Source organism: Neofelis nebulosa, chromosome 12 (assembly GCF_028018385.1).
Source record: "Neofelis nebulosa isolate mNeoNeb1 chromosome 12, mNeoNeb1.pri, whole genome shotgun sequence".
Lineage (NCBI taxonomy): Eukaryota > Metazoa > Chordata > Mammalia > Carnivora > Felidae > Neofelis > Neofelis nebulosa.
In genome coordinates, this window is record NC_080793.1 from 65072259 (window position 1) to 65144347 (window position 72089).

The 72089-nt window shown below is 40.1% G+C and overlaps 1 protein-coding gene and 1 non-coding gene across 3 annotated transcripts; both read left to right on the forward strand.

Moving 5' to 3' along the window:
• The first annotated feature begins 709 nt into the window (after positions 1-709).
• On the forward strand, positions 710-53378 carry HSD17B3 (hydroxysteroid 17-beta dehydrogenase 3). 2 transcript variants are annotated; one of them, XM_058695480.1, is made up of 11 exons: positions 711-1099; positions 4147-4193; positions 33228-33303; positions 34973-35080; positions 36389-36456; positions 37755-37790; positions 40966-41000; positions 42298-42379; positions 43031-43096; positions 46367-46516; positions 50427-53378. In XM_058695480.1, exons 1-11 carry the CDS (start codon positions 946-948, stop codon positions 50523-50525), a joined length of 921 nt encoding a protein of 306 aa, XP_058551463.1. In that variant the 5' UTR covers positions 711-945; the 3' UTR covers positions 50526-53378. The 2 variants fall into 2 exon arrangements, with proteins under 2 accessions (XP_058551464.1, XP_058551463.1); XM_058695481.1 differs by lacking the exons at positions 40966-41000; positions 42298-42379; positions 43031-43096 and having other exon boundaries at positions 710-1099.
• Positions 32154-32257, forward strand: LOC131492236 (U6 spliceosomal RNA). The gene has a single exon (XR_009251946.1). It is a non-coding gene; the product is annotated as a U6 spliceosomal RNA (small nuclear RNA).
• Positions 53379-72089: the final 18711 nt, after the last annotated feature.

Here is a 72089-nt window from a genome sequence, read left to right on the forward strand (position 1 = left end):
GCATCCAGACTGACCTTCCAAAAGCATGATTCAAGTTATATGACTCTATTGCCTGAGCCTCTTCAGTTGGCTTCCTGTTGCTTATAGACTAAAGTCCAAACTCCTCACCTAGAGGATCTGGCTCCTCCCCAGGCCTCCACCTTACTTGACTCTTTCTCTGCTCTCTACAGACCATTCCTTCTGCTATGTAGTGTTATTTATTCCTCAAATACATGGATCTCTCTCAGGGCATTTGTGCTAGCTGTTCCTTCAACCTGGATGGGGAACCTCAATTACATAGGGCTAGCTCTGTCTCTTAATTCAAATTTCAGCTCTAAATGCTGCTTCTCCATAGGATCCCTTCCTGAACACACTCTCTAAAGTAATTGTCCACTAGTCGCTTGAACAGGTCACTCAATAGCACTTATTCATGGCACTGATATCTGACATTATCTTACTTATTTGCATATTGTCTGTCTCCCTTACTAGAATCTCAGCTCCCCCACGACAGTGACATGGTCTTGTTTATTATTATGTATTCCCAATACATTGAACAGCAATGCTACCTGGTAGGCAGTCAGTAAATATTTGTTGAATAAATAAATGCATGACTTCCAGGATTCTGTATCCTTCTTAGCATGCATTTTTAGCTTCCAAATTTCGGGAGAGAACCTGGGCGGCCATTTTTCTTTGGGCTTTATCTTTCTTCATGTCCTTTTGCTTTTTCACCAGCTCCCCCATGGTCACAAAAGCCCAACAATGCTGTCAAAAATATTAGAAAGAATACTTTATTCCAAAGCCTGTGAATCAGAGGATTGTGTAAAGAAGTTACTCTAATCTAAATGTCTCCACACAGTGGAATGCAGCTGGTAACTCCAAAGGGTGACTGACACGCCTCCGGAGCAGCCACGCCCTCGGAGGGCTGTGGAGGGGCCAGGCCAGGTCTGAAGCTGGTCCAGTGCAGTCATGGGGGTAGCTCTGGAGCAGTTCTTCATTTTTGTAGGGCTGCTGGTGTGCCTGGCGTACCTGGTGAAGTGTGTGAGATTCTCCAAATGTATTTTTCTGCACTTCTGGAAAGTTTTGCCAAGGTCTTTCTTGAAGTCAATGGGACAATGGGCAGGTAAAAACAGCTTTCCATCTCTTGTTTCTTGTTGTTCCTGCTTATTACTATCTACGTCTCAAAACATAAACTGCATCTTTTGCTTTTGAGAGCAAAGATATACTGCCTTTGAGTGACTTTTATTTGGGTGCCTGGAAAGCAGGAGTGAAATTGGAATTCCTTAAAAAACCAGATGTGGGGCATGAGGAGAATTAGCTGGAAGAAAGCCACTCAATTCTTGCCTCTGTGCTTGCCCTCTCAACCTTACTAGTTGGTTGGCTCCTTTTTTGGAGTTTCTGGTGATATAAATAACAAATTTGACAGAAATTTCTGTATCCTTTTCTACAGATTTTTGAAGGCCTTGGGTACTGCCACTTTGTGGAAGGGTGTTTCAAAATCGGAAATACAAATAATTTTAATTCACTTTATTTAAAAACATTTCTCTGAACCTTTTCATGAAGTGAAGGTATTACAAAATCAAAGTAACAAAGATCCCTATAGGGACACATTTTTGAGATGGTTAGATATGGAATCTGGGTCTGGTTTGTGTCCCAAATAGATTAATCACTGCCTACTAATGGGATTTGCCTTCTAGAACTACCACGCAGACTTTCAGCCCCATGACTGGGCTTAAGGTGAAAAGCAGGAGGCATGGTTTCAGCATCTCCTTGAATGAAGTGCTAGGGTTACACGAAGAAATCCAAGAAATCTAGTGACTTAAAAAAAAAAAAAAGAATTTAAGCAGCTTTAAAAGTACCATGCTAGGCTAAATAGGAGAGATTACAAACAACCTTATAGGTATAGGATACTGAGTTAAATTTGAATTTCAGATAAACAAGGAATAATTTTTTAGTATATGACATCACAAATATTATGTGGGACATACGTATACTAAAAAATTACTTTTTGTTTACCTGAAATTTAAATTTAGCTGGGCATGCTGTATCTTTATTTGCTAAAGCTGACAACCATACAACCTAAGCAACACAGATAAAAACATTACCATATGAAAATTGTTTGGAATAAAAAATGGGTTTTTAACTGTTGCATGTTATATTTGAAATGTGTGTGTGTGTGTGTGTGTGTGTGTGTGTGTGTGTGTGTGTGTGTGTGTGTGTTGGTGAACACTCCTTCGCTCTTGGGGCAGTATGCTATCTCCAGAGAACTTGCTAAATAGCTTGAACTTGAGTGTTCTGGATCCAAACGTCCTACTTCACACAGATTCCCAATGCCCACGCGCTTGGCAGGTGGATGGGGGTAGGGTGGTGCTTAGAACTCTGCACAGTGGCTGCCCGTCAATGCAGGGCCAAGCCCTTCTGAGAATACACACTCCAAAAAAAGTTCACATGGGGTCAGAGACCAGAGTAGTTGTTGGTTCACATTTAAAAAAACCATAATCTTGGGCTGCCTGGATGGCTCAGTCAGTTATGCGTCCCTCAGGTCATGGTCTTATGGTTTCATGAGTTCGAGCCCCACATCGGGCTCTGCTCACTGACCCTGTCAGTGACCCTCTGCTCACTGACCCTCTCTCTCTCTCTGCCTCTCTGCCACTTGCACTCTCTCTGTCTCTCTCAAAATAAATAAACTTAAAAAACTCATAATCTTAATCTGTCCTTTGAGTCAATATTGAATAGAGTTATCACTAGCAAGAGTAAAATGTCCTTGGGCAGATATCTGGGAGAGAAGACAGAACAAGAGCAAGAAGGGGAATGAGAAGAAAATCCAATGACTAAAGACCAAAAATTTCAACTCTTCAGAACTCTGTGACTGATTAGAAAATTATGTCACTGGTGTATCTTTATAGACCTGTGGCCCCAAATTCAGATAGGCAGGTTTCACACCCTGTTGTCATCATTTTTAGCAACGTGACCTTGACTGAGTTACTTTCTCTCAGCTTTCTCCTCTATCAACTGAGGAAAATAATGGTCCCTGCATTATGAGTTTGTTTTGAATATTAAATGAGATGATTTAAGTGTTTTAGTGTTTTAGCTAAACACTTGCAGACACTTGCAACACTTGCAACAGTGCATGGCACTTGCAACAGTGCATGGCAGAAAGTAAGCCCTCACTAGAGACCAGCCATTTATTGATGTTATTATCTTAACTATAGTACAGACCTTGTATTGGGTGATTTTGAAGATTCCCAAAACGGTGAGGAAGGGGAAGCAGAAGTTCACCCTGAGCATAGCACCTGTACCAAGAGGAGCAGGTAATATGCATGGATTCACCTTAAAGTACCCAAGTGAGCAGATTAAACCATTAGCAGTTACGAAAAGGAGCATGCTCTGCCAATGTGTTTCTGGAAGCTTGTACAGCTTGGCTGGTCCTTACTTTTCAATAAACTAAATGTATCTTTTCTTCATACTTTTGGAAAGCATACCCTTCGATTGTTGTGCAAAGGTGAATTGCAGATATGCATATACTGAACAGTTTGAAATCGTGACATGCACTCGACTGAGGTTTACCCTAGAGCTTAGTCATGAAATAAGTGTGTAATGTTGGACATAAAAGGACTAGAAGGTCCATCTGATTGTTATATGTTAATCAATAGATACAGGGAATGCAGAGTCTTCAGGTCTTTTTATGTCATCGCATCCTCTTTTTGCATTTCTGTGTTTTCCTCTTTGTTCAGTTTCTTATCTCCCATGGGCTTTGAGTACTGTTCTCCTGTGGGGGGTGGGATGGGAAGAGGGAAGAACTCCACTTTTAGGAAGAACCTTGAAATGTCTTACAGTGATAGTTGGGTGTGTGGGTAGAGAGATAATAGGGCACACTGTTCGGGGTCTGAGCGAAATGTTCCCTGGCTGAGGTTCTTTGTTTCGTTTTGGAGGGTGTCTTCCACAGCCTCACCAACCCCTCCAAGAAAAAAAAAAGCTTCATTTTGAACGTTTAGTGAGGGGAGTCAGGGCTGGAAGCTCCAGAGTTGAGTGGAGTAGTGCTGTAGAGTGAAAGGGCGCTGCTTTGAAATACTGTGCCTTAGGCAGTAAGCCTGCAAAAAAAAGTAGCCAGTGAGAGAGAGCATTTTAAAGATTAATTCTGCCCTTTAAGACCATTTCTTCTTTTTGCAGTGATCACTGGAGCGGGAGATGGGATTGGGAAAGCTTATTCATTTGAGGTAAGTTGTGTTCCTGGAGAATTTCCCCTTCCCTTGAGTTGAACATATAATGATCACGTGACCCCCTCACCCCAAACTCTAGTTTTCTGCTTACAAAAGCAATAGACATTCATTTATGAAGGAAAATATTTTTGATAAAAAAGAAAATTTAAAAATCATAATCTCACCCTCTGGATACCTTTTTTAAAAACACTATGATACTCAGTGGTACCAGTATCACCCCTTAGGAGTTGTTTTAGGAATTCATGGGGGCATTGTTGTTTTCTAGTGTAATTGTACCATAAGAATTTATATACCCAAATACAATTAAAACTATGAACTACTTTCCTATTACTTATCCTTATGTTGTAGCTGGGGCATATATTGATTTTTATTATTTTTTTTTTAATTTTTTTTTTTCAACGTTTTTTATTTATTTTTGGGACAGAGAGAGACAGAGCATGAACGGGGGAGGGGCAGAGAGAGAGGGAGACACAGAATCGGAAACAGGCTCCAGGCTCCGAGCCATAGGCCCAGAGCCCGACGTGGGGCTCGAACTCACCGACCGCGAGATCGTGACCTGGCTGAAGTCGGACGCTTAACCGACTTCGCCACCCAGGCGCCCCATGATTTTTAAAAAATTATTTGTGTAGGAAGGACATATTATCTATAACTTTCATTTCCAGAAGATTAATGGGCATTATAAAATATTATACAAAGAGAGGATCTGTTAGGGCTGAGAGTCACTGGAATATGATTAGTGTCTCTGAGTATTTCCTTTCAGGCTTTATCTGCAGATAGACAGATATAGGGGTAGTTATACTTTTAAAAAGTATAACTTTTTGTTATCTGCAGATAGACAGATATAGGGGTAGTTATACTTTTAAAAAATGTACTTACAGCATATGTTGTCATTTTTGTTATGATTATTATTCTTACAAATTCCACATTTTTATTAATGAAATATTGTTTTCTGGAATTCCTATTATTTTATTTCTTCATCATGGCTATTACACCGACCTCTAGAACCATGTAAAATACAACGGAAGAAACAGAAAGAATCCTGGAAATTATGAGGATGAAAAAAACCAATAACATCTTAAAAATATAACAAAAGCACTCAGTTACAAAAACCACATTCAACAACAGTGCAGTACGCATGTGTCTTCTGGTCCCCAAAGGCCTGTGTCCTGATAGACGCCTAACCATCTTGTGTGAAATGGACAGCACAACGTGTATCGGAGGCACTTGATAGAAACTTTTAAAATGTCAACAAACCTAAATCATGCCAGTTGAAAAAGCTTCTAGCACTCTTTCAGGTCTGTCCCCTATCCTCCAATGATCATCTCTTTGGTACTGACATTCTGCTTCAACTCTGTTTTTTTGAGCTAAAGGTTCTTTGCTCTTATCCTAATTTGTACATAGCAACTTTCTGATGATCGGTAGTGCCCAACACTCAGTAGGTGGGTGGTCATATTTGAGTGTGGAGTTTGGGGAGACCGATCAGCCACCACTTTCCAAAGCCTTGTGTCTTCCTTACCCAAAAATCAGAAGGAAAGCTTTTCTAGCTATTTGCATTAGAACTATATCACCTGTTATATAACTACTGCCTACCTTCGACCAGGTTTCTGGAAAGGGCCTAATCCCTCATCCAAAAGATCCATGGCCTTACCTCTCAGTTTTCTGGATTGCTTTGAAATCCAGGTGCTTTCTTCATGATTTTCCAGATTCTTTCCTCAAATTCATGCTGACCTAATGGTCTCCTTGATGTCTTAAGACTCAGATACCTTTCTTTCGACTTAGAGGAGACCATGTCCTCCTTAGCCATTTGTTTCTTTACTGTTTCCAAAAACAATGGCCTGGAGGTCGGGAGCTGTGGGTTCCTGTCTTCAATGTGGCACTAACTGTCTGGAGATTTTGGACAAGTTGCCCATCCTTTCTGGGCTTTTGTGTCTTTACTAGCACAAAAGATACCTCTGAAGTTCTAAATTGTTTCTGTTACATACTAATTTTTGCTTTTCTCTTTCTTGTAGAGTCTTTTTCTTTGTTTCCTTTTGTTCTTTTCCTAAGTCTGTGTTAAACAATTTTCTGGGATCCCTACTTCTCCTTCATTCAGGCTTTTTGCCTTCCAGAGAGCCTGTTCATGTCTTCCTGCTAAAATTCTCCAAGGAAAGCAGTTCAGAGTCCAGGATGCTGCAGACTGACCACAAGGGTTAAGAGCCCAAGACATTTGTGTGTTCAAATGCTACTCCATATGCTTACTGCAGAATTTCCACATTAATAAACTGGAGGTGGTGGTAATTCCACTGGGGCTTTTGGAAAGGTTTAATGGGATAAGGTGAACAAAATGCTTTGCCTAGAGTAAGCTCTCTAATATTAGCCATTATATTATTAGATGTTTAAACTGTTACTCCTTTCCCATGTATTACCTTTTCTTTTGTACTTATCCATAGCTTTACTCTTTCCATTGTCCTTTCATTCCCCTTGGTGTTCCAAGATTCTTTAGTCATTTCCTTTCTGTTTAGAGAACTACGTTTAGCTATTCTTTTAGGGTAGGTCTCTTTGTTTTCCTTTATCAGAGAATGTCTTGATTTCCCCTTCATTCTTGAAGGATAATTTTGCTGGGTATAAGATTTAGGATTGATAGTCCTTTGCTTTTAGCACTCGAAAAATATTGTGCCACTTCCTTCTTGCCTATCTGGTTTCTGGTGAATGAATGTAATTTGAATTGTTTTTTCCCCATAAGTAAGGTTTGCTCACTCACTGTTCTCAAGATTTTTTCCCTTGTCTTTAGTTTTCAGAAGTTTAGTTATGATGTTTCTTGGAGTGGATTTCTTTGCATTTATTTTGCTTGAGGTTCACTCAGACTCTTGAATTCACTCACTATTTCTTTGAATATTTTTTTTCTGCCCAGGTTTCTTCTCTTTTTCTGGGACTTCAATCACATGGATGTTAGATTCTTATAGTCCAATGGGTTTCTGAGATGCTGTTCATTTTTCTTCACTGTACTTTTTTCTCTGTTGCTTAGAGTGGGTAATTTCTATTATTTTATCTTTAAGTTCATGATTCTTTCCTTGGTTCCTTCCATTCAGCTACTGAGCCCATCTATCAAGTTCTTAATTTCATTTATTTTATTTTTCAGCCTTAAAATTTCCATTTGGCTTTTCTTTATATCCTCTATATCTTTATGAAAACTTTCTCTTTTCTCATTTGTTTTAAAAGTATTTGTAATTGCTTGTCAAAGCATTCTTATGATAGCTGCTTTAAAATCCTAGTCAGAATTCTAATGTTTGTGTCATCATGATGTGAGTATCTGTTGATTGTTTTTATTTCATCAAGTTGAGATCTTCCTGGTTCTTGGTATGATGACTGACTTTTGAATTGTGGACATTTTTGGTATTTTGTTATGAGACTCTGAATCCTGTTTAAATCTGTTTGGGGTCTATACCAACACTGCTTCAGCAGGGGGAGGAGAGGTGCCAACATGTTCCTACCAGGTAAGGTAGAAGCCCCACAGGCTTTGCACTTGGCCTCCATTAGAGGGTGCTGCCTCCTTGTTACTGCTGGGTGGGGGTGGGGGTGGGGGTACTGACTCCCCGCTAGGCACTCTGCGTGGGAGAGGCAAGAATGCCTCCTTCCTCCTCCCCAAGAGGCTGCCCATGGTAATTGGAGGAGATGGCTTCAATACCATTGGGGTGGTAATGAAAGCCCTGGCCCTCTGCTAGGCTTCCTCTCTTACTATCCCAGGAAGGGAGAGGAGAGAAGGGTTGGAGGGCCTTGGCACTGCCAGGTGGAAGTAGAGTTCAAGTCTGCTGACATGGGAAGGGGTGGCTGGGATGAATGTCCTGTCTCTCTACTCAGCCTTCTCTGATGCCAGCCTGGTAGGGTCTCACAGGGTGGAAGTCTCAGTTCCTGACTCAGCCTTTGGGGGTGGGGGTGGGACCACAGATTTTTTTTTTTTTGAGCTGTTTGCCTTGAGTAAAGCTGTTCTTTTTAAAGTTTTCTGCCTTACTAAGTTGTGTCTTTTCTGGTCCTTTGGTTAGAGAGAGCAGGCTTTTGTTGGGACTTTTTAGGTCTGCACCTGTGGTGTTTCTGAATTGCCAATTTTTCCACCAATAAGTTTGGAATATGTGAGGCAAAAAGAAAACCCAGGAAATCACCACTATTTTATTTCTTGGGTCTTGAGGCCCCTAGCTGATCTTCTCCCTATCTTTTGGAATCTTTTTATGTTTATTTTATGTATTATGTCCAGGTTGCATAATTTAATTGCATATCATGGTAGGAGTGGGGAAAAGTACTTCTCCATTTTCCTGGAAGCCTATTCTATATTACATTTTAACCTAATCTGTATTTATATTTAGTGTGGCAAGAGAAGCTTTGCCTCCTGCTAAAGGAATCTTGAGCAGTACTGGAACAAGGTGGAAAACAATTGTGGTGAGGATGAGCAGGGGGAGGAAGCAGGAGAGGGGTCTACTCTTCCACCCTTCTGAGGCCACTGCTTCACCCTGTCTTCACATCATTTTTGCTCCTTAAGCACCTGAATTTCTTTTATTCATTGCCATACAGAGGAAGCCTTGTTTTCTCTGTGTTCCCACCACCTGTTAGAGATTAGCAGCAACAAGTACCTTCCCTGAGGCAGGCCCTAACATAAAGAAGGAAAGGGGCACATTCTTCTCAGCAGCAGCCCTTCTTCTTTAGCACAGTGCCACAGTGCATTCTGGGAAAGGGAGGGCTTCTGTGGCTTACCTCCCTGAAGGGAAAGAGGCAAAACCCACATATGGAGCCTGTCAGCCTGGACATTCTGGAAATAAAATTGAGCCCTGCTCGAGTGGACAAAGGGAACAATGCTGTCCCAGACAAATATGTGTTTTCTGCCCTCTCCCTCCCTCTCCTGGCCCACACCACTTCACGTAGAACCTTTAAAATGTCTGTGGCTCTTGAGAGAAATGGCACAATTCTGGAGAGGCTGGAAGCCCACCAGGAAGCAAGCATCCTTTGTGCTAAAAATGCAAATTGTTTTCCATTTAATGGGCAATCTTCTCTTCAGGAGGCTGATGAAATGAATTGTGAGACAAAGGTGCTTAATTCTTTGGCCACCATTCTGATGGATTCCAAGGCTCAAAATGAGGGTTGGAAGTGGGGAGGGAAGGGGTTGTTTTCCACAGGAAGAGAGAAAACTCTGGGATATCACTGACAAAGCCGGCCTTTCTTTCTTCTTTCTTTCTTTCTTTCTTTCTTTCTTTCTTTCTTTCTTTCTTTCTTTCTTTCTTTCTTTCTTTCTTTCTTCCTGAGCACTTTGAAATCTCCCTCCTCTCTCTCTCTCTCTCTCTCTCTTTTTTCTCCCAATTTTTTATTCAAATTCCAGTCAGTTAACATACAGTGTAATATTGGTTTCAGGAGTAGAACCCAGTGGTTTATCACTTACATATAACACCCAGTGCTCATTGCAGCAAGTGCCCTCCTTAATTCCCATCACCCATTTGGCCCATCCCCCACCCACCTCCCTCCATCATCCTCAGTTTGTTCTCTATATTTAAGAGTCTCTTATGGTTTACTTTCCTCTCTCTTTCCTTCCCCTCTTCCCATATAATCTCCTGTTTTGTTTCCTAAATTCCATATATGAGTGAAGTCATATGATATTTGTCTTTCTCTGACTGACCTATTTCACTTAGCATAATACATTCTAGTTCCATCTACGTTGTTGCAAATGGTAAGAGTTCATTGTATATATATATATACATCTTCTTTATCCATTCATCAGACAATGGAGATTTGGGATCTTTCTATAGTTTGGCTATTGTTGATAGTGCTGCTATAAACATTGGGGTGCATGTATCCCTTTGAATATGCATTTTGTATCCTTTGGGTAAATAGTAGTAGTGCAATTGCTGGATCATAAGGTAGTTCTATTTTTAACTTTTTTGAGGAACTTGCATACTGTTTTCCAGAGTGGCTGCACCAGTTTGTATTCTCACCAACAGGGTAAGAGGCTTCCCCTTTCTCTACTTCCTTGTCAACATCTATTGTTTTCTAGCAGAGTCAGTCTTGAAATGGGACAGTCCTTGGTTTTTATTTTTCAATCTTTTTATTTTCCATTTATTTTAAAAATTTTAAAGACTTATTTTTTAAGGACAGTTTAAGGCTGACCACAAAATTGAGTGGAAGGCACAGAGAGTTCCTATATATCTCCTAACCCCAAACATGTGCAGCCACCACACTGTTGACATACACTCCACCAGAGTGGGACATTGTTACAATGGACGAACCCACCCTGATGACTTCATTACCACCCAGAGCCCATAGTTTACCTTAGGGGTCACCTTCTTAACTTGTTTTTTCTGTGGTGGTTGTTTCTTATTTTTTGAGGAAAGCATGAGACATGCACAGCTGAAGATGTTTTGTTTTAGAGAACCTCATTTCCACTTTCCCCTCCTTTGCTCAGTCTGGCCAGAATGGAGCTTTATCTAGAGTCAGCCAAAATTGATATCAATGTCTTTGAGAGATTTTCTGTGTCTTTTCCTTTTAAATAATAGCTGTGTTCCAGACAAACCATCAGTAAATATACTTTTTTTGTACATCATGTTTAAATGTATAAAGAAATTGACTATTTAAAGTGAACACTAGATGTAGAGGATCACCCTTCATTATCTTTTTTTATATGTCTGGATCTTGATTATCTTTTTATAAAGTGACTCCTCATTGTACAGATTCCAGGCCAGGGGTAGGACTTGTGATGATACTTTATGGCTTGAGATCACAGGTTAAAGTGAATGTAAATTTACTTTAAAGTACTTTAGCATAGGGGTGCCTGGGTGGCCCAGTTAGTTAAACATCTGACTGTCTTGGTTTTGGCTCAAGTCATGATGTCACAGTTCATGGGTTTGAGCCCTGTGTTGGGCTCTGCACTGATAGTGTGGAGCCTTGGGATTCTCTCACTCTCTCTCTCTCTCACTGCCCTTTCCTCCCCTACCCCTCTCATTCTCTCTCTCTCTCAAAACTAATAAATAAACATTTAAAAAATAAAATACTTTAGAATTGATAATATGATAGGCATGTGGGTCAGTTTTTTATTTTAAACAGCTTCTTAAGATTTAATTCACACACCATAAAACCCACCTGTTTTAAGTGTACAATTGAATGATTTTTAGTGAATTAACTAAGTTGTTCACCATCATCACCATCCAGTTGTAGAACATTTCCATCACCCTAGTAAGATTCTAATAAGATCCCTCCTGCCTTGTTACACTTAATCCCCTATTTCCATCCCAGCTCTGGGCTGCTACTGATCTTTTTGAACATTTTGTACAAATGCTACCACACAATATGACTGGCTTCTTTCACTTAGCGTTATGTTTTTGAGATTTATCAGTGTTGTTATGTGTTGGTGTTTTCATTTTTACTGCAGGATAATATTCTATTGTATGGATATATCACCATTTGTTTACTTACTTACCAGTTGATGAATGCTTGGATTCCCATTGTTTGGTTATATTGATCTTTCTTAACTTACAATGGGATTAAATCCCTACAAACCCATTGTAAGTTGAAAATACGATAAGTAGTAAATGCATTTAATAACCCTAACCTACTAAACATCATAGCTTAGCCTGGGCTACCTTAAATGAGCTCAGAACATTTACGTTAGCCTGTGGTTGGGGAAAATCATCTAAAGCAAAGCGTATTTTATGATAAAGTATTGACCATCTTATGTAATTTATGGAGTGCTGGACTGAAAGTGAAAAACAGAATGGTTGTGTGGATACAGAGTGGTTGTTAGTGTAGGGGTCATTCACCCTCATGATCTCTGGCTGACTGGGAGCTGCCTCTGCCCAGCATCATGGGAGAGGATTGGATGACATATCACTCACCCAGGAAAGGATCAAAATTCAAAATTCAAGGGGCGCCTGGGTGGCTCAGTCGGTTAAGCGGCCAACTTCGGCTCAGGTCATGATCTCACGGTCCGTGAGTTCGAGCCCCGTGTCGGGCTCTGTGCTGACAGGTCAGAGCCTGGAGCCTGTTTCAGATTCTGTGTCTCCCTCTCTCTGACCCTCCCCCGTTCATGCTCTGTCTCTCTCTGTCTCAAAAATAAATAAACGTTAAAAAAAATTAAAAATTCAAAGTATAGTTTCTACTGAATGTGTATTGCTCTTGCACCATTATAAAGTTGTTAAATCCTAAGTTGAACAGTCAGGGACAGTCTGTATAATAATGCTGCTGTGAGTATTCATATGCAAGTTTTTGTGTGAATACAGGTTTCCCTTTTTCTTGGGTAGATTACCTAGGAGTGGAAATGCTGGGTCATATGGTAAATTTATGTTTAAGTTAGGTGAGTTTTAGTCCATATTTCTGCAGTGGTTGGTTATCAGTTAAAACTAAAGGTGGTGTGTGTTGGGTTACTTTCTGCCCCTCCAGACCTATCCTCTGCCTTTTCTCACCCTGTTCTGTGCCCCAGGAGGCTGACCAGCACCAACAGGCTCAGTTGGCCTCTGGTTTCAGGTGGGTTTGGCCAGTGGGAGACACTGGCAACAGATAAGACAGGGAGAGGAGAGTCAGGTGGAGTTCTTTTCCAGCTGTCTTCCTGTGGGTCTAGAGGGCTAGCTATGTCCCTCTGCTGCAGGTGTAGCTCTGTCAGGTGATCTGTTCCACACAGCTGTCTTCTCCCATTCTGGTGACTCTTCATTCCCTAACTCTTTGGGGCACACAGGGGAAAGAGGCTCTGCTGTTATTAGCCCCAGAGTATTGTGGTTTCTCTATGTCATACCTATACTTTGTAAAACATTCTTTAATTAAACTCTCTTCAAGTTATCCAATTTGACAGTGCTGTTTCTGGCTAGGACTGTGGCTAAATCCAGTCTTTAGTTAATTTTTAAAGATGCTAAATCAAAGTTCATCTACATCTATGCTTAAGTTAACAGGACTTTCATTAGATGGTTTTCCCCTTAGCCTAACAGATGTTACAAAGAGCTTCCTGAAGAAATACAGTTGAAGATAGGTGAATTGGCTAGAAATATTGTACAGGCACTTCCACTTTTGTAGGAACAGAGATGTTGTATCCATGAGTGAGGCAGAGCAGGCCCTAGGCCTTGAACTGATTTGGTCCCTTGTCCTACCACTTAGTGGAGGATTCCTGACTCCACTAGAAGGCTGACTGTATTCTGTCCCAGCACATTGTCATGTTCCCCTGGGAAGAACTTCATGCAAGGCATTCACAGAATGCCTAAGGAACACAGAGCTGGGATCCACTGATCTATAAGAACAGGTTCATGACTGTTTTGATGCTGGCTTCCTAGTAAATGTTTCTGTGTGGTGGAATTTGGTTGGAGGCTTGCTTGCATTTTGTAACTCATCATCTGCTGGCTGGGTTGTGGGGGAGGAGAGCTGTAGTCTTCATCTACCTTCAGTTACTGGAGGCTACAAGAAAATCCCAATAATTACAAACAACCAAATATGCTTACATCAAAGGCAACATATTTACTGCCTCCCAGGGCTCCAGCCATTCAGGGTTCCTGGAAGCACTGCCCAGTCACAGGCGGGGCTCCCTAAAGGAGCATGTGCGACTGCTGTGCCAGACCAAAAGCTGCCCACCTGGCCCCAAACATGGCCAGTCCCTATCACTTCCCAGTTGACCTTGGACCCAGCTAAGCGCCACACAGCACCCACCCACTCCACACAAATGCCCCACTTCATCCTTAACCCCTGGCAACCACTAATCTGTCCTTGTTTCTATAATTTTGTTATTTCAAAAATCTCATATAAATGGAATCATGTGCTATGAAACCTTTTTGGATTGGCTTTGCTTTTCTGCCCTCCACTCAGCACAGTTCTCTAGAAATCCATCTGGGTTCTGGTATCAATAGTTTGTTCCTTTTTATGGCTGAGAAGTATTCCATGGTATGAATGTACCAGTTTGTCTAACTGTTCATCTACTGAAGGGACATCTAAGTTAGGTAGTTTCTGTTTTTTGGCAATACGAATAAAGTTGCTATAAATATTTGTATATAAGTTTTTGTGTGAATAGAAGTTTCTATTTTTCTGTGATAAATGCTCCAGGGTACAGTTGCTGGGTGGTATGGTAGTTGCATGATTAGTTTTTTTAGTGTTTTAAAAATGTTTTTATTTATTTTTGAGAGAGACAGACAGAGAGAGTGCAGGGGAGGGGCAGAGAGAGAGAGAGAGGGAGACACAGAATCTGAAGCAGGCTGCAGGGTCTGAGCTGTCAACACAAAGCCTGACATGGGGCTTGAACTTATGAATAGCAAGATCATGATCTGAGCCAAAGTCAGATACTTAACCAACTAAGCCACCCAGGAGCCTCTGGTTTTGTTCTGTTCTGTTTTGTTTTGTTTTGTTTTTAAGAAACTGCTGAACTATTTCCCAGTGACTGTACCTTGCCCACCAGCAATAGAGAAGTAAATTCATTTTCTTCATATGCTCTCCAGCATTTGGTGGAGTCACTATTTTTTTTTATTATAGCGATTCTAATAGCTGGTTGGCAATGTCTCATTCTGGTTTTAATTTGCATTTCTTTGATGGCTAATGTTGTTTAAGTGTATTTTTTCAATTTAAAGAGATATAAAGAAGAAAACAGCAAAAGTCCATCATTTCTTTGTCCAGATAATTCCTGTTAAAGATAAAAGTAATGCAGGCATAAAATTAGAAAACTCAAGCAGTATAGAAAGGCACACACACAAAATAATGTCCTCTTCCCAGCCCTGCCCTTACTTTATGCTGCTCTGTGAAGGTCACCAGTATTAAAAATGTCTTGAGGGGCACCTGGGTGGCTCAGTCAGTTAAGTGTCCGACTTCGGCTCAGGTCATGATCTCACAGTTCACAAATTCAAGCCCTGCATTGAGATCTGTGCTGACAGCTCAGAGCCTGGAACCTGCTTCAGATTCCGTATCTCCCTCTCTCTCTGCCCCTCTCCAAGTAGTGCTCTGTCTCTGTTTTTCAAAAATAAATGTTTAAAAGAAAATTAAAATGTCTTGAGATTCCTTCCAGAAAATATAGACAAATCATAGCTGTATTCATACTTACATGCCAATACTATGGTAAAGATTGGCTGCAGAACAGAGACCTAACTGTAATCTAGAGACTGCAAAGAAAATGGGAGTTTTCCTGATTGGCAGGTGGTTCTGCCAGGTTCCTTCTATTTTCAAGGTTGGAGCTGAGTCACCAGCATGTTTGTGTCCTGCAAGCCACCTCTCTGCAAGGGAGGTTGGGAGTGTGGTCTAGTCACATGCCCAGGAAGAAGGAGTAACAGGTTTTAGTGGCCCACTAGCAGTCTCCATCAGAATTTACACCTGTATATTTAGTTTTTGCCCATGTAGGCACAAATGGGACAAGCACAAATCCTGTTCTGAACTTTTCTTTGTTCATTTGATAGCAGCATGGGGATCTTCCTGCAGCAAGGGCATATAGATGGCATGCACTCTTGTAAATGATTTCAGGGTTAGCCTATCCCAGTGGTGTACCATGTCTTATGTCAGCTTCTGGGGGATAGACACTCAGGCTGGTTTTTATTTTTGTTTTCACAAATAATGTTTCAAGGCATACTTTTGAATATATACTTACACACATGCAAGTATACAACCCTATCAGTGAGATTACTGGCTCAATGGGGATTTGCATTTAAATGTTGGATACCCTTCACACCTGAAACTAATAGAACACTGTATGTTAACTAGACTGGAATTAAAATAAAAAACTTAAAATTATAAAAAAATGTTGGATACCCTTGCTAAATAGTTATCCAAATGACTGAACCAATTATAACCCATCTCATATTATTATAAGGTTTAAAATTTTTTTTAATGTTTATTCATTTTTTGAGACACAGAGAGAGACAGAGCGTGAGTAGGAGTGGGGCAGAGAGAGAGGGAGACACAGTATCTGAAGCAGGTTCCAGGCTCTGAGCTGTCAGCACAGAGCCTGATGCCGGGCATGAACTCACAATTGTGAGATCATGACCTGAGCCAAAGTTGGATGCTTAATGGACTGAGCCACCCAGGTGCCCGATTATAAGGTTTAATATTTATACAAAGTATAGATTTAATATAATATATAATACACATTTAAATATTATGAATTTTACTTTTTGTTTCTCTGATGCACATATTCTTGACCGTTAATGCCCAGAGAATACTAGAAGCAAAATGTAAGACTCAAGATTGTGTGGTTTCATTCCTTCACCTCTGGGCACCCCCCAACATCTGGGACCACACGGGTGCAGGCACAGTTCCTGGATCCAGCGTGACAGATCAGGTCAGTTGGAATTCTTCTCACGTCAGTATTCCTGGCAGCTCCAGGTAGTGGCACAGAGTTGGCCCTTGGATTAAAATCGCTTGACTAGCTCTGCCTCAGACCAACCCAAGAAAAATAACTGCTTGGCCCTGTTTTGAATATCATTACACATTTACTTGGCAATTTATGGTGATGTTTTGTCATTTCAGCAAGGAAATTTCTTCCCAATGTCTAAATTACTCTCATCTAAAGTACCTCAGTGGCACTCCCAGCTTGTTCTCTTTCATCTTGCCTTAAGTGAAAATAGCAGCTTTGAATTATTTTTATGTTCCCCTGGACTCATTGCCTTGTTACTGTGTGGCTTGACTTCAACCCTGTAATTTCTGATGCAGGCTTTGAATATCCTAGGTCCATTGTAGTATGTCATGGTTGTATGTGCGTGTGTGTGTGTGTGTGTGTGTGTGTGTGTATGTGTGTGTGTTGAGAGAGAGACAGAGACAGAGAGACAGAGATGCATCAAACAAGAGTGTATATAATCCATAGATGTGATTACAAAAAGTAATAAAATGAGTAATGTGTCCCTTATCACCCAGCTTAAGAATTAGAACATCACCAGTGTCCTTGAAACTTACCATAGTCACATACATCCTGCCTTTGTGTTTTCCCCTCTCTCACTCCCATATGTATAAACATGATCATGAACATTGTGTAAACAATTTCCTTACTTAAAAAAAGTTCTAAGGGTGCTTGGGTGGCTCAGTCGGTTAAGCACCCGACTTCGGCTCAGGTCATGATCTCTTGTCATGAGTTCTAGCCCTGTGTCGGGACTGTGCTGACAGCTCAGAGCCTGGAGCCTGCTTCAGATTCTGTCTCCCTCTCTCTCTGCCCCTCCCCCACTCGTACTCTGTCTCTCAAAAATGAATAAACATTAAAAAAACACTAAAAAATAAAAGTTCTATTACATGTGCATGTATCCCTAAACAATATATTGGTTGCATTGTTAGTTTTGAACCTAACATGGATTGATTCAGGTCTTCAGCAACCTGCTTCTTATTGATCAGTATTATGCTTTTGAAGTTCACGAATGTACAACATGTACAACATTTTCAGTATATATATCAGTATATATATATATATATATACATATATATATATATATATATATATATATATATATATATATATACATATCACTCTGTGATATAAATACATCCCAGTTTAGTTATCCTTTTCTTTGTTGAGAGACATTTCAGCAGTTTCTGCTTTTGCTGGTATGAACACTTTGTCCAGGCCTCCTGAAGGTCTTATGCAAGAGTTGAGAACACTCCCAGGAGCAGAATTGCTGGCTCACAGGTTATACATTGTCAACATTACTAGGTAATGCCAACTAGTTTCCAAAGTTTTGCTGTCAAAGTTACACTGACCTTATAAACCGAATAGGGGAATTTTACCTCTTTTTAATATTTGACAATGATTGTGCAATTTAGCCATGATCTTTTTTGTTTGAATGTTTGATAGAACTTATCTGTAAAACCATCTGTCACTGGAGTTTTCTTCGTGGGACAATTTAAGCTATTCATTTATATCATCATCACCGTATTATTATTATGTTTAGTGATTATAGAGCTATTTGGATTTTAATTTTTTCTTGAACAAGTTTTGGAAATTTGAATTTTTCTAGAAATATATATCCATTTCACCTAAGTTTTTAAAATAAAAAATTTTTTTTTTTAAAAAATTTTTTTTTCAACGTTTTTAATTTATTTTTGGGACAGAGAGAGACAGAGCATGAACGGGGGAGGGGCAGAGAGAGAGGGAGACACAGAATCGGAAACAGGCTCCAGGCTCCGAGCCATCAGCCCAGAGCCTGACGCGGGGCTCGAACTCACGGACCGCGAGATCGTGACCTGGCTGAAGTCGGACGCTTAACCGACTGCGCCACCCAGGCGCCCCATAAAATAAAAATTTTTTAATGTTCATTTATTTTTGAGAGAGAGAGAGAGAGTGAATGGGGAGGCACAGAGAGAGAGATGGAGGCACAGAATCTGAAACAGGCTCCAGGCTCTGAGCTGTCAAGATCATGACAATGGCATGATCATGACACTGGCAAGATCTGACCTAGGCTGAAGTTGACACTTAACTGACTGAGCCACCCAGGTGCCCCAATTTCACTTAAGTTTTAAACTTTATTGGCCCCACTTCAGGTAAAATACGAGCACTGGGTGAGCCCTGCTTCTCTCTCTCTCTCTCTCTCTCTCTGCCCCTTGTGGGATTCTCTCTCTCTGCCCCTTGCTCACTTGTGCCCCCTCTCTCTCTGTCAAAAAAAATAAATAAAATTTATTGGCATTTTTTTTTGGTAGCATTCTCTTACTAAGTTTAAAAAACAAAAGCAGGAAATGAATTTAGTCTAAGACTGTCATCTAGTTAACCAAACAACTGAATGTTCAGAAAATGAGCAGAAATATTGAGAGGTTAGGCAGTGGGGGGACACAGCCAGGTCACTCCATAAAATAAGTTGCGCCAGGGTGTTTACTCTCTTCCCACTTTCTCTCTTCTTTCTGGTATTCCAGTTACTCAGATGTTGTTTGTATTATTTCCGGAACTCCTATTATTCAGATCTTGAAATCACTCTCTATTTGTCTCTTTTTTCTCATAATTTTCATTTTATCTCTGCTCTCTTCTCTGCAAAAAGATTTCATCAATTTTATCCTCTGTTTTATTGAATTTTTCATTATTTGCTGTTTTTTTAAAAATTTCAAATTTCTAGGGGGCACCTGGGTGGCTCAGTTGGTTAAGCGTCCGGCTTCGGCTCAGGTCATGATCTCTTCCTTTGTGGGTTTGGGCCCCGTGTCAGACTCTGTGTTGACAGCTGGAAGCCTGGAGCCTGCCTCAGAGTCTGTGTTTCCCTCTCTCTCTGCCCCTCCCCTGCTAGCGCTCTGTCTCTGTTTCTCTCTCTCCCTCTTTCTCAAAAATAAATATTAAAAAATTCTTTAATTTCAAGTTTCTAAAAAATTAAGAATGAAAACTTTTAAAATAAATTAAGAATCATTCGCATTTCTGAGAGATCTTTTGTGTTTTGTTTGCCTGTTCTTTGCATAGAGCAGCAGCCTCTCTTACCCTTTGGGGATATATCGATTTTTTTTTCTTCTTTCAAAAAAATTGCGTTCCCCTTCCAAGTTGCTTTTTTTCCTGTTTGGCTCTCTGTCTTTCTCTTTTTTTATTTTTTTTTTTATTTTTTTTTTTTATTTTTATTTTTTTTTATTTTTAAATTTTTTTTTTTTTCAACGTTTTTTATTTATTTTTGGGACAGAGAGAGAGACAGAGCATGAACGGGGGAGGGGCAGAGAGAGAGGGAGACACCGAGTCGGAAACAGGCTCCAGGCTCCGAGCCATCAGCCCAGAGCCTGACGCGGGGCTCGAACTCACGGACCGCGAGATCGTGACCTGGCTGAAGTCGGACGCTTAACCGACTGCGCCACCCAGGCGCCCCTGGCTCTCTGTCTTTCATGTTAACAGCTTTCCACAGATAATCATTGGTCTGTCCATGTCTGAGAGCTGGATTAGGGGAATGAGGACTCTGCCTGGGGTGTCTGAGCCGGATGGAGCTCAGAGCTGAGGGTGATTGGCTCCTGCTTGGGGAGCCCACAGGCCAGTGTCTTGATGTGGGTGAGACTCCCCAGAGAAGAGGTAGCCTACTGCCCATATAGCAAAGGCCTGACTGCCATCTTTCTGGAGTCAGACCTGGTATGGACATAATTTGTGCAACTCCTTGCTTCCAGAGAGGACTCCTGTCTTCAACGTGTGGAACATGGAATGGAGGTGGGCATTCGGGCACTACGTCTTCTCCAACAGCTCTTACCCAATCCCCCCTCATTTGGCACCCCCTTTACTCCAGGTTTGGTGCTGGCAGTGCCTGAGAATTTGGAGGATTTTAGTGGTACAAATTTGGTCAGTTCTCAGTTTATCCCATGGCTGGTGTAAGACTTGGGATCCTGCCCATCTACTTCCTAGGAACCCAAAATTTTGGGTTGCTCTTGTCTTTTGGTACTATCTCTGTGGATTTATGGTTTTTTTGAAAGAAAAAAAGCTTCCCATTTAATGGGATTTCAGGAGGAGCATAATTAACTACATGTGTTTAGTTTCCCCTCTTAACCCCTTTTCTGTATTTAAATTTTTTTTTATTTTAGAGAGAGAGAGTGCATGTTCGCTGCATGAGTGGGGGAAAGGCAGAGGGAGAGAGAACGAGAGAGGGAGAGAGAGAGAGAGAGAGAGAGAGAGAGAGATTGTCTCAAGCAGGCTCACCGCTTAGCGTGGAGCTCAACTCGCGGCTTGATCATGATCTGAGCTGAAATCAGGAGTCCAATGCTCAACTGATTGAGCCATCCAGGTGGCCATACCCTTTTCTATATTTTAAATCCAAGCTGGATCTCTAATTATGCCCACATTTTCATTCCTAATATTACTTATGGTTTATTTGTGCATTCTCTCTTTTTTCTTGATTAATTTTGCTGGAGATTTGTCAGTTTTATCAGTTTTTTTCAAAGACTCAACTTTCTTTTCTTTTCTTTTTTTTTAACACAATTTATTGTCAAATTGGCTAACATACAGTGTGTAAAGTGTGCTCTTGGTTTTTGGGGTAGATTCCCATGGTTCATCGCTTATGTACAACACCCAGTGCTCATCCCAACAAGCGCCCTCCTTAATGCCCATCACTCATTTTACCCTCTCCCCCACCCCCCCTCCACCTACAGTTTGTTCCCTGTATTTAAGAGTCTCTTAGGGTTTGCCTTCCTCCCCCTCTGTTTGTAACTATTTTTCCCCCTTCCCTTCCCCCATGGTCTTCTGTTAAGTGTCTCAAGATCCACATATGAGTGGAAACATATGATATATGTCTTTCTCTGACTGACTTATTTCACTCAGCATAATATCTTCCAGTTCCATCCACATTGCTGCAAATGGCATGATTTCATTCTTTCTCATTGCCAAGTAGTATTCCATCGTATATATAAACCACATCTTCTTTATCCATTCATCAGTTGATGGACATTTAGGCTCTTTCCATAATTTGGCTATTGTTGAAAGTGGTGCTATAAACATTGGGGTACATGTGCCCCTATGACCCAGCACTCCTGTATCTGTTGGATAAATTCCTAGTAGTGCTATTGCTGGGTCATAGGGTAGTTCTGTTTTTAATTTTTTGAGGAAACTCCACACTGTTTTCCAGAGCTGCTGCACAAGTTTGCATTCCCACCAACAGTGCAAGAGGGTTCCTGTTTCTCCACATCCTTGCCAGCATCTATAGTATCTTGAGTTGTTAATTTTAGCCACTCTGACTGGTGTGAGGTGGTATCTCAGTGGGGTCTGAATTGTACTTCTATGATGATGAGTGACATTGAGCATCTTTTCATGTATCTGTTGGCCATCTGGAGGTCTTTTAAAAATTTTATTTTATTTTATTTTTTGTATTAAATATAATTTATTGTCAAATTAGTTTCCATACAACACCCAGTGCTCATCCCAACATGGAGGTCTTCTTTGGAAAAGTGTCTATTCATGTCTTCTGCCCATTTCTTCACTGGATTATTTGTTTTTCAGGTGTTGAGTTTGGTAAGTTCTTTATAGAATTTGGATACTAACCCTTTATCCTATATGTCATTTGCAAATATCTTTTCCCATTCTGTCAGTTGCCTTTTAGTTTTGTTGATTGTTTCCTTTGCAGTGCAGAAGCTTTTTATCTTGGTGAGGTTCACTTTTACTTTTAATTCCCTTGCCTTTGGAGATGTGTTGAGTAAAAAATTGCTGCAGCTGAGGTCAAAAAGGTTGTTGCCTGCTTTCGCCTTTAGGGTTTTGATAGTTTCCTGTCTCACATTTAGGTCTTTCATCCACTTTGAGTTTATTTTTGTGTATGGTGTAAGGAAGTGGTCTAGTTTCATTCTTCTGCATGTTGCTGTCCCATTCTCCCAGCACCGTTTGCTAAACAGAATGTCTTTTTTCCATTGGATACTCTTTCCTGCTTTGTCAAAGATTAGTTGGCTATACATTTGTAGGTCCAATTCTGGGTTCTCTATTCTATTCCATTGGTCTATGTGTCTGTTTTTGTGCTGATACCATACTGTCTTGATGATTACAGCTTTGTAGTAGAGGCTAAAGTCTGGGATTGTGATGCCTCCTGCCTTGGTTTTCTTCTTCAATATTACTTTGACTATTTGGGGCAAAGACTTGACTTTCAAAAGAATGTTACCTGCAATTGTGTAGTGTTTGTATGTGCCCATTGGATCAAATGTATTATATCTGTGGATTCTGTAGTCAGTATTCTAACCAAATGTTTGTGTGTGTCATCCAACAATTACCAAAGTGGGAAATTAAAATCTTCTATTCTGGTGATGTATTTTTCAGTTCTTCTTGCAGTTTTATGTAAAGCTACTTTATTAGGTAATCCTGAACTTTGAGGAACTGAACTTTTTACTGGTCTGTAGTTCTAGGAATACTTACATGCTTTAGAGCCTGTTTTGATTGATATTAAGAAAGTCATGCATTTTTTTCCTTTTGGTTGTTATTCATCTTGTGTATAATTTTTTTCTCTTTTTAGTTTCAACCTTCCTGTGTGTACTTCTTGAAACTAACATAAAGGGAGATTAAAAATCCCTCTCTGATATTCTTTGTCTTCACTAGAACATGCTAGTACAGTCATTTCTAAAATCTTGTAGACATTAGGGTTACAGTATAACTGTTGTGTCCGTTTAGGCAAATAATTCAAAGGATTAACCAATATTTTATCTTCAGGGTTGTAAAAACACAGTTCTCAAACGAAGATACATGCTAGCATTTGTTAAAATTTTATTCAATGTAGTAAGGAAGGATCCAGAAGGAAGCCAAATTGCTGATTGTGTGAGAGTGTCTGAGGAATAAGGATTTATATAGTCAGTTGGAAAGGAATGTGCAATAATATTGCCAAGTTACGTACCAGATGGGCCAACTTTCTATGGGGTATAACCGTGTCGCCTCTGGGTTAGCTTCTCTGCTAGACAATAAAGTCCTGACAACCCTCTGTCCCTCACCTGGCTGGCTGTGAGCTGTCCATACCTCCAAGGGCTGAGGACTGTTAAAAATTCTGTAGCAGCAGGGGCGCCTGGGAGGCTCAGTTAGTTAAGTGTCTGACTCTTGATTGCGGCTTAGGTCATGATGTCACTGTTTGTGAGTTTGAGCCCCACGTGGGTTGACAGTGAAGAACCTGCTTGGGATTCTCTCTCTCTCTCCCTCTCTCTCTGTCCCTTCTCTGCTAGTGTTCTCTCTCTCTCTCTCTCTCAAAATAAATAAATAAACTTAAACTTAAAAAAAAAAACCCAGCTGGGGCACCTGGGTGGCTCAGTCGGTTAAGCGTCCAACTTCGGCTCAGGTCATGATCTCACGGTCCATGAGTTCGAGCCCCATGTCGGGCTCTGTGCTGCCAGTTCAGAGCCTGGAGCCTGTTTCAGATTCTGTGTCTCCCTCTCTCTGACCCTCCCCTGTTCATGCTCTGTCTCTCCCTGTCTCAAAAATAAAATAAAATGTTAAAAAAAATTTTAAAAAAACAACCCAAAAGCCCAGCAAAGTTACATGCCCCAAAATGTCCAATGAGGTCAAGCAGGCTTCTTAGAAAACATTCTGGGATGGTATTTAAAAAAAAAAAATCAAACAATCATCATTTTGCCTGTATTTAAGTTTGGGATGAAGTGGGTTTTTTTTTTTTTTTTTTTGAATGTTTATTTATTTTTGAGACACAGACAGAGTGTGAGTGGGGGAGGGACAGAGAGAGAGGGAGACACAGAATCTGAAGCAGGCTCCAGGCTCTGAGGTGTCAGTGCAGAGCCCGATGCAGGCTTGAACTCACAATTGTGAGATCATGACCTGAGCCAAAGTCAGACACTTAACCTACTGAGCCATAAGGCACCCCTGGAAGACTTTTTTTTAAAAAGTAATCTCTATGCCCAACGTGGGGCTTGAACTCGCAGCCCCAAGATCAAGAGTCACATGCTCTACTGACTGAGACAGCCAGGCACCCCCAAATTTACATAAATGGAATCATATAGTATGTACTCTTTTTTGGTTTGGTTCTTCCACTCAGCATAATTATTTTGAAATTCATTCATGTTGCTGTGTATATAAATCATTCCTTTTTATGCTGAGTAGTATTCCATGGATCGGCTGTACAATAATTTATCTGTTCACCTGTTGATGGACATTTGGGTTGTTTTCAGTTTGGAGCTATTACAGATGAAGTTGTTACTAATTCTTGTTCAAGTCTCTGTGTGGACATGTATTTGCATTTCCCTCTCTCAATTTCTTTTCTTTCATTCCCATCCCCCATTTATCTTCCTCTCACATGCAACCTTGCTAATATGTTTGATTTGTATTCTTTTGTTCATATGTATTTTTATAAAATGTTTACTGTTTTGTGAACATCTTTTCATCTATGAAAATATTTTACTAATCCAGGTACAGAACTGGTCTTTCTGTATTTAGTTTGGGGGAAAAAAAGGGATGTTCTTGTTTTTGTAACTTATTTTTCAAAAAGATATGAATTTGTCTTTGCTATAGAATCATTAAGTTCAGTTCTCATTGCTCAATACCAGGCAAAGCCATGGAGGCCCTGTGTAATGACCGTGGAGCACCGTAGGTCATTTGCTTGCCTCATGTCAATTTGAGCCCTGGGAAAAAAACCTAGACCCTGAGTGGTTGCATGGGTAGGGAGGCATGGCCTGGACTGTTGGGTTATCTGCAGAGGACATTGTGTAAGGAAAAACAAATTTCTCTTGTATTATGCCACTGAGATTTGGGGCTATTTTGTTACTGTAACTTTGTCTGTCCTGTCTTGCCTACTACAGACTGAGTACAGTAACAAAGGAAACACAGTGAATAGAAAACTAAAACAAGATAGACAGTTGGTGCAGTATATTTGCAATCGCAGTAAATATGACTTGGTTATATTTCCTGATAGATATGAGATAACCTAGAAAGAACTAAAAAAAAAAATCCAATGTTAAATACAGGAAAGTAAAGTTGAAAGTAAAGGGATGGAAAAACATATCCTAGGAAAACGCGAAAAGACAGGAAAGGATATTGCTCCCAATATCAGTATTAGACAAAATGTAATTCAAGATTATAAAAGGGGCACCTGGGTCACTCAGTTGGTTAAGTGTCCAACTTCGGCTCAGGTCATGTTCTCATAGTTTGTGAGTTCAAGCCTACATCGGGCTCTGTGCAGACAGCTCAGAGCCTGGAGCCTGCTTCAGATTCTGTGTCCCTCTCTCGCTCTGCCCCTCCCCTGCTCATGCTGTCTCTCTCTCTCTCTCTCTCTCTCACAAAAATAAATAAAACATTAAAAAAGGATAATAGAAATGTTCATATTTATAAGATTCATATGATTAATATTGAGCCAATTCTATTTCCGACAATATAACTTTGAAATATTGAAAGTAGAAACCGATCCAGAAAAGAAGTGTTTGATGAATTTGCAACCACTGTAGGAGATTTCCACGACTCTTTCAGAAACAGAACCGATAAACGGGCTTTGCGGGACTCACTGGGCACACATGTGACTGTTTCTCTTTGTCTTTTTGAACCTGTTCCATAGCTCTGGTTCTTTCTCTACCTCTGGTCCTGTTACTTCACTGATTCCCTCTGGTCACTTCCAGATGCAAACAGGTTTCAACTCCACAGTCCCAGTGTCCAGTCACCTGCAATAATGAAAATATTGAACATGAAATAAAATTAAATCTCCCCTACTGCAGCTGGGATGTGCTTTGGAGACCATGCTCTGGGGACATGACGTAGTGCTGTGGTCTGCTTCTCTTTCCCAGTTGCCAACTGAGATGTCTGAATCTGCCAGGGGTGAGGAGCAGGAGTTTGGAGATGGTCGGCAGAGAAGAGAAGGAAGGATAGGATAGGCCTGGTACCGTCCTAAGAAGGAGACTGGCTGTCTGGGCCTGGTGACTGACATTCATGTGACTTATGGGGCACTTTCCTGGGTTCTCCACACCTCACATGGCTTTGGTGAATGTGCTCTCATCTTGCACCCTGACCTCCTTAGCCCTTGAAATCTTCCTCCAGCTCTGCTTCTGCTGAGGTCTCTTTGCCTTGGGGTGGATGTTTTGTCTAGACTCTAACCCCATACCTATTCTTTCCCACATCTGGTCCAGGAGAAACAGTCAAACAAGTCTGAATGGTGGCCTAGCTCATGGCAGCAGAAAGCTCCAATGTCAGAGCATCAATAAGCCATGATTCTTGCTCTTTAGATTTTGGGGAGTGTTGGTCAGATGGGTCTACAGTTTGAGCATAATGAGTAAGAGATAATCCTTTGTCATGTTAAATTGCTGTAACTTGTGACCACAGCATCGCCTATGCTCCACTAACTGATTCAGCAGAAACCAGGGAGGGTAGGGGGCGATAAGCTGGATAGCATGATGCATAGAAAACATGAAATAAGATGGGATGGTACCCCCACCCCTTTTGACTTGAGGCTCCTCCCTCACCCTGCCCTTGGGGATGGGAATCGTAGCTTGGTAGCAGACAAAACCAAAGAAATCCTCTTCACGAAGCCCTCTGATTTGCTAAGCTCCTTATCTTGACATATTTTTTATATGAGTGAAGGGTGCCCTGTGGATGGGCTCAAGAATCACATTGTCAGGTTACTTAGATATTATTTTGTAAATTTTTTTTCTTGGTTTGCTCTCTGAAATGATTTTGTGATCCAATTTCTATTGGGTCTTTGCACTTCTGTTGAAACTTCTAATTTAACATCTTACTACATAAATACAAATAATTAAGTTTATAAGGAATTTGAATACCCTCTCATACAGGTTTAACCAATACTTGGTAAGCCATTTGGTAAACCTCACTTTTAATTTAAGAGACGAAAATTTATAAAACCTAGCCAATGAAGAGCTAATACACATTCCTTAAGGATACACATGGAACATTCATAAAAGTGCACTTATTGGAAAGAAAATTGTGATAAGTTACCAATGGCAAAAAACATACCATTATGTTCACTGACTACTATGCAATAAAATTAAAACAAATCTTAGAAAATGACATCCAGAACACCTGGGTGGCTCAGTCGTTAGAGGGTCAGACTCTTGATCTTGGCTCAGGTCATGATCTCGTGGTTCATGTGTTTGAGCCCTGCATTGGGCTCTGTGCTGATGGTGCAAAGCCTGCTTGGAATTCTATTTCTCCTTCTCTCTGCCCATCCCCAGTTTGTGCCCTCTCTCTCTGAAAATAAACAAATAAACATAAAAAAGAAAAAAGAAAAAAAAAAAGAAAACAGAAAAAAAAAAAGAAAAGAGAAAATGATATCCACCCTGTCATCTATATTGAAAAATTATACCTCAGTGTAACTCCAAAAAATAAAAATGGACATTCCTGTGAATTATGGTCGAAATGCTATGCATTTCAAAGTGAAGATTTTTGGCTTTAAATGCATCTATTAGAAAATAAGGGAGATTGTAGATAGTCTTAGCTTTCAAGAAATTCTAGAAAGGGAACAAAATAAATCCGAAAGAAATAGAAGGAGGAAATTAATAAAGAGAAGAACAAAAATGGGTGACAGAGACAATAGGAATAAACTGAACTGATCATTCAAGATTGATTCTTTAAAAAAAAAAAAAAAACAGAAAAGGGAACAAATTTTTGAAAACCTCAAAAAAAAAAAAAAAGAAAAAGAAAGAGAAGGAACAATGTTGGGAACCTAGCTACAGACAAGGAGATTTAAAAAAAAGTAGAGGAAGAAGAAAAAGAAAGGAAGAAAAGGCTATCTTTGTATCAAGTGAAGTGTATCAAGTGTATCAAGAAAAGACTATCTTTGTATAAAGTGAAAACTTAGAATGAAAGACATTTCCTATGGAAACATAATCAAAGTTGGCTCAACCCATGCATGAGATGGAAAAGGCATTTATGAATATCTACAAAACACCCAGATGTTACTTGTGAGTAAATATTACTAAATCTTCAAGGAATAAGAAAGAAATACCAAAAAAACAAAATATTTCTAGGATGACCAACAAACTTGATTTGCTTGGGACTGCGGCAGATCCTGTGGTGTGGGACTTTTGGCTTTAAAATTGAGAAAATCCTGGGACAATTTCAGGAATTGTGTAGACAGATTGGCATGACTCTGATATCAAAATGGGACAAAGGTAAGAAGAAAATTGGGATCCAAGTTAAGTATTAGCAAACTGAATCCAGCTGTTTTAAAAATAAAGTAATTTGGCAAAAAGGAATAGATGAAAGTGTTCTTAAATTGATAAAAAATAACTTCCAGAAATAACAGGAAACCTCATACTTTGTACTGAAAAACATTAGGGGCGTCTGGGTGGCTCAGTCGGTTATGCATCCGACTCTTGATTTTGGCTCAGGTCATGATCTCACGGTTTGTGAGTTTGATCCCTGAATCAGCCTCTACACCAAGCATGGAGGCTGCTTGGGATTCTCTCTCTCCCTCTCTCTCTGCTCCTTCCCCACTTGTGTGTGCACGAGTGCGCGCGCTCTCTCTCTCTCTCAAATAAACAAAAAAATAAAAGTGTTCTCAGTATGGGAGAGAACAGACAGTATATTTGCTTGACGTAGCACAGGAGATATTATCCAAGATAACGAGGCCAAAAGTATGCAAACATTGGAGAGGAAGGGACAAAACTGTAATTTGTAGATAATATTACTGTCTATGATGAAAAGCCAACCATTGATGAAGAAACTATTACAATGAATAAAAGAATTCAGCGAGGTGGCTGGGCAGAGTTCCTAATCACTAAGGGTAACAAAGTAGAATACATAGAAAAATAACTGATACTATTGGGTGCTTTCCTATGTGACAGACTCTGCACCATGCACTTGTGGTATGGTTTTTTATTTGATTCTCAGAACAACTTAATGAAGTATATCTATTGGTGTCCATGATTTGCCAATGCGGAAACTCTTTGGTCTGAGTAACTTGTGTGCACAGGTTTAAGTGGTAGAAACAAGAACTGAACCTAGGTATTTCATTCTAGAGTTTCCTCTGCTTTCCATAATAACTTAATTCATGATGACAACAAATAAATGTAAGATATTGGTGACAGGTACAGTTAAATGTCCTCCCATATCCTTACTTTTTTCCCCCATGGTGTAGACTTACAGCCAGAAGCGGCTGCCCAGCCAGGGCATTTCCCAGACTCCTTTCCACCAAAGTGGGGCCATGTGGCTAATTTGGCCAATGAAATCAGGCAGAATGATGTGTGTCACTTCTTGGTCAATGTGGTTAAAGGAGGGGATGTATCTTCTCTGTCTTAATCCTTGCATGGCTGGGTGTCAACACCCAGGGCAATCTTAGAAACCTAGTGTTGAAGATGGCAAAGACTTTCTCAGCATGGGACCTGAATGACTATGTGAAAAAGAGTTTATAAGACAAAAACCAAACTTCATTGTGTGAAACCACTGAAATTTTGGAGTTCTCTGTTATGTGAGCTAATGTTATGTTAACTAATACAAAATGTCCAAGATTTATGTGAAGACACTTCTAAAATTTTTGAGAAGAACACATGGGATTAGGACAAATGGATACCAAATGTCTGGATGAGACAACTGATTACTGCAAATATCGTAATATTTCAAAATATTATTTACCCTAAATTTCTCTAATTTAAATATAATACTTGACTAGACAATTTTATCATTTATTTGGAAAGTTAAACTAAGAAGATAAAAACATTTTGAAAGAGAACAATAAATGGTAGGAACTTGCTTTTTCACACATCGAATATCAAAGCCTATTAGAAGATTGTGATTAAATCATAAATGGCACTGGCACAGAAATTGACTAACAAATTGGTGAAACAGAACAGGTAGATCACGAATAGACCCACGGACATGTAAGAATTTGGCATATGACTAACTTGGCATTTAAAAAATTTTTTTTTAATATTTATTTTTGACAGAGAGTGAGAGATGGAGCATGAGTGGGGGAGGGGCAGAGAGAGAGGGAGACACAGAATCCAAAGCAGGCTCCAGGCTCTGAGTGAGAGATGGAGCATGAGTGGGGGAGGGGCAGAGAGAGAGGGAGACACAGAATCCAAAGCAGGCTCCAGGCTCTGAGCTGTCAGCACAGAGCCCGACGCGGGGCTCGAACTCACAGACTGCGAGATCATGACCTGAGACCATGACCATGATCATGAGCTGAAGTCGGAGGCTCAACCGACTGAGCCATCCAGGCGCCCCTAAGTTGGCATTTTAAATCAAGAAAGAATGGAGGGATGCCTGGGCTGGCTCAGTCGGTTGATTTTGGCTCAAGTCACAATACTAGGGTCATGGGATTGAGCCCTGTGTCGGGCTCCGTGTTGACTGTGGAGCCTGGTTAAGATTCTCTCTCTCTACCTATCTCTCTCTCCCTTTGCACTCTCCCCCATTTTCTCTCTCTCTAAAAAAGTATAAAGAATGGAGAAATACAAAACTTTTGTAAAGAAAATTGCTACCCATCTTGCAAAAAATAATGTTAGGTGATTTCACGTTCAGATTATTCTCAAAAATAAACGAACAGGAAATACAAAAATAGTGTAAAAGGTTATAGGAAAATATATCCTTGGAGTTATGGAAGTTCATAAAGGAAGTTTTTAAAAAGCCATAGAAAATATTTACGAACGATAACATGAAAATTAATATATAATGTATGGTAAAGGTGCCATAAATAAAGGAGAAAATACTAAATATATAGTAAGCAAATAATTAATACTCAGAATATGTGAAAAAAAACCACAAAACACCTAAAAATTTATTTAAAACTGACAACCCAGTAGAAGAATGGGCAAAAGAGTACATACCAGTAATTCATACAAATGTCAAAAAAAAAAAATGCTCAGCTCCACTGATAACTATAAAAATGCAAATTAAAACAATATAAGGATATAATTTCTTGACCATTAGATTGGGAAAAGTTGAAAAGGTTGCTAATATAAAATACTGGACAGAGTGTGAAGAAATAGCTATAGTTGTATTTTTGGTGGTATGGTTTTAAGGCACCGTATTTTGGCAACACTGTTAAAATTTTAGAAGCATGCACACTTTGATACAATTCCACTTCTTGACTATCTACTCTAGGAATTGATTCACTTGTATATATGAAGAGTTATATAGAAGGGTATTCATTGTGGTAATATAGGTAATGGGAAAACTTAAAAATAACTCCAGTGCTCACCCTAAAGTGAACTACAAGACACTATGAAACTGGAGTGATGTGGAGATAGATAGGATACTTAGAAATAAGACACATCATCAGCTTAAAAACACAATCTTTATAATGCCATTTATAAAGTGTGAAAGGAAAGAAAACCATAAAATGAATGTTTATTTCTGTATGTGCTTATATATGTATGTAGATGCAGAGAAAAAGGTAAGCAGCAGGAGCCTAGGGGTGTATAGGGGTTTTGGAGACATCTTTTACAATAAGATTGTATTTGTGTATTGCATAGATAATTTAATAAATTAAAATAGAAAAAGATGTAAACACTGAAATTTTTATTTGGATGGTTTTGGTGGGAATTGGGTGTGTGTGTGTGTGTGTGTGTGTGTGTGTGTGTGTGTGTGTGTGTGTTTGACATCTCTCTGGGTGATTTTGAGATCATTGGCTTGAAGATTGAGTTGTTGGCTATTGGAGATCACATATTATAGTCTTTAATTCAGCTGCTTATGTATTTTCTATAATCTGTAATTCCTTATGAAAATAAAGGCACAGTGCTTACTTCTGCAAGACATATACTAAATCTAGAACGACACAGAGAAGATTAGCACGGCCCCGCACAAGGGTGACACATAAATTCATGAAACATTCCATATATTTGTTAAGATGATAAATTTTATGTTATATGCATTTTACCACAATTAAAAAGATAAAGGTATAAATAACTTAATTAAAACCATAGAGAAAGATTTCAACTAACAGGCCCTTTTGTCACTAACTCAAATGTTATCAGTCTCGGTTTAAACAAATGTTAGTTTTTCCCTTTGTCTTCAGGGAAAGCTCTAGCTTTTCTCACAGTAGCAGTTTTAGGTGTGAGGAGTCTCGACCTGTCTGGGACCACCCAGCATACTGAGTTTGCCTGTCCCCTGTGCCACGTTAATGCGGACCTCTTCTGTGCACTGCCACTCAGCCTTGGAGTTGAGGCACTATCCACTCTGAAGAAGAGTTCCTCCCTGATCTCAGAGAAGCGTCTATTTACCCTCTGGTTCCTTATTCTATTTTTTGTCCTGCTGGGAGCCAAGAGAGAGGGCTCAGGCCATGCCCATGCCCAAGTGCAGTGATTGCCCGAGTGAAGTGAACCACGAGAAAAATGTCCTTATGAATAGGAATCAGCTCAAGAGTTGCTGCAGAAATACAGTTTTTAAACAGGGGGTACTGCCCTAGACTTGTTATATAAATTATACTATAAAATCTTCTAAATTCTGAATTCCAAAACACATTTGGCCCCAGGCATTTCTGATGAGAGCGCATTCAGAGGGTTTTTTTTTTTTTAATAAAAAAGGGTCTGTGGGTCTTTTATTTTTTTAAATAAAAAAGCTCTTAGAATAGTTTTTGGCACATAATAAACACCTAAAAATAAACTATTATTATGTCACATATAGCTTGGCCCCATGTGGCTGTTTTGCTCATAATCCAGAAATCTTTGTCACATTCTGCACATTTAAACCCAGGAGAAGCAAGCACATCACCTTGTGACCAAGTGGGTGATGTTCCAATTCACCTTTAAAACACGACTTCCCTATCTGCTTATCATCTTGCTCATTTTCGGTTTTCCCACCCCCATTCCCAGCTAGCAAGACAAGGACTCAATGTTGTGCTTATCAGCCGGACACTGAAAAAACTACAGGCCATTGCTGCGGAGATTGGTGAGTGACCCAAAGAAATAAGGGAGATGTTTGTGGAGCCCACAAACCAAGTCTGTAGGTCCTGCCTGTAGAGGCCCTGTCAGCATTCCTAAGGCTGCTCCTGGAGCCTGATGCACTGGTCCTTCTGCAGGGAGCCGACTTTACAAAGTTAAGGGCAGGACATAAGTGGCATTAGTTCAGCAGGGATTCTGTGGGCTGGGTGAAGTAGGAACAGACACATGCACACATAGGTCTACTCTCTCCTTGGTGGAGTGTCTTCATCTCTCGAATTAGTTCTGCTCATCCAGAGGTCCCAGCTGTTTTATTGCTTCTGCTACTTCCTTCAAAAGCAGAATCTATGTTTGGGCATTTCCCTGTATCTGTGCCCTGCTCCTTGCAGGGAGCTGAGGGATAGTCCTTGCTGGTGGTTATCAGATTTTTAAAAAATATTTGATCCAGGGCTGCCATGTATGGTTGTAAAAGTTGTACACTGTACAACTCTATGAGGCAGCATTTATACTATAATATTTGATCATTATGATCCACTGCAAGGTGTTGTTAGTTAATAGTAATCATATCCCTTTTTAGGTATTTTATTTTAATAATTATTAATTTAGTAATTTGTAAAATCCTTACCTCAAAAGAATGAGTCTTCAATTATGAAGACTTGTGAAGACTGTGACAGGCTGTCAGGGGATGGCCTTGTGTCTCTGGGGGAGATTTGGAATAGTGTGGGATGGTGGGAAGTGTGGGGCTGGGCAATCACACTATGGAGGCTCAGTGCCCTTCAACCAATGAATTCTGCTTTTGTTCCATGTCTGGATATCAAAAGTAACTTTGACCAAAACTAGGATATCCTTCAGTGTTTCTCTCATAATGCTAAGATGTGCTTTTTATTGTCCTTGAAAAGCAAGAAGTGTCTTTGGCCTGAAAACATCCCCCACCTGCCAAACTATGCCTCAAGATCACTTGTCCCAGAAATATTGGGTTTAACTCCAAAGTTGAGCAGGAAGCAGTTGCTGAACTCTACCTGTTGCTTTTATATCCACTGAAGGCTTCTGCACAAAGCCAAGTCCACATGGAATAGCAGAGCGAGCATGGACTTGGAGGGAGCAGAGTGTGGGTGTCTTGGGGCGAGTTAGCTTCTCTGAGCCCTAGTTTTCTCCTCTTAGCAATGGGTGTAATATCTACTTTACAAGGTTGTAGAGAGGTTTAAAATAAGATATTATATGTGTAAATGCTTTATGAATACTACCATGTTGGACAAATGCAGAGGATTGCTCTGTCTATGCCACGGGGACCTGACACTGAGGAGAGGCAACATATCACTATCCTCTTATGGCCTATAGACCAGGGGTCTCATCCTTGAGCATGAACAGGGTCACTGGGAGGGCATGCAGGGTGGAGCCTGAGAATTTCTAACTCCACTTTGAGAACCATTGCATTAAATTTATTTTAGAGCATATACTTGTCATCAGAGTAACTCTCAGAAACACCAGAAACCATCACTCACAAATCTTTTAGCATGTCCCAGCATTTATTGGGGACTTTTTCGTGTTTCTAATTGGGATAATGGTTTTATCCTCTTAAAGGTCTGCTCAGGTAGTGCCAGGAGCATTGGAGAAGTCCATGAGCAAGGGAGGGATTCGAACTCCTGTTCATTAAAGAATATCTGTTGTCTCTAATGCAGAGTGTACCACAGGGAGTAGCGTGAAGATTATACAAGCAGATTTTACCAGAGACAACATCTACGAGCATATTAGAGAAAAACTTGAAGGCTTAGAAATTGGAATTTTAGGTAAGTAAATTGCAAAATGCAAAGCATATTATAATACATTAGTAAAACAATTATCTTAGTGATGCTTGATTATTCTGTGGTAAACTTGAACTTAACCCATGACTGTCTTTTAAGTTGTAGCATTAAACAAAATATTACAATTTTTCAAGAGGCATATTGGATTAACACATTTATGTATGGCTTTGGAATGTATGAAACTAAGATACTTCACCTTTCCAACCATATTTTATAATATGAAAATGATTTTTTTCCCCCACTGATAACTGATATTAGACAGAAAGACAGAATCTCAGAAACATTGGCCTTGGGGCACCTGGGTGGCTCAGTTGGTTAAGTGTTAGCTCTTGATTTCTTCAGGTCATGATCTCACTGTTCATGGGATTGAGCCCTGTGTCAGGTTCTGCACTGACAGCTCGGAGCCTGCTTGGTATTCTCTCTCTTCCTTCTCCCTGCCCCTCCTCCCCCCACCCTTCATGCTGTCTCTCTCTCACTCTCTCTGTCTCTCAAAAACAAACAAACAAACAAACAAACAAACAAACAAACAAACAAACAAACGTTGGCCTAAAGAATTAGTTTAGCAAACAAACATTGCTGTGATTGATTCATGAAATAGCAAGTGAGCATGTTTATTTGAGAGTTGACTTTCTTATTCAGAAAACAAGATACTATTTTTTTTCTGTGGTGGCTTATAGACAAGATGTTTTATGACCTGATACAGAGTACAGTCTCTATATTGTACACAGAAGGAAGATTTGATTTCTAAACTTCCTGCTGAATTTTAAAAATAATGACATTTTTTACTAATAAAAAATGTAAACCACATTATTACAGAAAAACCAGAAAGAATCTATGAGCACACAAATTGGTTAATATCTCCACAGCCTGAGATAATGTTCTGGTACATGTCCTTCCAGACATATACACACATATTTCCAAAGCTGGGATTAAATTTACATACTCTTTTGTAACAATTTTAAAAACCATATACCACAAATGCTTCCCCATGTCTTTAAACTTCTAGGCAGTCATAGTTTTGAATGGCTGCATTGCATTCTGCCATACGGCTGCCTCATGATCCATATGATGTGCTTCCTACTATTGGACAATTGTTTTCCCCTTCAATTTCCTCACTGTTATCAAATTATGTTGCAAAGAACAGCCTTGAACATAATTTTTTTTTCTGTATGTGTTTCCTCAGGGAAACTTCCCAAGAGAAGAAACTTCTGGGGTTGAATATAAGCATTTTTAAGGCTTTTAATAAACACTTGCTACCAGCTCCTCTGACATCATTTTGTTTTGCCTTTTCAGTCAACAATGTCGGAATGCTTCCAAACTTTCTCCCGAGCCACTTCCTTGATACACCAGATGAAATCCAGGTAGGTCTGGTCTCTTTCTGTGGATGGTTTCCTCTCACTGGGGACCGGGCCTCCTGGCTGGGTAGTCACTAGGGCCTGGGAAAGGGTACAAGGGAGACTGTCTGGCCAAAATTCTGTATTCCAGGTGGATGTCTGTAGCTCTCCCTTTCTCTTTACCTAAGTACTTGCCACACAGGCAAGGGCACCACTTTCCATGACCATCTCTAGGATATAGACATCTTCCTCCTTCTCTGCACACCAAAACTTACCTGCCCACTGTCCCATTCTCTTGGGGCTCTGTGTTCTGCTTTATAATCTTTGAGGACTTTGTGTTGGCTAACACATTTACAGCTGTGGTTATAGGTGGGAGAAGGCCAGCTCTTTGGCTTTCATTGTCTTTCCAGGCAATAAGATTTTTTTCAACTTTCAGCGTGAGGAAAGTCTGTGACACAAAACTCTGTGGTTGGGGGTGTTGTACATCTGGCAACCTTGACCCAGACCCATGGCTGCCATTGCACGTCATCAGTGAATTTGTTACGCATTTAATAGTCCTTGAAGACATGATTTGCTGACTCTTCTCCAGGTCCTGACTTTCAAAATCATGTAGTTATACCCGTTCTGAACAGGCTGTCATTGTGTGCCTGTGGTCCTATTTAATCCCCAAGTCTACTGCATGGAAAAATAATGCCAGATTGCTTGGACTTTGCTGCATGTCCTTGCAAAATTCCCCTCTTAGCCACATATCTAACCCCATCTAAATCCCTATTTTTGGCACAAGTCTGTGTCTCTCTATTAACCATGATCCATTATTGTTTTTGTTTCTCTACTTATGTCTGCATTTGTGCTTGCCTCTGTATGTCCCTCCTTTCCTTTCTGTCTGTCTTGTGTGATTCTAGTAGTTTCTTTACCCGGCATCTGTAGCCCAGAACCTCTACCTTATATTATCATTTACCTTTCTATTTGCTATGCTGTTGTCTTCTAAACCCACATATGCTAACTCTCTTCCTTTAGCTGGAAAATAACCACCTTCCTTTGAAAAACTGTATTTTGAAGGAAAATCTCTAAATTTTGAAGGAAATTCTTAATTAACTTTTACTCAAGGTCAATTCTTATAGAATCGTAGTGGACGTCAGGTGCTCCCCAGTTCTAGAGCATACTTGGTGACCATCAATCAAGAACCTCATTTCCAGGCCGAGTGAGTGAGGGGCAGTGCTCAGACCCACCCTTTTGCCCATTTTATGGTTCTTTAGCACTGACTGCCTCTCAAGAGATTTTCTCAAATCATCCAGCTAATTCATGGTTGTGATTATTTATTACAGAGTCTCATCCACTGTAACATCACCTCAGTAGTGAAGGTATGTAGTCAATATCTGTGCTAAATGCTTAAAATGTAGTAGCTGTTGGAATCTGGCAACTCAGGAGAATTGCTTTCTTCTGCAGAAGCAGAATTCTGTGAAGCTGAACTGCACTTGATTGAGAGACCAGGCTGTGTTTTTTTTAATTGTCTCTCTTTTCATCAGGAAAATACAGTAATGAATTTATTCTCCAGAGTGTCTGAATCTCATTTTTCATCAAGTTTTGTCACATGTCAGGATATATTAGGCTTCAACATATTAGACATTGAAAGTTTCTCAGGATTCCAGAGTAACTTGAAAAAAAATGGTGCCTTCCTTTAATTTTCATCTTTGTTAATGGAGGAAAGCTCACTTGGTTTGAAAAATGACAGCAGGCCTGGCTTGGATTTTTCTGGACTTTTGACATTCAACAAATATTTGTTGAATTGAAATTCAAGATTTCTTTATTCTGATCCTATCTCAGCTACTAGTTAGTTGGACAGTGTTGGCCATGTGGTTTAACTCCCTTGAACTTCAGATTCTTCATCTGTTCTTGAAAGAATGTTGGACTAAGGGGTGTGTCAGGTGCCATTCAGCACTCATTTTCTTTGATTAGAGTCAACTGCATAAGCATTTGCAGGCATGACTATCACAAAGCTGTCCTATATTGTGCCTTTGTGTGAATAAGAAAAAGGCACCCCCTCAGAGCAGATGATTCGGGAAAAGGTGCTGCTTAAGCATGGATAGATGATGCTTTTGTGTGAACACAATGTTTCCCTTTACTCTGAATGGGGAGAGCCCTCCTAATGGCTTGTGAGTGAACCCTGGGCTTTCAGCTGACAGTCACCCCCACAGCTGGGCACCTTGCCCAGTACACAACATTCACAACTGCACATTACAGTCCTTCTGACTGCTCTGGAAGGTCCAGTAGAACTGTAGCAGTGAATCAGTACGATCCATGGTTTCATGGCATGGGGAGCGCCATTAGGGACAGGAGGTCCCAGTCTCATTTTTATAGCATGGCCTGGCAGAGAAGGGTTGCTTTCCCAAAGAAAAATAAGTTGCTATCAGTATAAGGAGGGAGATGGAGGCTGAGCAAACCAATGTAAAATGGACAAAAAGTTATGTTCACCATTGGTGGTTCTTCTGTAAAAAGTTTTGTAGTTGTGCTCAGTTTTTATTGGTACATACATCCTTTGTAAGCCGAGCAATCAATAGTTGTTTTAAAACCCCAGCTGATGTAACTGTAAGTTTTATAATGTCCAACTGTTGTTTGCAGCTTTACCACTAAAATCTTTCATGTTATTTTATACGTTGATCTTGCAGTCTTGGTCCATTTGGTCACAGGGTTTCCCAAATATATCTGACAACCTTCTGGCTCCTTTAGCAGACAAATGCTTTGATTTGCTAAAACATTTTTTATATATTGGTAGACACTAACTTCCTTAAATAGCAAAGAAAACAAATTGCAGATTAGCTTTCTGAGAACACCATGCCTCAGTTGGTCACACTGGTTGGAAGCATGACTAACATCACTTAGTCATCCCAGAGGAGCCACCTGGAAATAGTAGCGTTCTCTGTCAAGGGCAGGGATGTGGGAATGAGTCTGAAGGGAAGGTGGGGTAAGAGAGTAAATATCAGGAGCTTTGAGACAGAGAGACGCAGAAAGTCTAATGTTATCTCTCTGTTGGGATCATTCATCCAATAAGGCTAGTGATTTCAGTAGGGAGGCTTTGAAGAAATGCTGGTGCTGTCCAACACGCTCCCATAGTGCCCTTTAGGGGGAGGGGAGAGAGAGCCAAGGGGAAGATGAGGGCATCATCTAGTCCTCATGCTTCTCCTGTCTCCCTCAAAACCCAGACTTTCAGGAAGTAGTCTACTGCCACGCCACCCCCACTGCTGCCCCAGAGCAGTGAAAACATTATCTGGAGGCCCTCAGGGTTGGGATTAAAGTCCTGACCTATGATATAGGGATGGTGGCAGGCATAGAGCCTACTGAGAAGCTCCTGTAGGGCCCCAGACAACACAGAAAAATAGGCAAAATTTGTCTTCTGGTCTTCAGTCTCCTTTATGTCTCTGCCCCTCCCCTTCTGTTTGGATCCTCTCTTCTCAAGCCTCTTCTAGAGACATGCTTGATTCCACTCAGTTGTACTTTTGAGAACATTTCAGTCTGTGGGTTTGCCCCTCCCTCCCTCCCTTTCCTTCCTTCCTTCCTTTCTCCCTTCCTCTTTCTTTCTTTCTTTCTTTCTTTCTTTCTTTCTTTCTTTCTTTCTTTCTTTCTTTCTTTCTTTCTTTCTTTCTTTCTTTCTTTCTTTCTTTCTTTCTTTCTTTCCTGAGAGAGAGAGAGAGAAGCAGAGGGAGAGGGAGAGAATCTTAAGTAGGCTCCATGACCAGTGGAAAGCTGGCTTGCTCTCACAATGATGAGATTATGACCAGAACTGAAATAAAGAGTTAGATACCTACTCAACTGAGCCACCCAGGTGCCTCTGCCTCTTCCTTAACTCTTAAAATGAGTGCCTTATAATTATGACATGAAAAGCTCTTTTAATGGGGCATTTAAGCTGCAGAACTGGTAGGAAAAACCCCTTCCAGGGCCAGGCAAGTTGGGACAGGGAACAGATTCCTTCACACTGCTGTAATTCCAATGGACAGATAGACATGATCTGTATATGGAGCTATTTCACAGTCCGCCTGTGAGCTGCTTACTTGGCTGCTGTGGGATTGAAGAGATGTACTTCTCTATCTCATTCCTTTTATGTGAGACGTTCACAGATACTTGTTAGATTTCCTGACGTCCTTCCTACTTCTAACTCATGGGTGAAGTTTGTGATGGCCCACCTACTTATGCCTGTCTCCCAGAATGAAAAGTATCTGGGGAACTTCAGTGTTGATCCCATGGCTGGAAGCCAATTTCCGTAATTTTTCACTGCCCTCATTTTTCAGGAAGACTAGCTTTATGGGGAAGAAACCAGAAGCCTCTAACAGTTTGCCGTTAGTCTAGGTTGCCTCTTGTGGGTTTTATTCAGACTCTAGTGTTGCCAGAATCATCTCCAACGAGTGTCAGCAGATTTTCAAGGCCACCTGAGAGATAAAGCTCTTTTTTCCTACTTCCTCTGGCACCTGCTTCCCTAAGCCCCCACCCACTGGCTACTAACTTCCTTTGTTAGAGGGCTTAATTCTACCCTTCCTCTTACAGATGACACAGCTAATTCTGAAACACATGGAATCAAGGTAAAGTCTTTTTTTGAAAAAGTGCAGAACAACATGGCCTCCCTGGCCTGACAGTTAACTGACCTGGGGACTAGGGACAGGGTAGGGAGGGTGGGGGGATAGGGTTCATCTGGCTGCAGCTTTAACCAACGGAAAAACTGTGATGAAAAGACATGGTGATTGCAGCAGGAAATGTAGCATTCTGTACCAGGCCAGCTTTGCAAACAGATAAGCCTATTTGAAGGTCAAATGTGGCATCTACTGGAGGGAGGAAGAGAACAGTGGTTTCACCACACATTGTATTAAAAAGATTAACTTGGAGTGCCTGGGTGGCTCAGTTGGTTGAGCTTCCAACTTCGGCTCAGGTCATGATCTCATGGTTTGTGAGTTCAAGCCCCAGGATGGGCTCTGTGCTGACAGCCTACTTTGGATTCTGTGTTCTCCCTTTCTCTCTGCCCCTCCCCTGCTCACACTCTGTCTCTCAAAAATAAATAAATGTTGAAAAAAATTTTTAAAAAGATTAACTCATGTTGAACATAAAAGAAACTTCAGAGGTTGGCCTGAGATCAAAGCCATCTTTTGTTATTTCTCAAATTTTGTAGTAAAAATCACCACCTATCGGTGTCTCTACTTAGTCCATGGTTTTATTACCCTATTACAACACCCCTTTGGGAACTGGCTTTTCTCAGGTGGTATTCATTAGACACAAATGGTTGATAGTTTTATCTTCCCTAGAAGAAGGGGCTTAGCCTTGTATTCTAATTTGCAGTTTCTTTTTTTTTCTGAATTGAATCCATTTAACTGGGAAGGATTAAAGTTACTGAATTTCAAAAGGATTAAGTAAGGACCCTGGAGACTTGTGCATGGGTTCCTGTGTGACAGATGATGGACTGTCAAATTCCACCCAAGAAAGGATTCTGCATTTGACATCTGTCCTATCCTGGGTCATCTCTATGAATCAGAAGGGGCCTTGAACTTATGTGGTCACATTTGAGAAAGAAGACCCCTTTCTCCTGAGTTTTGTCTGAGTGGAGTTGGTTCTCTGCATTTTGATGGGGGATGTTTGTCATAGCAGAGCCGCTGTTTTGAGTCACAAGCCCTTGATGTCACGACTGTTGGGTAACATCACTGTATGGTGTTGGGGTCTACACCATAGGAAAGGGCCACTCACGGTTCTGGGGAGAACACTTAGTGCACACAGCAGCCTAGAGAGGGTGGACTTTTCCAGTGGTCACAGGAGCCCCTTTGTTTTCTTTCTTCTCAAGCTGTGTGTGATCAGGCAGCAAAACATTCAGAACTTTACTTCTTTGATTTTTAGGCGGAAAGGGCTCATCTTGAACATTTCTTCCGGGGTGGCCCTCTTTCCCTGGCCACTCTACTCCACGTATTCAGCTTCCAAGGTGAGCAGCAGCATGCAGTCCAAGTTTCCTTCTCCTTCTGCTCTTGTTTCTCCAAGCTGGCATTTTCCTTTGGACTTTGGATCATCTGGCAAGCTGATGGACAGATTTGCCTGGAGAGCAAATGTACAGGGGGCTTCTGTGTACAGGGCTCATCAGCAGACATCTGGGAACCATGTCAGCAGATGCCCATGGGTTGATGAAGCCCTGAGGCAGCACAGCTGGACAAGCGCAGTCCCCATGGGACTCCAGGCCCCACTCAGCCTCTTGCTTGATAGCCCTGCTCCTTTGCTGCCAGCAAGTAGCACTGTGTCTTTCTTCCGTCCTGGAGGCCTAGCCAGGTGGCCCATGCCCTAGTCATAAAACCAAACCCTCAGAGGAGGGGGTGTTCCCTGGCACTGAGACAAGGGAGAGCCTTCTTTGGGTAAGGTCATCTATATGCAGTGGCCCTAGGCATGTATTAATCCCAAAATGTATGTTCCTGCTCACTGAGGGAGTTCTTTCCAGGCCAAGAAGTCCTAACTCCCATCAGACAAACTGCTGCATTTTAAGGTAAAGCAGGTCAGCTCCCTGCAGTCCCTTTAAGATCTGAATAAGTTGGCTCTGAGGACAAAGCAAGCTGTCCCCTTAAGTGTTTTCTCCTTTTTGCTCCAGGCTTTTGTGTGTACGTTTTCCAAAGCCCTGCAAGCAGAATATAAAAGGAAAGGAATCATTATCCAGGTGAGGTCAACAGCTCTGAGTCTGTGGGACTGGGGCTAGGACGTGTGGATTCCCATGGAGCTGGGGTACTGCTTCCTGCAGGGCAGGTGGCACATGCATGGCCAGGTGGGAGGGTCTGGATGACACCACGTGAGTTCCTGTGACCCTCGCAGTGGCAGCTGCCACCGTAGTTGCCCTAGGTGCTGGAGGAGGAAATGGGGCAGGGTGAGTGAGCACTGCATCATGACAGTGTCTTGGTCTTGTCTGACCAGCCTTTACTCTCTGACTCAGGTGCAGGAGATAGGTTTAGGCAGGAGGAATTGTGGAGAAGAAGCAAAAGAAAACCGGGCAAGAGATCTGTATTGAAAAGAGGCGGTGGTTGGGGGGTAGCGGCGGTTGGGCGGTGAGTAGAATTTGTGAAGGGGGTAGTATTTGTTGGGGGGTAGTGGCCATCGAGGGGTGTAGTGGCAGTCAGAGAGTGGGTAGTGGCAGTGGGGGGGGGTAGTGGTGGGAGGTAGCCATGGTCGGAGGGTGGCTAGTGGCAGTGGGGGGGGGGGGTAGCAACGGTTGGGGTGAGCAGTGGCGGTAAGGGAGTAGCAGCGGTGGCGGGTACTCTGGGAGCTGTTTATCTGTGATGGGCCACAAAGATCCCCACCCTGGTTCTTGAGCGGTTAGAGTAGAAGTGCTTGGCTTCCTCTTTCACCTACAACAGCAGAACCATCGTGGAGATGACCTTGTCCCAACCTTAAACAGAGGAGGGTTGTCACAGCCATCAGCAGACTGTGCAGTATGATTCTTGAGGTGTCAGTGACATATACTTGCTTGGCTCAGCAAAATAGAGTTAACTGCTTTCTGGAACTTGGAATAAACAGTTTACAGAGTTTTTTTGTTATTGTTTGGGAAGAACCTTTGAGACATACTATTAGAAATGAAAAGGTACACTCACAGTTAAATCTGTAAAATCATTGCTGTACCTACTGATTTTCAATTAAAATACTCAGGTGAGAACATCTCAGATGGCTGTTCCTAAATTAATCACTTATAGGATAAAGGCATATCAATATGCCATATTCAATAGGCAGGTATGAGTTAATGGTACAAACTTTGCAAATAGCACTGTCTTTCATGGTGAATGATTATAACAACCCTGTCACTAGACCACAGTTCTGTTCTCTGCACTGATGGACTTAATTGTCACCTATCAGATACTTCTCCCTCCTATCCATTCTCCAACTCCCAGCTGAAGATAGATTCTTTTTGCAACAGTGCTACCCCATATAGGCTAAGTTTCCTGCAGTAAAAAATAACTCATAAAATCTCATTGGCCTCAAACTGCAAAGATTTATTTCTCATTCACTATAAGCTGGCAGAGAGGATTAACTCATTGTAGCCATGCAGGGACCCAGGCAGATGGAGCAGCTGCCATCTTGGATATTGTCAGTTGAAATGCCAGAGAAAAAGTGGGAGGAGTTCCTGAAGATCTTGCTTTGATAATTAAGGGCTCTGGGTCAAAAAATATAAGAAGCATGTGTTCTCAAACCCAGTTATTTCTCTATCTGGAAACTGGGTTTAAGAATGCACACTTCTTATATTTCTCTAAGAGTAACACTTTGAGATCTTTAGAAGAAAACTGTTATACAAATTAATGACTGTTAATTTCCATGAGAACCAATTCAGTTGGATTGATCGACTTATAATTAGATTCAATTATGAAACAACACAATTTCAAGTGTGCTATTGATGAAGTTTTGGGGTGGGGGGGGGTTTTGGAGCCGATGGCCAAGAAAAAATTCTTGAAGACGTCTTTGGTGCATAAAGGTGATTTTATTAAAGCATGGGACAGGACCCATGGGCAGGAAGAGCTGCACTGGGGTTGTGAAGAGTAGCTGGTTATATACTATGGAGTTGAGGGAGGTAAAGTCAAAAAGGAGGCCTCCAGAGGGACTTTGATATGCTAAAGAGGACTCAAAGATACTGGAGGCCTGGCTATTGTCAAATTAAGGTTGTTTTCCTGTAGTAAGGCATTAGCATAGGACAGTTGGGAGTTTCTGGAGAAATGTTATACTCTGTATTTGTCTCAAGTATTTGTCAATTGGCTGCAGGTTATAAGGAAATTTAATTTTACTTGCCATTTCCTTCTTGCCTTTGTTCCCCACATCACTACGGAGGCATGATGTTGGGGCTCCAGGAAACTGAGTCTATAGGTTTCTGGAGATTAGGCTATTGATAAGATTGCCTTTTTCTTGTACTTTACTAAGATATTTATAAACTGATGGAGACCCATGCCCTGTACAACTGTGATCTCTACAGTTAACCATTTGTTTTCTTTCCTTTCCTTTGTTCTTGGGCAGCCTGGCATCCCTGAGGAATATCACACATATCCCACAGGGTGTGTGTGTGTGTGTGTGTGTGTGTGTGCGTGCATGCGCTAGCTTGTATTTTGCCCTCAACATGCCTTATGCTCCCTCATCAATGTGAAGAAAATGTGATGTGAGGAAAAATAAAACCAAGAAAACAAGCATGGATCTTTTTTTTCTTTCTAAAGATGCCGAGGTCTCTGTCTGGGAATAAAGTAAGAAACCCCATTATGAAATCTCATGCTAGGACACAGTGTGGTGAGATCCCAGGTGGAAACATGGTGTTGAGTTTGCAAGGCACATTGTGTGATTGTTTATTTTTCTTACCACAATAGGAAAGATCATCAGGTATGTGCCACTCCTGGCTCCTAACTGAAGCGTGGAAGTGTGAATCCAGAGAGCTTTGCATTGCTCCAGCTTTGGCTGTATGTGTTAGAAATAAACTTCTCAGGCAATGTTGCCAGATAAAATATAGGACATCCAGTTTAGTGTGAATTTCAGATAATAGTAATTTCTTTTTTGGTATAGGTGTAGGTCATGTAATACTTGGAACATATTATACTTTAATCTTTTTCCTTGTTTGTCTGGATTTCAAATTTTACTGAGTGTCCTACATTTTTATTGTTGAAATCTGGCCACCATGTCTAAGAGATAACTCATGTCCTCAGTCACCCCATGTACATTTGAACCACCTGACATGGTTGTGGCTAAGGTCTCAGCTTGAGTTAGTGATAAAGTTAAACCAGAAACCAGCCTTTCTGATTCACAGCTCTGTGCCAGTTTATGCCTTTTCAGTGCTCCATTATCAGTTAAGATCCCGAGACTTTTTACAGGAAGAACAGAATTGGAAAATGAAGAGGTGGTTAAAATAAGTGTTAATTGCTCAGGTGTGGACAGATTGCTCCTGTGTTATGGCCTTTATTTTCCATTGTAGGTGCTGACCCCCTATGCTGTTTCAACCCCAATGACAAAGTATCTAAACACCAACATGGTAACCAAGACTGCTGATGAGTTTGTTAAGGAATCACTGAATTATGTCATGATTGGAGACGAAACCTGTGGCTGCCTCATCCATGAAATCTTGGTAACTGATAAATTCTTTCTCAAAGCAAGAGAGGCAGGTGTGCAGGCAACCCCAGCAGAGCTCTTCCTTGCTATTGGAACAGTCAACCGGTTCCTTTAGTGCTGCCAGAGGGTATGCTACTAAGTAGTAATATAGCCAGTTAAAGAGCATATGTGGCAAAGAGGAGAAGCTGGAGGCCTGGGTGCTCAGACCATAGATAATCCCAAAATTGGCAAATATCACCCTTGGCTGCTTCACTTCTTTCCTCAAAAAGTAAGGTGGCTTCCTGAGTGCTTGGAAAGGGCAGACCAAGACACAGGGAGCTTCCCTGGGTGGGGGTGAAAGGGGTTGCTAATGTCTTCTCTGGCCCCCTGTGTTAGGAAATGTTTAGCTAACTGGCTTTCCAGGAAAAAAAAAAAAACCCAAAACCTTTATTTATAGTGCTTGCTGATTTCCATGGTTTAAGAGCTCCCCCATGGCTGAGTTTATAGCTACCAATGTCTTGTCATGGCACTTGAATTTAAGAGTGTGCATGATTGGCTCTTTTGGGCAAGAACAAGCTGGCTCTTGCACAGCATGGACTCCACCAAATGTGGGAATAAAATTCAGTGGCATACGGTATGAGGAGTTCCTACTGTCCCTAGGCTGCTTTTAGAAGCAACCACAAACATGAAACATAGGTAGATTTGACTGTTGCATGCTGATACTGAAAACAAACACACACAGTGTCAGGGCAGTTCTGTTGCCGGTATCACCAACACATTTTAGACAGATCTATACTTTCCCTTCATATTTCAACTTTCTCCTCTGCCTCATGTGCTTTTCTACCATGGGAATTCGGTTTCTCCCCACTGTCTCTTTCTCTCTCAGGTGCTAGAAGGATTCATGGGTGAATACACTAAATCTTCCCAAAGCATTCAATTACCTCTTGGGACTTACAGAGACTCTACAAGAGATACTGAATTGACTTAGAGAACTACTTGCTACTTTTACTGTAGAACCCCTACAGTGTGCAGAATCACCAATTTAACACACACTTTTACAAAGTGGACATGCAGAAAGACCGTTAGATATTTATTTTGCCTATTGCTGATCTGGTCTTTCTCCAGATTACCACTTGCTGCGTGGTGGATAAACAAATGTACAATGAGTTTAAATTTAGTTTGATCTGGTAATCTAAACTACATATTTAGAAAATGTGCTTTTGTCTATTATTTAAAGTTTTCAGTCTTTCTGGGAGCATCCCTTTCTCCTGACTCTCTCACTGAGATGATATTGGGAAGAAAAATCTCCACTATTTCCTGCTGGTCCTTAAGTGTGTGTGGCTGATGTCCCACATCTACCTGGTGCTTGGTGACCCTTTCTGTCCATTTGGCTTGGCCAGTGAACTGCCAGCTGATAACTGCAGACCTCTGAATCTCTGCTACTTCCCTCATCCAGCCATAGCCCTGCAGTCCTTCTGCAGCTTTGGTTCATAAACATGCTCTGGCTCTCACTTCCACATCACCATCAACATGGACTTGACTCATGCTGGATAAACGAATGTCAGCACCTCCCTCACCATGCTGAGATAATGTTCCATATCTCCCCCTTTGCCTTCAGTGCCACCCTTACTTATTTAACACAGTTTCGTATTCTTTATCTGAATCCCCTGGTTCCCCAGCCCTCTACCCAGCCTAAGCCCAGAGGACACACATATCAAAGGACACACATCCTCTGGGATGTTGATGTCTTTAATGGAATCCATCAGCATTTAGAAAATGTTTTCTTGAGCCAATAGCCTGGCTTGCAGGGATGTTGTTTTGCTATATAATGCAATTCTAGATGTCAAAAGTTGAAAAAAATGTTTGGCTTTTCTTTTTTGATTTCTTTTTTTGGTAATATTTGCTTGCTTGTTTGTTTGTTTTGAGATAGAGATAGAGATAGATAGAGAGAGAGAGAGAGAGAGAGAGAGAGGTAGAAAGAGAATCTCAAGCAGGCTCTGCACTGTCAGCATAGTGCTCAATGAAGGGCTTGATCTCACAAACTGAGATCATGACCTGAGCTGACATCAAGAGTTGGATGTTTACCTGACTAAGCCACACAGGAGCTCCTCTCTTTTGATTTCTTATGTAACAGATCAGATCTCTTCTGGCAAACAGATGCCAAGTACAGACTAGGCAAAAGAGTCCTTGTGCCTGTCAAAGTAAAAGATAAAGCAAAGAACACACAAATCATTAAAGCCAATTTAGTGTTTGCCGGGACTTAGAAAGATTGTTGAATCTAAAGTTATGCGTAATCAAGTAGAATCGACTGGTAAACAAAATACCATTCCATTACAAAAAGGCAAGGCAAAGACAACATGCTCTTTACTCCCAAGGAGTTTTAGGGCAGGAACTGACATTAGAATGGAATCTCTAAGGTAGAGTCTGTGTGGTACTTGAGGTTACCTCACTTAATCCTCCTAATCATTTAGTAAGGTAGGTCATTTGGATCTTGTTTTACAGTTGAAGAAACTTAAGTTCAGAGCTAGATCAGATGCCTAAGGCCACTTGACTGGTAATGGTGAAGCTAGGGTTTAAGTCCACTTTAGCTCAATGTCATGCTTTTCCTGGTTTCATCTATACCATCCTTCTAGGTTGGTATGGGGTAGACAGCAATGGAGATGGAAGAAGGGACATTTTAGAACATTTTCTAGGGACCTGGAATCATTTATTTTCTTTATGGATGACTTCACTAAGCCAAAATATTTAGTTTAAGGCAGAGCTAATGAAAGGGTTTGATTTTGCTGTAAGATTAAAAAGCTCTGAAGGGGAGAAAAATGAAGTCCTTGAGGAAGAAGTTGCATTCACTCATTGACTTGGTTGGTGGAAGAAGAGTTCTACTTTGGTTCCCAGAAGCTGTCTTTGGTCCCCTGCTCAGAAATATCTCAATTAATGCAATGGTCTGAGAATCTGAGCTGTCTGAAGAATATGAACACTCCCTGAAAAGCTCACATCTTCCTCTGGTTGAAAGCCTGTTGTTTAGTGGGGAGCAGGAATGTTGGATGCCCAAGATTACAATGTAGACAAAATGATTTCTTCTGGGGGTCTGGACCAGTTTTATAGGACATGGGTATGATTTGAGGGCAAGAAGCCTTCCAATGCTTGTGCCTATGCCTGACATGCAGCCAACTAAGCATTCATGCCTTGGCTTGAAGCACCCTCCTCCTTTTCCAAGAAAATGCTCTGTGTTAGTAATTTATACCTTGCTGTGTCAGACTTTTGTTCGTGAATTCATCTATGCATTTGTGTATTTGCTTAGCACCTATTATGCCTCAGGCATTGTGTAAGGTAATAAGAGCATTTCTGACTGTTTTCTGGAATCTCATTTTAGTAGAACCTTGGTAAAAAGAACCTGAAGACACTGGGGAGATTGGGCACCAGGAAGAGGAAGTGCTTACTAAGAGAAGGAGAAAGGGGTGTGGGGTGAGTTCTGAACAGAGTTCTCTTAATTTAGAATTTCTTCTGTGCCGATTGTACAAGTGACTGTTTTGGTTTCTGAGAAAATCTTGCTTGCTGAGAAAGTGCTACAAAATTTTTAAATTTTAGCAAATGCTTAAAAGATTTTGAGACTTAAGTTCAGTAGTCAGAAAGATATTTTTAGGGGCGCCTGGGTGGCCCAATCGGTTAAGTGTCTGACTCTTGATTTTGGCTCAGATCATGATCTCATGATTTGTGAGTTTGAGTGCTGTGTTGGGCTCCATGCTGATTGCTTGGATCCTGCTTGAGATCTTCTCTCTCCCTCTCTCTACCCCTTCCCTGCTCATGCTTTCTGTCTGTCTCTCAAAATAAATAAACTTAAAAAAAAGAAAAATATTTTTAAAGATAATGACTATAAACTGAGATGTTTAGTTGTAACTTGTTTGCTCTTCTTTTTTCCCCCAAAACACTCATGTTTTTGTCTATTTAAGCGGAGCTTCCTGAACCTGATCCCATCCTGGGTTTTGTACAGCAGCACATTCCAGAAGAAATACATGGACTACCTCAAGCACAATACCAACACCATATAGTCCAAGTGGGCTGATGCTCCATCCAGCATTGTTCTCCAAGTTCCGTGTTGGCTGCAGAAAACTTATGAGCAGACTAGCACCTGCCACTCCTCTGAAGCTGGAGATGCTGTGTCATGAATACAGTACTGAAAATACAACTTTTTTTTTTCCATTTTACTTGAGTCTGGAGATCTTTGGGAAAGCTGTAGTGTAAAAATGTGTTGTGCAGTGGGGTTTTGTGGCTTTCTGTGTGAGAAGATGGGAGTGTCTATAGGAGAAACTAGAGGAATTTCTACATGGGATTATAACATAAATGTGGTGAGAAGAAAGCCTTTGATACTTGGCATATTCAGAACAATTATACCTATAAGCTACTTTATAGCTATGTTAAAGAAAGTCTGAAGGGGACACCTTGGTGGCTCAGGCAGTTAAACGTCCCACTCTTGATTTCTGCTCAGGTCATGATCTCTTAGTTTTATGAGTTTGAGCCCCAAGTCAGCTTCTGTGCACTGACCATGTGGAGTCTGCTTGGATTCTCTCCCTCTCTCTCTGTCCCTCCTCTGCTCATACTCTCTCTGTCTCTCTCAAATTAAATAAACTTAGGGAAAAAAAAGAATGTCTGAAGTTACTAAACTTTACCAAGACTGTTCTAGTCCTAGAGCACTCAACCTGAGCTCTTTAGAGACCCAGAAAACTCTAGGGGAAGGTTGGGCAGGCAACAGTTGCATCAGGCCAGTTTCTGGGACCCTCCCATTTCAACTAATGCATAACCAGCTTTATCTATTTTATTTATATTTGGGGTTCTATGTCAGGCTGTGCTCACAAAAATAAAACAGAAAAGCATATATTGATAAAAATAGTTTAAAAACCATGACTCTAATGCAGGAGTTGATACCTGCAGAAATGAAATTTTTGTAAGTCTCCAGCTTTAAGGGTGCTGGGCTGAGGGCTTTACTTGTCAACACATGGAGATGGTGTTTTGGGGAACTATTATCCATCAGCTCTTGAGGGAGTTGGAGGAGGAGCACAGCAGCAGGCAACCCTGTTTTGGCTGGCCTTGGTCAAGAGTGTTACCCCCATGACATCACCGTGCTCTAGGTGCTGCTGATGCTTGGTGGCACTCATCTTTTCTGAGACCATCATTGGCATTAGTAGTGTGAAAAAAGAATTTATGTACTGCTGCTCTATTTATAAAAGGAGTCTGGGAGATTTGGTTGGAATTTATGGGACATTTTGATATTCTGGGGGAAGCACAGGGTAGATAGAACATTTAAAACCTTGGTAAGGTTGGAAATCATAGGCTGTAATATCATAGCTTTTATTAAGCCTGCTCTGGGGAAAAGACTGGGAAAAGTTATTCATTCTGAGGTGTAGATATCTACTTAAATTTTCTCAATTATGGGTAACAATAACTACAGTACAGAATGTTTTTACAGTGCCCATATGTATTGGTTATTTACTTGTTGTCTTCCGTCCTAAGCCCCACCTTTCATACTCTGATCTATGATGCTGGGCTAGGAAGTTTCAGACTCTGGTCTTAAGACACTTATGCCAGCTGGTTTTGCATTAGATTCTGCCCATGAGAGGCCAATTTGGGAGAGAAAAGGAGGTAGGAGGGCCAGGGAAACTCCTTCCTATTCACACTCTTATTACCATCCTTCTGCAGAGGGGACAGTGTTAGCCACACTCAGCACCAACCAGGAAGCAGCCTGCAAGGATGTACTACCACCCTTCACAATGCCCCGTTTGGGCATTGACCAGGCAGCGGTTCCCCCTTGGAGCACTCAGTTCCTAGAAACACCACCTCCTCCACTGGTTCTACCAGTCCTGCAGCCACTAATAGCTGAGTTACCTAGTATCCTCTTTTTGCCTTTCAGCCTTCTGAATTCAGTGTTACCAATTTCTTCTACTCAATCCCTTCTGTTTGAAATGCTCAGTGTGCTTTCTCTTTTTGTTATTGGCCCTGGCTGAGACTTTCAGTTGATTATCTTGACTGATCTAGGAAGCTGAGTGGGTTGAATCTTTTTTTGACAATGAAGAATCAGAAACTCAGAGTTCTGAAACTGAAGGCATGATTGATCAATTTGAGGAATTATTTGCAAATGTGTGGGGAGGGCATAGAGAAGTCATCGGAGTTAGTAGAGTGGTGCTTTTATTACCCCAAAGCCTGAAGGGGCTGGGAAGGGAGCAATTACAGACCCAATGAGATAGACAGAGAGAGGAGGCTGGTGGTCAGAGGAAGGGAGAGGAAGAAGGAGAGGGCTGGAGAAAGAACAGTGTAAGGATCTCTGTCTCAGAGGAGCTGTGACCCTCGGCTGAGAGAAGCTGCCAAGTTGTGGCCACCCCATAGAGAGGGAGAGAGGATTGTGATATTGTGATTTCTAATAATAAATATATGTTATCTTCATCTCCATTCCTTGGAATTTCCCAGGTGATAAGAGCAATAAGTGTGCCATTTTTATTCATAACAAGCCGCTTTTCAAACATGCTTGAGTTTATATTAATGAGGTGACTTTTGGAAAGCCCCTAAGGATGGAGCTGGTTGCCAGAGGAACTGACCATGTGATTAGAAGGTTGGAACTTTCATTCCTACTCCACAATCTTTGGGGAGGGGAGAGAGGGTGGAGGTTGAGTTCAATCACTAATGACCAATGATTTAATCAATCGTGCCTACATAATGAAGGCTTTATAAACTATGGGTTTTGGAGAGCTTCTAAGGTTGGTGAACATGTGGAGGTGCTAAGAAGGTGGCATGCCTGGAGAGGGCAGGGAAGCTCCATGCCTTTTCCCATATACCTTGCCCTCTGTATCTCTTATATCTAGCTGTTCCTGAGTTGTATTCTTTTATAATAAACTGGCAATCTAGTAAGTAAACTACTTTCCTCAGTTCTGTGAGCCATTCCAGCAAATGAGTGAACCTGAGGAGGGGTCATGGGCACTTTCATTTTATAGCCACTAAATTGGTCAGAAGCTTAGGTGATAACCTGGATTTGCAATTGGCATCTAAAATGGGGGCAATGTTATAGGACAGCCTTTAACCCATGGGATCTGATGCTCCCTTCAGGTAAAGAGTGTCAGAATTGAGTTAAATTACAGGACACCGAGTGGGTGTCTGAGAATTGCTTGGGGTGGGAACCTCTCCACATATTTGGTGACCAGAATTACTGGGAGTAGAGTGTTGAGAGGAGAAACAGGAGTGTTTTTCCTTTGCAAGAATAAGTACCTCAACTTCACCTCCCTGCTGTTCTCTGGGTCTCCTGCTGGTGCCTGCTATTGGTCACATCTAACTGGAAGCTAGTTCACTGATGTATTTTGTGAGGTTAATCTCCTGGGATACCAGATCAGGGGTTGGAGGAAGAACAGAGATTAGATTTGGAGGAAAGAGATGCAACATAAGACCCACATATTAAGTGATTTTCTCAAAGTCATACCATTAATAGTTGGTGGCTCCTGAATTGGGGCTACTGCCTATTCTCTATGTTTCAAAAGGGGTAATACTTTAAGCTCAAAGAATAAATATCTCATTATGGAATTCAAGATTTCAGCAAAGTAGGTGATATCTTACAGACATTAAAGTCTCACTTGCTTAAATGTGAGACAACCATGCTTGTTAGCTATTCTAGGTATTATTGCCATATAACAAGTGATCCCCCAACCTAGTGGCATAAGATGACCACCATTTTCTTGTGCCACAGATTTCGTGGGTCAGAAAGGGCACAATGGGATAGTTTGGTTTGCTCCATGATATCTAGGAGCTCAGCTGGGAAGACTCAAAGGCTGGAAATGAGTCAGCCTCTGAAGCTGGAAACATCTGAATGATTGCTTAGTTATTTGTCTGGCAATTGATGGGAGTTATTATCTGGGACCACAGCTGGGCTGCTAGATGGAAACCTACACATGTCTCCTCTATGTTCTGCTTGGTTTTACTCACAGCACGGTGACTGGGTTCCAAGAATGAGCATTCAAAAGAAAACTAAGAGAAAGCCATACTGTCTTATATGACTTAGCCTTGAAGTCACATGACATTATTCCAACCCTTTCCAGATTCAGTGGGAGGGAACACAAACCTACCTCCTGATGGGAGAAGTACCATGTGTAACAGGAACTATTGTTGTCACCATTTTAGAAAATACAATGAGCCTTTACTAATTAATCTTACAGTAAGTGTTTGTCCTAGCATGTATCAATGATGGGGAGTTACTTGGCATTTCAACTACTGATGCAGCAACTTCTAAAAGTGTAGACATTGTTTCTAAGCCTTCACATCAAATCCTAGCAAATTTGCCTTTGGGGAGGAACTTCCACAACTGGCAGCTTAGAAGAGAAAAGAAACGCACTTCAGTATATACAACCTGAGGCAGATTTTAGATATAGTTTTTAGCTTTATAATATGTGGGTTTATCCAATGTATTAGTGCTGAGTTGGTTTGAATGACTGATTGTCTCACAAGCTTTTTGTGGGCCTTTAAGAGAAGATTTCTTCATAGCAAAGGCCTCAGTATGTTGGATTGAAATGGGAGTGAAAAAGCTCTATATTTTATCCCTGTAACCACTAACACTAGAAACTAGCTGTCATTTGTTGAGTACTAATAATAATGAGTCAAGGACTATGTAAATCCTCTTTATTCTTAGGAAGTAGGAACTATTAATATAATCTTCTATCAATATTACTTTCCTTTTACATGTGGGGAAATGAAGAAAAAAAAAAGTTGAGAAATGCCCACAGGTTTACCTGACCAGTGAGTGGCAGGGCTGGGATTTGAATGTGGGTCATCTTCCAGACTATAGTAGAGTCCTACCTGCCTGGGATAAGGTTCTTTAACTGAGCTTAAGAGCAAGGGGTGGACACTATTCCCTCCAACAATGTGTTTTTCACTTTCACACGTTGTGGAGAGAGAGGAGCCATCAGCCTTTGCAGCCAAGCCCATGTGCCTCAATTTCAACACTGACCACTTTCCAAATTTACCATTGCCTGGGAATCATTTGGGAAGAGGGAGGCTTGCCAAATTTTCTGAACTTTTGTTTCTGCTGAGCAGTACCAGGCTCTTGTCTCTTGCCCGATTCTCTTCTTTTTGTTTGGAGGGCTTGGAACTCCAAAGAACAGCATCGGCAGCTGGTCATTTAGATGGAAGGATTCACTCTGTGTTCTTCCAGCCTTCCATCTGTGCTACCTCCCAGGATGCCAAAGCCTGGAGAATCCCTCTGACAACACTTGGAGCAGGAAAATGAGGTGATTATGGGCTGTTGCTCTGAAAAAACTTGGGAGCTGTGACTGGGGCAGTTCCCTGGGGCATCATCCATTTCTTGCTCGTGTGGGATAGGAACCAGAATGCCCCACTTCAAAAAGACTCCTTAAGCTAACGCTTGCCAAAGAAAGTTGAAGACGGTCATCCCAGGGTCAGCATGATTTTAATCAAGTTTGTCTGCTTCTGATGCCAAGAAATGATGTTTATTCTCTCTGTCATTTATCCACTGTGCTGAGGTCTTAGCCTGGCCTGACTTGCTACTGCCCTCTAATGGGCTGGGAGGGAGACTGGTGGGTCTTTCTATCTAATCCTGTAGGAATTTTAGAACAGGATCCAGTTTGAGAAAAGAAATCCCTCAAATCTTTTTGTTGTTGTTGTTAGTTTTTTAAAAAATTGAAATATAATTAACATGTAACATTGTATTAGTTTCAGGTGTACAGCATAACGGTTGGATATATGTATATATTACAAAATGATCACAATAAATCTAGTTAACGTCCATCATCACACATATTTACAATTTTTTTTTCTTGTAGTAAGATCTACTCTCTTAGCAACTTTCAAATGTGCGATATGGTATCATTAACTACAGTTACCATGCTGTATATTACATCCTCAGGACTTATTTATTTTCTAACTGGAAGTTTGTACTTTTGACCACCTTCACACATATTGCCCACTCCCTGTTCTCTGTATCTATGAGCACAGGTGTTTTTTTTTTTTTCTTTCTTTCTTTTTTTTTTTTTTAGATCTTATGTATGAGTGAGATCATATGGTATTTGTCTTTCTCTGTTTGACTTATTTGTCTTAACATAATGCCCTTAAGGTTTATCTCTCAATTTTTTTGTGTGCTGTGTGTGTGTGTGTGTGTGTGTGTGTGTGTGTGTGTGTGTAGGTGAGTAGGGGGTTCATGAAGAGAGAAAGAAAAGGACCAGAGAAGAGAAAAGGACTATTTCAGGTTCATACACAGACAAATGGCTGACAATGAGCCTCTTGGGGCTCTGGTTACATCATCAGTAAAATTAGAAGGCTTGGCTACATGTTCCATAATTCAGCTCTTATAGTTTATACATTTTAAGTCAGTTTTGGAAATAATTTTTCTTTCTCAATCTTTAAAAAACAAATTCCTGATTATAAACATTTTTGTAGTGTAGGAAATACAGAAACTATAGAAGAAAGAGAAGAAAACAAAAATCACCATTTACCCCACCACCCAATATTAACCATTGTTCACTGATTGTGGATTTTTAAAATAAATTTTCTGTATGTGTATGTGTGTGTGTATGTGTGTGCACGTGCACATGTATATGTCTAAATGCAGATTTTCTATTCCTCTTTCTCAAGATTAGAGCATGAGATTTCCTTGTGTTAATAAGTATTCAAAAGGTGATTTACAGTTGTTACTTAATACTTATTCATTATGACCAAACATAATTTATTTTATGACCCCTTTTGCTTTGCATTTAGGTATTTTTGACTTTTAAAATCTTATAAATAACTTATAAAAATGTATATCCTTGTATGTGCATCTTTTTGTTTTGCTGATATTGATATGTTTTTATAATGGCTTGTTAATTCACATACTGTACAATTCTCCTGTTTGAAGTTTACATTCAGATTGTTTTCAGTGTACTCACAGAGTTGTGCAACCATTGCCATCATAAATTTTAAGAATAATTTTAGAACATTTCATCACCCCCTAGGGGGAGTCCTGTACCCATCAGCAGTCACTCCTCATTTCACATCCCCCAGGCAGCCACTAATTTACTTTCTGTCTCCATGGATTTGCCTGTTCTGGACTTTTAATATAACTGGAATCATATAATACATGACTTTTTGTTATTTCTCACCTAGCATAATGTTTTCAAGGTTCATCCATGTTGTAGCACTTGTTTCCTTTTTATTGTTAAATAGTATTCTAGTGTGTGGATAGATCACATTTTAATTATCAGTTCATCAGTTGATGAACACTTGGGTTGTTTCAACTTTTTGGCTACTATGAATAATGGTGCTATGAACATTTGTGTACAAGTTTACATATGCGCATATGTTTTCAATTTTCTTGGGTATATACCTAGTGGAATTGTGGGTTACATGGTAACTATTTATTTATTTATTTATACCCAAGTTAGTTAGCAGGAGTAGATTCTAGTGATTCATCCGTATGTATAACATTCAGTGCTCCTCCCAACAAGTGTCTTTCTTAATGCCCCTTACCCGTTTAGCCCATCCCCCACACACAACCCCTCCAGCCACCCTCAGTTTGTTCTCTATATTTAAGAGTCTCTTATGTTTTGTCCTCCTCCCTGTTTTTATATTATTTTTGTTTCCCTTCCCTTATGTTCATCTGTTTTGTCTCTTAAAGTCCTCATATGAGTGAAGTCATACTATATTTGTCTTTCTCTGACTAATTTCCCTTAGCATAATACCCTCTGGTTCCATCCACGTTGTTGCAAATGGAAAGATTTCATTCTTTTTTATTGCTGAATAATACCCCAATTATATATATATATATATATATATATATATATATACACACACACACACACACACACACACACACACACACACCATATATACCATGGTAGAGATATATCTATATCTATATCTATATCTATATCTATATCTATATCTATATCTATATCTATATACCATATCTTCTTTATCCCTTCATCTGTCAATGGACATTTGGGCTCTTTCCATACTTTGGCCATTGTTGATAGTATTGCTATAAACATTGGGGTGCACATGCCTCTTCAGCATACCTGTAACCTTTGGATAAATCCTAGTAGTGCAATTGCTAGGTTTAAGGTAGTTCTATTTTTAATTTTTTGAGGAACATCCATACTGTTTTCCAGGGTGGCTGCACCAGTTTGCATTCTCACAAACAGTGCAAAAGAGATCTTTTCTCCACATCCTCACCGATATCTGGTGTTGCCTGAGTTGTTAATTTTGGCCATTCTGACTGGTGTGAGGTGATATCTCATTGTGGTTTTGAGTTGTATTTCCCTGATGATGAGTGATGTTGAGTATATTTTCATGTGTCTATTAGCCATCTGGATGCCTTCTTTGGAGAAGTGTCTATTCATGTCTTTTGCCCGTTTCTTCACTGGATTATTTGTTTGTTGGGTGTTGAGTTTGGTAAGTTCTTTATAGATTTCGGATATTAATCCTTTATCTGATATGTCATTTGCAAATATCTTCTCCCATTCCGTTGGTTGCCTTTTAGTTTTGCTGATTGTTTCCTTCACTGTACAGAAGCTTTTTATCTTGATGAGATCCCAATAGTTCATTTTTGCTTTTGTTTCCCTTGCCCCCAGAGACATGTTGAGCAAGAAGTTACTGTGGCCAAGGTCAAAGAGGTTTTTGCCTGCTTTCTCCTTGAGGATTTTGATGGCTTTCTGTCTTGTGTTTAGGTCTTTCATCCATTTTGAGTTTATTTTTGTGTATGGTGTAAGAAAGTGGTCCAGGTTCATTCTTCTGCATGTCACCGTCCACCCAACACCATTTGCTGAATAGAATGTCTTTATTCCATTGGATATTCTTTCCTGCCTTGTCGAAGACTAGTTGGCCATATGTTGGTGGGTCCATTTCTGGGTTCTCTTTTCTGTAGCATTGATCTAAGTGTCTGTTTTTGTGCCAGTACTATACTGTCTTGATGATTACAGCTTTGTAATACATCTTGAAGGATTGTGATGCCTCCAGCTTTGGTTTTATTTTAGGATTGCTCTGGCTATACAGGGTCTTTTCTGGTTCCATACAAATTTTAGGATTGTTTGTTCTAGCTCTTTGAAGAATGTTGGTGTTATTTTGATAGGAATTGCATTGAATATGTAGATTTCTTTGGGTAGTATTGACAATTTAACAATACTTGTTCTTCCAATCCCATGAGCATGGAATATTTTTCCATTTTTTTTGTGTCTTCTTCAATTTCTTTCATAAGCCTTCTATAGTTTTCACTGTATAGATTTTTCACCTTTTTGGTTACTTTTATTCTTAGGTATTTTATGGGTTTTGGCACAATTGTAAATGGGATAGATTCCTTGATTTCTCTTTCTGTTGCTTCATTATTGGTATAGAAATGCAACCGATTTCTGTGCATTGATTTTATATCCTGTGACCGCTGAATTCATGGATCACTTGTAGCAGTTTTTTGGTGGAATCTTTTGGGTTTTCCATATAGAGTATCATGTCTGTGAAGAGTGAACGTTTGACTTCCTCCTTGTCTACTTGGATGCCTTTTACTCCTTTGTGTTGTCTGATTGCTGAGGCTAGAACTTCCAATACTATGATGAATAACAGTGGTGAGAGTGAGCATCCCTGACCTTAGGGGGAAAACTGAGTTTTCCCCACTGAGGATGATATTAGTGGTTCGTCTTTCATATATGGCTTTTATGGTCTATCTTTACTTTCTTGAGGGTTTTTATCAAGAAAGGAGGCTGTACTTTGTCTAATGCTTTCTCTGCATCTATTGAGAAGATCATGTGGTTCTTGTCCTTTCTTTTATTGATGTGATGTATTACATTGTTTTTTTTTTTACAGGTATTGAACCAGCCCTGCATCCCATGTGGTCGTGGTGAATCATTTTTTTAATGTATTGTTGGATCCGGTTGGTCATATCTTGCTGAGAATTTTTGCATCCATGTTCATCAGGGGAATTGGTTTGTATTTCTCCTTTTTAGTGGGTTTTGGAATCAAGGTAATGCTAGCCTCATAGAATGAGCTTGGAAGTTTTCCTTCCATTTCTACTTTTTGGAACACCTTCAAAAGAATAGGTGTTAACTCTTCTTTATGTGTTTAGTAGAATTCCCCTGGTAAGCCATTTGGCCCTGGACTCTTGTTTTTTGGGAATATTTTTGATTATTAATTCGATTTCTTTACTGGTTATGGGTCTGCTCAAATTTTCTATTTCTTTCTGTTTCAGTTTTGATAGTGTATATGTTTCTAGCAATTTGTCCATTTCTTCCAGATTGCCCATTTTATTGGTGTATAATTGCTCATAATATCCTCTTATTATTGTTTGTATTTCTGCTGTGTTGATTGTGATCTCTCCTCTTTCATTCTTGATTTTATTTATGTGGGTCCTTTCCTTTTTCTTTTTGATCAAACTGGCTGGGGGCTTATCAATTTTGTTAATTCTTTCAAAGAACCAGCTTCCGGTTTCATTGATCTGTTCTGCTGTTTTTTTGTTTGTTTATTTTGTTTTGTTTTTTCAATTGCATTGATTTCTGCTCTACTCTATTATTTGCTGTCTTCTGCTGTTTTTGGGTTTTATTTGCTGTTCTTTTTCCATCTCTTTAAGGTGTAAGGTTAGGTTGTGTATCTGAGACCTTTCTTCCTTCTATAGGAAGTCCTGGATTGCTATATACTTCTTCTTATGACAGCCCTTGCTGCGTCCCAGAGGTTTTGGGTTGTGGTGTTATCATTTTCATTGGCTTCCATGTACTTTTTAATTTCCTCTTTAATTTCTTGGTTAACCCATTCATTCTTTAGTAAGATGTTCTTTAGTCTCCAAGTATTTGTTGTCTTTCCAAATTTTTTCTTGTGGTTGATTTCGAGTTTCATAGCATTGTGGTCTGAAAATATGCATGGTATGGCCTCATTCTTTTTGTAGTTGTTGAGGGCTGATTTGTGTACCAGTATGTGATCTATTCTGGAGAATGCTCCATGTGCACTGAAGAAGATTGTGTATTCCACTGCTGTAGGATGAAATGTTCTGAATATGTCTGTTAAGTCCATCTGGTCCAGTGTGTCATTCAAAGCCATTGTTTCCTTGTTAATTTTCTGCTTAGATGATCTGTCCATTGTTGTAAGTGGGGTGTTGAAGTCCCCTACTAGTATGGTATTATAATCAATGAGTTTCTTTATGTTTGTGATTAATTGATTTATATATTTGGGTGTTTCACACCGGGGGCATAAGTGTTTAAAATTGTTGGGTCTTCCTTATAGATAGACCCCTTATTTATGATATAATGCCCTTCTTCATCTCTTGTTACAGACTTTATTTTAAAGTCTAGATTGTCTTGATGTAAGTATGGCTACTCCAGCTTTCTTTTGGTGACCATTAGCATGATAGCTTATTCTCCATCTCCTTTCTTTCCATCTGAAGGTTCCTTTAGGTCTAAAATGGGTCTCTTGTAAACAGGATATTGATGGATCTTGTTTTCTTATTCATTCTGTTACCCTATGTCTTTTGACTGGTGTGTTTAGTCCATTGACATTTAGAGCAAGTACTGAAAGATATGAGTTTATTGCTATTGTGTTGCCTGCAGAGTTGGAGTTTCTGATGTTCTCTGCTTCTTTCTAATATTTGTTGCTCTTGGTCTTTTTTCTTTTGTTTCATTGTTTCTCACCTCAGAGAGTCCCCCTTAAAATTTTTTGCAAGGCTGGTTTAGTGGTCATGAACTCTTTTAGTTTTTGTTTGTCTGGAAACTCTTTATCTCTCCTTCTATTTTGAATGACAGTCTTGCTGGATAAAGAATTTTTGGCCACATATTTTCCGATTTAGCACATTGAATATATCCTGCTACTCCTTTCTGACCTGTTAAGTTTCTGTGGATAAGTCTGCTGTGAACCTGATCTGTCTTCCCTTGTAGGTTAAGGTCTTTTTTTACCCCTTGCTGCTTTCATGATTCTTTCCTTGTCTGTGTATTTGTGAGTTTGACTATGATATGCCTTGTTGATGTTTGGTTTTTGTTCAATGTAATGGGAGTTCTCTGTGCTTCCTGGATTTTGATGTTTGTATCTTTCCCCAGGTTAGGAAAGTTTTCCACTATGATTTGCTCACATAAACCTTCTCCCCCTTTCTCTCTCTTCATCTTCTGGGACCCCTATGATTCTGATGTTCTTTCTTTTTAATAAGTCACTGATTTCTCTATTTCTTAAATTGTGCTTTTTTGCTTTAGTTTCCCTCTTTTTTTTCCTGCTTCATTATTCTCCCTAAGTTTGTCCTATGTATCACTGATTTGCTGCTCTGCTTCATCCATCCTTGATGCTGTGGCATGTATTAGAATTTGCATCTCAGGATAGCATTTTTAATTTCATCTTGATTAGGTTTTACTTCTTTTATCTCTGCATAAAGGTATTCTATGCTTTTCTCAACCCCAGCTAATATTCTTATTACTGTGATTCTACATTCTGGTTCAGACATCTTGCTTATATCTGTGTTGATGAAGTCCCTGGATGTCATTTCTTCCTGTTCTTTCTTTTGGGATGAAATCCTTTGTTTTGTCATTTTGGAGGAAGAATCATTAATGAAATACAAAATTAAAATTTAAAAAAAAACACAAAAAAATCAACTAAAGGAAGCTAGATCTTAGGTGTGTTTTAGTATGGTTGTTTAAAGAAGCTTGATAGAATAGCAAAAAAAAAAAAGAAAGAAAATTAAAAAAAAAAAAAAGAAAAGAAAAAAGTTAGGAAAATGTTTGAAAATTAAAAATAATCAATACAAAAAATAGAATATATGAAATTAAGAAAGTAAAATAGAATTAAAAAATTACAAAAAATTAAAATATAGTATAAAAATTTTTTTTAAATCTTTTATAAAAATGGAAAATAGAAATAAATTTTTTTCTCTTTCCGTATTCAAGAATAAGAAAAGAAAAGAAAAAAAATGGAATAGATTGACCAGTGAACAGAATGAAATATGAATGAAATTACATCCAGTTTCCCATAGAAGTCAAACTATGAAGCACTCTATAGTCTGTAAACTAAGCCAGCAGAGAGACTTGTGGTGGCCCTCTAAAGCTTGGTTGGTGCAGTTGGATGGGGCTTGGTGTAATGGCTTCGTTCTCCACTAGATGGCACTGCTTAGCTTACTGAGGTGGATTGTTGTGGTACATGTCCACGTGTATATGTATGTGTGGAGGATGTGAAAATGGCTCAGTCTGCCACATTCCCAGTCTCTAGCATCAAACTCTGTGCTCTCACAGCCAGTAATCAAGCCCCCTCCTTCGTCTGGCTTCCATCCACTCCCTGTTTCTACACTGTCTGCGACTGAGCTGTCAGCCTGCCAGGCAGCACCTCCCTCCCGAATTTTATCTCAGATGGGGCTGTGTTTCCAAACCCCTCACTTCTGAGAGCCCTGCAGCTCTGACCCACTCTGACCTTGGGGGAGGGTCTTGCTGAGCAATGGCCCAGTGCCAGCCCACCCCTGGGAATGCTAGGGTGACTGTCCCACTGCAGAGGTCCAGAGACTGTGGTTGGGTGCCAGCCCACTCCAGAAAAATTTCATGTGATTGTGTTGCAGCAGTGTTTCAGGGATTATGGTAAATTACAACACACATCTGGTGCCTGGCTTCACCGCCCCCTGATATCGTTGTTCCAACATCATCAAGTGTGGCTGTTCTCCGGGGTCCACTGGGACCTTTACCTGTGCAGAGGCTACACGTCCTCTACCAAATATCCTCTCAACAGGGGAACCATGTTTCCTCGTGTGACCCGAGGACCACTTGGATTTGCCCTTCCCACCAGTGTTCTGCCAGGTATTGAGCTTGGAGTTTCTGACTCTGCACTCCCCTGTTTATAGAGCCCTAATGGTATTGAAATCCTCTCCTTTCTCCTTTTGCCCTTTCTTGTTCAGTCCCTTAAGGGTGTTTCCACTCTTCCTCTCCAGCTGCTTTTGGGGTGTGCTTTTCCCATACTCTCCGCATCCCCCCATCTCCATCTTCTCTCTGCAAGCAAAAACATCTCCCTACCCTTCATGGCTTCCCTCTCCCTCAGTTCACCTCTCTGCATGGCATACCTGCTGAGGTCTGTGGCTCAAGTTATGCAGACTTTGTGTTAATCCTCAGATCAATTTTATAGGTGTGCAAAATGCTTTGGTGCTGATCTAACTGCATTTCAGGGATGAGAGAAGCAGAAAATTTCCATGCTACTTCACCATCTTGGCCCCTCTGACTACATGGTAACCTTTTAAGGAACTGCTAGACTGTTTTCCAAAGTGCCTGTACCATTTTTACATTTCCACCAGCAGTGTATAAGGGTTCCAATTTCTCCACATCCTCACCAACACTTATTATTAGCTGTTTTTTTTTATTATAGCCATCCTAGCACATATAAAGTGATATTTCATTGTGGTTTTGATTTTTATTTCTTTGTTGGCTAAAGATGTTGAGCTCCTTTTCATGTGCTTCTTGGTCATTTGTATATCTTCTTTGGAAGGATATATACTCAGATCATTCACCCATTTTTAAACGAGGTTGTTTTTTTAAATTGACATGTGTGCATCTTTACTTACTGATGACTTCCTGGAAGTAGGATTTCTGGATGAAAATATCTAAACACTTCTATTTTTACTTTACTTTACTTTACTTTTATTTTGTTTTATTTTATTTTATTTTATTTTACTATTTTGAGGGAGAGAGAGTGCACAAGTGGGGTAGAAGGGCAGAGGGAGAGAGAGAAAGAAAATCTTAAGTGGGTTCCATGCTCAGCCCAGAGCCCGAGGTGCGGCTCAATCCCATGACTCTGGGATCATGACCTGAGCCAAAATCAAGAGTTCGACACTCAACTGACTGAGACACCCAGGTGCCCCATCATTATTAAAGTTCCTAATACTTATTATCAAGTTTTTAATAGAAAAGTTGTATAAATTTATACTTCCATCTTTAGTAGTGGTTCTCAACCAAGGGTGTGATTTTGTCCCCTCGAGGACATTTAGCAATGTCTGGAGACATTTTTGGCTGTCCCAACTCAGGGAAGAAGGATGCTACTGGTATCTCCTATGGATAGAGGCCATAGATGCTTCTAAACATTTTAAAATGCTCCCCTCCCTCCTCCCAAGACAGAATTATTTGGCTCCAGATGTCAATAGCACTGATGATGAGAAACTTTGATCTTTGGTATGAGGGTGTCTGTTTCAATATATGATTTCACCCATCAGTTCTTGGTTTTAGAATTATATTAATCATGCCTGGCCAAGTGATAGACCATTGTACTTTTTAAGTATTCCCCTTTGGATCAGTATGTCTTCCTTTAGTAGAAACTGAAGTGTGATATATTCAATTTACTCTCACAATTATTTGTTACTCAATGCTAGATCCAGAGTAGTTTACAGAAAACCAATGAGACTTTAACTCAAAGGTTGCAATAACTATTATTTAGTATTATTTTTAATACCTGATATATGTTGTGGACATATGCATTTCCACTTACCACAGCACACTATGAAGCAGTTATCATATTAGTTAGGTGTAAGTTTACTTGTGAACTTATAATTGTGTAATAGTGACTCCAACAGTGGCTTGAAAAAGGAAGACATTAATTCCTTTTTTCACTATAAAAGTCTGTAGATAGGCAGTCCAGGGCAGGAATGGCAGCTCTGCTGAATGAAGCTTTGGAGTGCCCAGGTTCCTGCTTGCTTGCCACTATTCTACTCCTAGTGTCCAGCGGCCACATTCATATTCAGGCAGAAAGATAGACGAAAGGGATGATACAAAGGGAGCATACAGTGTGTGCCAGTTTCATTTTAAGGAAGATTCCATGATGCATTTTCTCAAAGGCAGAATTTAGTCATCCTGCCATACCTAGCTTCAGGGAGGGCTGGCTTTCGGACACCATACCCACATCGCAAGACTTCTATTACTATGAAAAAAAGGGCAACAGAGACAATAGCAATCTGTGCACAATTTTTGTCCCTCTTTTATAGATAAGGACATGGACATTAAGTTGTCATAAGCCACATAGATTAAAAATGCCAGAACCGAGATTTGCCCCTACTCTGATGACGAAATTCATGGTTTTTTTTTCTTCCTTGTATATCACATCACCTTTCACTTAAGATTTTAATGAGGTACCAAGACATGAATCAATTATAAACAAAGCAGATATTTGCTAGGAGTTAGAATATGTGGCAGAGAGCAGTCATGCCCCTCCAGCAGTAGGTTGTGGTTTTAAAAGCTCACATGTGCCGACCTCACACCAGAGCTGTGACTTAGCCCTCTGGAGAAAGCACACAGGGATCTGTATGGCAGAGGCCCCTGACTCTGGCAGGAACTGGGCAGCTCATCAAAAAGTTTTGTTAAATCTGGGGATCATAGAGGATAATACATACCTTAAACATTTTAACTTAAAAAATTATTATGGAAAATTTCAAACATACACAAAGCAGTTAGAATAGTATAACATACCTTCATTATTCTATTCAACAATCATCAACATTTTGCTATTTTTTTTTGAGAGAGAGAGAGCTTGTGCACACATGCAGGTGGGGGAGGGGCAGAGGGAGAAGGAAAGAGGGAATCTCAAGCAGACTCCACGCCCAGGTGGAGCCCAACCTCATGACCATGAGACCATGGCCTGAACCTAAATCAAGAGTCAGTCGCTTAACCAGCTGAGTCACCCACGTGCCCCAACATTTTGCTATTCTTGCTTTATAATTTAATTTCTCCCCATGCCCCACTTAATTTTTAAAATTTCATTTTCTTTAGATAAAATTTACTTACATTAAAATACACAGATCTTAGCTATACAATTTGGCAAATGGATACAGGTGTATGAGCCACAATTTTATCAAGATATTGAGGATTTCCATTACCCCAGAAAGTTTCCTGAGTTCTGTCACTATAGACTAGTTTTGCCTGTGCTAGAATTTTATATGAATGAAATCATACAGTACCGATTCTTTTGTATTTAGCTTCTTTTACTTGGTATCATGTCTGAGAGATTCACCCATGTTGTTGCATTCATTCCTTTTACTATTGAGTATTATTTCATATAGGAATATATCACAATTTGTTTATTCATTCTCTTCTTAATGGACATTTGGTTTTCCAGTTTGGATTATCATGACAAATACTGCTATGAACATTTTTGCCTATGTGGTTTTTTTTTGACATATGTTTCCATTTCTCTTAGGTTTATACCCAGGAATGAATTTCCTGGGTCAAAGGGTTAGTGTATTAAACATTTTATTTTAACTTAAAACATATAAAAATATATTCTTTTGCCAACCTTTTGATGTAGGGCCAAGTCCTTTCTTTTAAGTATGGGTCCACTGATTAGAATTGCAACTAGTCTTTCTCACATAAATCACATGCATACAATGCAGCAACTACAATACATAGGTTTATTTCTTTAAAGGAGAATGAGAACTTTAAAAAAAATCTTGGGGTGCCTGGGTGGCTAAGTTGGTTCAGCGTCCGGCTTGGTTCAGGTCATGATCTCACAGTTCATGAGTTCAAGCCCCGCACTGAGGCTCTGTGCTGACAGCTTAGAGGCTAGAGCCTGCTTTGGATTCTGTGTCTCCCTCTCTCTCTGCCTCTCTCCTGCTTGTGATCTCTCTCTCTCTCTCTCTCTCTCTGTCTCTCTCAAAAATAAATAAAATATTAAAAGAATTTTAAAAAGTCTGAATCTTTCTGGATTTTCAAAATCCCTCCTACAATCTTTTACACTCATCTTGTCCATATTTAATTTAACTGAAGTAATTTTTGTCAATTTGCCTTTATTGAGCCTTTCTGAAGCATTTACTTTACTTTTCATAATAATAATTCTTTTTTTATGCCAAGATTTTATTGGTTTATACAATTAAAAAAATGTTTATTTATTTTTTTGGTGGTGGGAGGGACAGAGAGAAGAGGGAGAGAGAGAATCCCAAACAGGTTCTGTGCTGTCAGCTCAGAGCCCAATATGAATTTCATGGGTCTCATGAACCGTGAGATTATGACGGGAGCCAAAATCAAGAGTTGGTTGCTTATCCAACTACTCCACCCAGGCACCCCGGTTTATATAATTTTAAATTCAATTGAGTAGTTATAATAATAAATACAACTGACATAAACAAGTTTGGGAACAACATGGTGCCTCTTCATAAGCACAGAATTCAATGGGTAGGAAGAAATGAAAGGGTGCATAGTAGAGAGGAGCTTTATTTTATTATTTATTTATTTTTTAATATATGAAATTTATTGTCAAATTGGTTTCCATACAACACCCAGTGCTCATCCCAAAAGATGCCCTCTTCAATGCCCATCACCTCCCCTCCCCTCCCTCCCACCCCCCATCAACCCTTAGTTCTCAGTTTTTTTTGTTTGTTTGTTTGTTTGTTTTTTCGTATATGAAATTTATTGTCAAATTGGTTTCCATACAACACCCAGTGCTCATCCCAAAAGGTGCCCTCCTCAATACCCATCACCCACCCTCCCCTCCCTCTCACCCCCCATCAACCCTCAGTTTGTTCTCAGTTTTTAACAGTCTCTTATGCTTTGGCTCTCTCCCACTCTAAACTCTTTTTTTTTTTCCTTCCCCTCCTCCATGGGTTTCTGTTAAGTTTCTCAGGATCCACATAAGAGTGAAAACATATGGTGTCTGTCTTTCTCTGTATGGCTTATTTCACTTAGCATCACACTCTCCAGTTCCATCCACGTTGCTACAAAAGGCCATATTTCGTTCTTTCTCATTGCCATGTAGTACTCCATTGTGTATATAAACCACAATTTCTTTATCCATTCATCAGTTGATGGGCATTTAGGCTTTTTCCACTATTTGGCTATTGTTGAGAGTGCTGCTATAAACAATGGGGTACAAGTGCTGAGAGGAGCTTTATACTTGATGGTAGATGGTCAGTAAGCATACTCACTGACTTGCAGTTAGGTTTTATAGGGGGAACAAAGAGGGCCAGTTTGCTCTGGTTACTATTGCTGGGTAATGACTACTCCAAAACTTAGCAGCTTAGAGCAACTCTTTTATTATGCTCATGGATTCTGCAGGTTATGAATTCATATAGGGCATGGTGGAACAGACTTGTATCTGCTTCAGGGTTCAGGGAGTCTCAGCTGGGAAGGTTTGACAGATGGATGTGACAATGGCTGGGTACTGGAATCATATGGAGATCTCTTTATTTACACATCTAGCAATTGACGTGAGCTATTGGCAGGGACCTCGGCTAGGGCTATCTGTTGAAACGTCTCTGCTTGGGCTTCCTGATAGCATAGAGATCTTCTTACTTGGCAACTCAGCTTCAACAGAGAGTGTTCCAGTGAAATTGTAGAATATGCATTTTTCAACTAGTGTAGAGTTATTTCTGTTTATTTCAAATAGATTATACTGGAACATTTTTTATGGGCTTATTTTGCCATCCATATATCTTCCTTGGTAAAGTGTCTGTTCCAGTCTTTTACCCATTTTTGAAACAGGTTTTTTTGTTTCTTACTGTAGAGTCCAGAGAGTTTTCTATGTATTCTGCATGCAAGTCCTTTCATTTTTGCAGGTGTGATTTGGAATCCTCTGCTCCCCACCACCCCCAATCTGTGGGCTTGTCTTTTTATCCTCTAAATAGGGTCTTCCACAGAGAAAACATTTTTAATTTGGAGGAATTCTAATTGATCAAAGTCTTTTATGGATTGTGCCTTTGATGTCATATCCAAAAATTCTGTTTGTAATCCTAGGTCACAACATTTTCTCCTGTTTTCTTCTGAAAGTTTTATAGTTTTACATTTAGATCTGTGATCCATTTTAAGTTGTTATATAATGTATGAAGTTTTAGTTGAAATTCATGTTTTTGCTTATGAATGTCTAATTGTTCAAGTACCATTTTTTGAAAAGACCACCCTTTTCCATTGATTTCCTATTGCATCTTTGTCTAAATTCAGTTTGTCATCCTTGTGTTGTCCTATTTCTGAAACTTCTATTCTATTTCATTGATTCATGTGTATTACCTTAAAATCAGGTAATACTTAAAAAACTAATTTTAGCTACTTTACCTTTGTGTATAAAGTTTAAATTTAGCTTGTCAATATCTACAAAAAATCATGCCAGGATTTTTGATAGAACTTTTGTTAAATCTATAGATCACTTTGAGAAAAATTAACATCTTCACTATGTTGAGTTTTCACAATCCATTAACATTGTATGTCTCTCCATTTATTTAGATCTTCACTTCCTTTCATTGAAGTTTTGTACTTTTAAGCACACAGATCCTGTACATATTGTTTTAGATTTATACCTAACTCTTTCATTCTTTCTCTCCCTTCAGCAGCAATTATAAGTGGTACTGTGCTTTACATTTCACTTTCCATTACTGGTATATAGAAATTAATTTTTTGCATGCTGACCTAAAATCCGGTAGCTTTGCTAAGGTCACTTATTAGTACTAAGAACCTTTTTGTGCAATCTTTTGGATTTTCTACATAGCCATGTCATCTGCAAATAAGGACATTTTTATTTCTTCTTTTCCAATCTGTAGCTTTTATTTCCTTCTTTTGCTTTATTGCAGTGCCTACAACTTCCAATACTACATTGAATAGGAGTAATGAAAGAAGAAATCTTTACTTTGTTCCTGAAATTAAGTGGAACCTTTCAGTCTTTACCATTAAATAAAATGTTAGCTATAATTATATTACATTGCTTTTAATATTTTGGTATATTTAGCCAATGCCCCTACTGGGCATTTGGTTTATTTACTTATTTATTTTTATTATAAACAATGTTTCAATAAATGTTCTTATAGCAAAAGCTTTATGCACATTATAATTGCACACCCCTAAATGTCCACATTCTTTACTTTCCTCCTTTTACTATGAATGAAGGATACCTGCTCACATCCAAGGCCACTGTCATTTGGTTTTCATCCCACCTTGCTTATAATTGTCTCTTTTCCTTTCTTCACTGTCAGTTTCTCTCCAACTTCTTGATCACTCTTCTCAGCATACAAATAAGCTGTAGTATGTACCATTAAAAATACTCCTTACTTATCTCTCTGTCATCCTTCAGCTGCTCTCTCCTACCTCTGTGCCCTTTCATGGGCTTCTTAGAAGAGTTTCCCTTTGTCACTGTCACTTCACATTCTGTGTTCAGCTGATCCAATTCAGCTTCTCTCCACTGAGACTATGCTTGTCATAGTCAACAATGACCCTTATGTTGCTAATCCAGTGGTCAGTCAGTTTTTGGTTCTTATTTTGATTGTCATCTATGTGGCTTCATGACATCACACTTTAGTTTCCTCCTAGCTCACTGGATGTTCCAGAACAAGCCTGTTAATTTATCCTTCCACGGGCCATGGCATCAGGATTGTATTAGTTTAGTAAATTAAACTTGGAAGTTTTTAATGTGTTTCCATTCTACAGAACAGTTTAAATAGCAAAGACATTTTCAATTCCCTAAAGGTTTGGAAGAACTGGCTTCAAAAACTGCCTGGGTCAGCATGTTTTCAAGAGACGATTCTTAACACAGTCAGCTTGTTCCATAACTATTGACTCATTGACATTTTTTTCTTTATCTTTTGCCTAATTCTTCCTGTTTGTTGGATAGTGATGTAAAGTATGGACAACTGGCTTAGAAGATTTTTAGGTATTTATTTATTTATAGTAATGTATCCTACTCTTTTCATTCTAATTTATTCCAGT

Bases quoted from the DNA above. Each gene is read 5' to 3' on its own strand.
- HSD17B3 (XM_058695480.1), top strand. From the start codon at position 946: ATGGGGGTAGCTCTGGAGCAGTTCTTCATTTTTGTAGGGCTGCTGGTG. The intron at 33,304-34,972 runs GTGAGTGACCCA...TCTCTAATGCAG, and splicing joins GGCCATTGCTGCGGAGATTG to AGTGTACCACAGGGAGTAGC. The intron at 41,001-42,297 runs GTAAAGTCTTTT...TTTGATTTTTAG, and splicing joins CTGAAACACATGGAATCAAG to GCGGAAAGGGCTCATCTTGA.